Below are 72089 nucleotides of genomic sequence, written 5' to 3'. Positions count from 1 at the left end.
ATATATATATATATATATATATATATATATATATATATATATATTATATATATATATATATATATATATATATATATAAATATATATATATATATATATATATATATATATATATATATATATATATATATATATATATATATATATATATATATATATATATATATATATGTAATTTCTTTTTTTCTTTTCCTACTTCTTCGCTATCTACCGTGTTAACCAAGTAGTGCCAGATGCAGGCGAAGCGGGTCTTCACTCCCCACACCCACTCACCCACTAGCTGTTGTGTATGATACAACCGAAACCACAGCCCATGATCCATAACCAAGTCCCATCAAACTTTCTCTGGTCATTTCACATACTCTGGTTCAGTCCGCTGAAAGCACTTTGTCCCCAATATACCATATCGCTCCACTTCAATCCCTCCAGTGCATGTATTACATATCCTCTAGCGTGTCCAGCACTCATAACTTTTTTAACTCCATTTTTCATCTCCAATTTGCTATCCTATGGTCCAAAACATTTTTGAAACTCAAATATAAATAATCCGATCGTAAATGATTCTCTGCTCATTACCTGCATTAAACATGCTTCACTATGATTGTAATGCACTTGTGTTTGAACTACTTCTGGTGGGTTCCATCCCATATTGAGCTCAAAATGCATGGCTCTACCGGCGTGTAGTCTTAAAACCGTCATTTAGGAAGAACATGAAGAAAATCTCTCAGACATGCGAAGTATATATCACACCAACAGATCCATCTGCCATCACAACATAATGCAAGAAGAACCATGTGTATGGCGTTACCACACTTTGGAGCTTTGTATGTTATATTTATATATATATATATATATATATATATATATATATATAGATATATATATATATATATATATGTATATATATATATATATATATATATATATATATATATATATATATATATATATATATATATTATTATTATTATTATTATACTTTGTCGCTGTCTCCCGTGTTTGCGAGGTAGCGCAAGGAAACAGACGAAAGAAATGGCCCAACCCCCCCCATACACATGTATATACATACGTCCACACACGCAAATATACATACCTACACAGCTTTCCATAGCTTACCCCAGACGCTTCACATGCCTTGATTCAATCCACTGACAGCACGTCAACCCCGGTATACCACATCGCTCCAATTCACTCTATTCCTTGCCCTCCTTTCACCCTCCTGCATGTTCAGGCCCCGATCACACAAAATCTTTTTCACTCCATCTTTCCACCTCCAATTTGGTCTCCCTCTTCTCCTTGTTCCCTCCACCTCCGACACATATATCCTCTTGGTCAATCTTTCCTCACTCATCCTCTCCATGTGCCCAAACCACTTCAAAACACCCTCTTCTGCTCTCTCAACCACGCTCTTTTTATTTCCACACATCTCTCTTACCCTTACGTTACTCACTCGATCAAACCACCTCACACCACACATTGTCCTCAAACATCTCATTTCCAGCACATCCATCCTCCTGCGCACAACTCTATCCATAGCCCACGCCTCGCAACCATACAACATTGTTCGAACCACTATTCCTTCAAACATACCCATTTTTGCTTTCCGAGATAATGTTCTCGACTTCCACACATTCTTCAAGGCCCCCAGAATTTTCGCCCCCTCCCCCACCCTATGATCCACTTCCGCTTCCATGGTTCCATCCGCTGACAGATCCACTCCCAGATATCTAAAACACTTCACTTCCTCCAGTTTTTCTCCATTCAAACTCACCTCCCAATTGACTTGACCCTCAACCCTACTGTACCTAATAACCTTGCTCTTATTCACATTTACTCTTAACTTTCTTCTTCCACACACTTTACCAAACTCAGTCACCAGCTTCTGCAGTTTCTCACATGAATCAGCCACCAGCGCTGTATCATCAGCGAACAACAACTGACTCACTTCCCAAGCTCTCTCATCCCCAACAGACTTCATACTTGCCCCTCTTTCCAAAACTCTTGCATTTACCTCCCTAACAACCCCATCCATAAACAAATTAAACAACCATGGAGACATCACACACCCCTGCCGCAAACCTACATTCACTGAGAACCAATCACTTTCCTCTCTTCCTACACGTACACATGCCTTACATCCTCGATAAAAACTTTTCACTGCTTCTAACAACTTTCCTCCCACACCATATATTCTTAATACCTTCCACAGAGCATCTCTATCAACTCTATCATATGCCTTCTCCAGATCCATAAATGCTACATACAAATCCATTTGCTTTTCTAAGTATTTCTCACATACATTCTTCAAAGCAAACACCTGATCCACACATCCTCTACCACTTCTGAAACCACACTGCTCTTCCCCAATCTGATGCTCTGTACATGCCTTCACCCTCTCAATCAATACCCTCCCATATAATTTACCAGGAATACTCAACAAACTTATACCTCTGTAATTTGAGCACTCACTCTTATCCCCTTTGCCTTTGTACAATGGCACTATGCACGCATTCCGCCAATCCTCAGGCACCTCACCATGAGTCATACATACATTAAATAACCTTACCAACCAGTCAACAATACAGTCACCCCCTTTTTTAATATATATATATATATATATATATATATATATATATATATATATATATATATATATATATATATATATATATATATATATATATATTATCCCTGGGGATAGGGGAGAAAGAATATTTCCCACGTATTCCCTGCGTATCGTAGAAGGCGACTAAAAGGGGAGGGAGCGGGGGGCTGGATATCCTCCCCTCTCGTTTTTTTTTTTTTTTTAATTTTCCAAAAGAAGGAACAGAGAAGAGGGCCAGGTGAGGATATTCCCTTAAAGGCCCAGTCCTCTGTTCTTAAGGCTACCTGGCTAATGCGGGAAATGGCGAATAGTTTGGAAGAAAGAAAGATATATATATATATATATATATATATATATATATATATATATATATATATTTTTTTTTTTTTTTCTTTCTTTCAAACTATTCGCCATTTCCCGCGTTAGCGAGGTAGCGTTAAGAACAGAGGACTGGGCCTTTTTTGGAATATCCTCACCTGGCCCCCTCTGTTCCTTCTTTTGGAAAATTAAAAAAAAAAAAAAAACCAGAGGGGAGGATTTCCAGCCCCCCGCTCCCTCCCCTTTTAGTCGCCTTCTACGACACGCAGGGAATAGGTGGGAAGTATTCTTAATCCCCTATCCCCAGGGATAGTATATATATATATATATATATATATATATATATATATATATATATATATATATATATATGTATATATATATATATATATATATATATATATATATATATATATATATATATATATATATATATATATATATATATATATATATATATATATATATATATATATATATATATATATATATATATATATATAAGGGTAAGAGTAAGAGAGATGTGTGGAAATAAAAAGAGCGTGGTTGAGAGAGCAGAAGAGGGTGTTTTGAAATGGTTTGGTCACATGGAGAGAATGAGTGAGGAAAGATTGACCAAGAGGATATATGTGTCGGAGGTGGAGGGAACGAGGAGAAGAGGGAGACCAAATTGGAGGTGGAAAGATGGAGTGAAAAAGATTCTGTGTGATCGGGGCCTGAACATGCAGGAGGGTGTAAGGAGGGCAAGGAATAGAGTGAATTGGAGCGATGTGGTATACAGGGGTTGACGTGCTGTCAGTGGAGTGAATCAGGGCATGTGAAGCGTCTGGGGTAAACCATGGAAAGGTGTGTAGGTATGTATATTTGCGTGTGTGGACGTGTGTATGTACATGTGTATGGGGGGGGGGGTTGGGCCATTTCTTTCGTCTGTTTCCTTGCGCTACCTCGCAAACGCGGGAGACATATATATATATATATATATATATATATGTATATATATATATATACATATCCCTGGGGATAGGGGAGAAAGAATACTTCCCACGTATTGACTGCGTGTCGTAGAAGGCGACTAAAAGGGGAGGGAGCGGGGGGCTGGAAATCCTCCCCTCTTGTTTTATTTCTTTAATTTTCCAAAAGAAGGAACAGGGAAGGGGGCCAGGTGAGGATATTCCCTCAGAGGCCCAATCCTCTGTTCTTAGCGCTACCTTGCTAACGCGGGAAATGGGGAATAGTTTGAAAGAAAAGATATATATATATATATATATATATATATATATATATATATATATATATATATATATATATATATATATATATATATTCTTTCTTTCTTTTAAACTATTTGCCATTTCCCGCGTTAGCGAGGTAGCGTTAAGAACAGAGGACTGGGCTTTTTTTGGAATATCCTCACCTGGCCCCCTCTGTTCCTTCTTTTGGAAAATTAGAAAAAAAAACAAGAGGGGAGGATTTCCAACCCCCCGCTCTCTCCCCTTTTAGTCGCCTTCTAGACACGTAGGGGATATATATTCTATTTCTATCAATTTTTCTTTGTCGCTGTCTCCCGCGTTAACGAGGTAGCTCAAGGAAACAGACAAAAGAATGGCCCAACCCACCCACATACACATGTATATACATACACGTCCACACACGCAAATATACATACCTAGACATCTCAACGTATACATATATATACACAAACAGACATATACATATGTGCACATGTACATAATTCATACTGTCTGCCTTTATTCATTCCCATAACCATCCCGCCACACATGAAATAACAACCCCGTCCCCCCCTCATGTGCGCGAGTTAGCGCAAGGAAAAGACAACAAATGCCACATTCGTTCACACTCAGTCTCTAGCTGTCATGTAATAATGCACCAAAACCACAGCTCCCTTTCCACATCCAGGCCCCACAGAACTTTCCATGGTTTACCCCAGACGCTTCATATGCCCTGGTTCAATCCATTCACAGCACGTCGACCCCGGTATACCACATCGTTCCAATTCACTCTATTCCTTGCACGCCTTTCACTCTACAGCACGTTCAGGCCCCGATCACTCAAAATCTTTTTCACTCCATCTTTCCACCTCCAAATTGGTCTCCCACTTCTCCTCGTTCCCTCCACCTACGACACATATATCCTCTTGGTCAATCTTTCCTCCCTCATTCTCTCCATGTGACAAAACCATTTCAAAACACCCTCTTCTGCTTTTTCAACCACACTCTTTTTATTATATATATATATATATATATATATATATATATATATATATATATATATATATATATTTCATTTATCTATTATAATTTGTTGCTGTCTCCCGCGTCAGTGAAGTAGCGCAAGGAAACAGACGAAAGAATGGCCCGACCCACCCGAATACACATATACACACATAACGCCCACACACACATACATATACATACCTATACATTTCAACGTATACATACATATACATACGCATGTACATATGTACATATTCATCCATGCTGCCTTCATCCATTCCCACCGCAACCCCACCATACATGAAATGGCAACCGCCCCTCCCCACGGGTGCACGGGAGGTAGCGCTAGAAAACACAACAAAGACCAATTTCGCTCACACTTAATCTCTAGCTGTCATGTCTGATGCACCGAAACCACAGCCCCCTTTCCTCATCCAGGCCCCACGAAACCTTCCATGGTTTACCCTAGACGCTTCACATGCCCCAGTTCAATCCATTGGCAGCACGTTGACCCGGTATACCACATCGTTCCAATTCACTCTATTCCTTGCACGCCTTTCACCCTCCTGTATATTCAGGCCTCAATCGCTCAAAATCTTGTTCACTCCATCCTTCCCCCTCCAATTTGTTCTTCCACTTCTCGTTTCCTCCATCTCTGACCCATGTATCCTCCTTGTCAATCTTTCCTCACTCATTCTCTTCATATGACCAAACCATTTCAATACACCCTCTTCTGCACATCTCTCTCACTCTTTTATCACTTTCTCGATCAAACCACCACACACCACATATTGTCCTCAAACATCTCATTTCCAACACATCCACCCTCCTCCGCATAACTCTATTTACAGCCCATGCCTTGCAACCATATATCATTTTTGGAACCACTATTCCTTCAAACATACCCATTTTTGATCTCCGAGATAACGTTCTCGCCTTCCAAACATTCTTCAATACTCTTAGAACCTTCGCCCCCTCCCCCACCCTGTGATTCACTTCTGCTTCCATGTTTCCATCCGCTGCCAAATTCACTCCCAGATGTCTAAAACGCTTCGCATCCTTCAGTTATTCTCCATTCACACATACCTCCCAATTTACTTGTCCCTCAACCCTACTGAACCTAACTTGCTCTTATTCACATTTACTCTCAACTTTTCTCTTTCACACACTTACCAAACTCAGTCACCAACTTCTGAAGTTTCTCACCCGAATCAGTCATCAGCACTGTATTACCAGCGAACAACAACTTACTCACTTCCCAAGCTCTCTCATCCACAACAGACTGCAGACTTGCCCATCTTTTCAAAACTCTTGCATTCACCTCCCTAACAACCCCATCCATAAACAAATTAAACAACCATAGAGATACTACCCACCCCTGCCACAAACCGACATTCACTGGGAATCAATCACTTTCATCTCTTCCTACATACTAATCCGTTTGTTTTTCTTAGTATTTCTCATATATATATTCTTCAAAGCAAACACCTGATCTACACATCGTCTCCCACTTCTGAAGCCACACTGCTCTTCCCAAATCTGATGCTCTGTACATTCCTTGACCCTACTTAGTCACTGTCTCCCGCGTTAACGCGGTAGTGCATTGAATCAGACGAAAGAATGGCCCAACCCACTCAAATTTATATGTATATACATTAACGCCCACACACTCACATATACATACCTATACATTTCAACATATACATAAATATACATACACAGACATATGCATATATATACATATGTACATATTCTTACTTGCTGTCTTCATCCATTCCGTCGCCACCCCGCCACACATGAAATAGCACCCCCACCTCCCCCGTTGCGCGCGCGAGGTAGCGCTAGGAAAATACAACAAAGGCCACATTCGTTCACCCTCAGTCTCTAGCTGCCATGTGTATTGCACCTAAACCACAGCTCCCTCTCCACATCCAGGCCCCACATGCCCTGGTTCAATCCACTGACAGCACGTCGACTCCGGTATACCACATCGTTCCAATTCACTCTATTCCTTGCACGCCTTTCACCCTCCTGTATGTTCAGGCCCCGACCGCTCAAAACCTTTTTCACTCCATCCTTCCACCTCCAACTTGGTCTTCCACTTCTTCTCGTTCCCTCCACCTCTGACACATATATCCTTTTTGTCAATCTTTCCGCACTCATTCTCTCCATGTGACTAAACCATTTCAACACATACTCTTCTGCTCTCTTAACCACAGTCTTTTTATTACCACACATTTCTCTTACCATTTAATTACTTACTCAATCAAACTACCTCACACCGCACATTGTCCTCAAACATCTCATTTCCAACACAGCCACCCTCCTTCGCATAACCTTATCTTTTGCCCATGCCTCGCAACCATATTATATGTTGGAATAACTATTCCTTCAAACATACACATTTACGCTCTCCAAGATAACCTTCTCGCCTTCCACACATTTCTCTACGCTCCCCGAAACTTTGCCCTCTCCACCGCCCTGTGACTCACTTCCGCTTCCATGGTTCCATCCGCTGTTAAATCCACTCACAGATATCTAAAGCATTTCACTTCCTCCAGCTTTTCTGTATTCAGACTTACCTCCCAATCAACTTTTCCCTCAACCCTACTGAACCTAATAACCTTGCTCCTATTCACATTCACTCTCAGCTTTCTTCATTCACACACTTTACCGAACTGAGTCACCAACTTCTGCAGTTTCTTACCTGAATCAGCCACTAGCACTGTATTATCAGCGAACAACAACTGACTCACTTCCGAAGCTCTCTCATCCACAACAGACTGCACGCTTGTCCCTCTCTCCAAAACTCTTGCATTTACTTTGCATATATATATATATATATATATATATATATATATATATATATATATATATATATATATATTATATATCATTAAAACCTCCAACAGCCAGGATCGAACCCAGAACCCCTGTGCAACAGGCGGGAACGTTACCGCTAGGCTATGATCGTCCCTAATATGGAAATGCACTTTGTTCGTATTCATATACCTCCGCGTTGCACAGTTAGGTTCGGTAAAATGCTATCTGCTGTCTGTGTGAGCCTCTTTGGAAATGACCGGTGTAGACCCCGTTGCTCACCAACGTGAGACGAAGGGTATTCGAGTGCATAGTATTCGAATAGTCATTTCCCCATAAGGGGCGACCATAACTTCGCGGTAGCGCTCCCGCCTGTTGCACAAGGGTCTCGGGTTCGATCCTGGCTGTTGGAGGTTTGTATGTTCTATGAAGGTGTGCGTTCATATGTACTTTGTTTATATATATATATATATATATATATATATATATATATATATATATATATATATATATATATATATATATATATATATATATATATATATATATATCCCTGGGGATAGGGGATTAAGAATACTTCCCACGTATTCCCTGCGTGTCGTAGAAGGCGACTAAAAGGGGAGGGAGCGGGGGGCTGGAAATCCTCCCCTCTCGTTTTTTTTAAATTTTAATTTTCCAAAAGAAGGAACAGAGAATTGGGCCAGGTGAGGGTATTCCCTCAAAGGCCCAGTCCTCTGTTCTTAATGCTACCTCGCTAACGCGGGAAATGGCGAATAGTTTAAAAGAAAAGAAAAAAAGATATATATATATATATATATATATATATATATATATATATATATATATATATATATATATATATATATATATATATATATATATATATATATATATATCCAACACAGTTTCAGTTTTGAGAAGGGTTTGTAAAATGCCAAAACTCTATTAGTGTTTTAAAATATATTGTGTATCCGTGAAGTGTGGTTGTAACCTTCATATATTTGTGTGTATGTGTGTGTGTGTGTGTGTGTGTGTGTGTGTGTGTGTGTGTGTATCCTGGATGCTCTTAAGGCATCTTGATGTAAGGCTTGTGTATATATATGGTTAAGCTGGAGAAACAGACTTTTACATTTTCTTAGTGTCAACCGATGCAGTTTGCCAACCTGACACACTCACCACATGCAGGTATTAAGAATATTACCAATATTGTCGTAGATAAAGACTACTTTAGATCTAAATCCACTTTTGTTTTATTTCAAATTTCGTATGATTTCCGTGTTAGGGTTTCGTAAACCCAATAAATGGCATTTTTTTAAAGTTTTAAATTAATCTTTGTTCCAAAAGAAATCAAATCTAGAACACCCTATTTGTGTGAACATTGTACATAATAAACTTATGCAGCATTTAATTACATGATAACCAACTTACATCACACAATATTCAAACTCTAGTGAATCATTCTTTTTATCATAAGCTCCATGGAGAAAAAATGACTCATTTTTGATAAGATAAAAAGAATAGATTGACTTTGTAGCTGCGCGTATGGGCAATACAGAGGAATTCAAGCGGCAAGTGACCACTGGGCCCTTTCGAGGCTGGAAGAGGTATGAAGCTCAGAGATCAGTGTAGTAAGAGTAGATAGACTTGGATATTTCAAAGAGCAAACACTGAAAATTTCACATGTAACAAACGCAAATAACGACCATCGTGGATCTGAATCGAGGTAATCATCAAGTCTATTCTTATACGTATAAATGTAGTATTGCATTCAACTACTCTAATCGGTAAATCATTCCATATGTAAACAATACTGTCAAAAAAAAAAAAAAACGTACTTAGCCTCATTCGAGGTTAAATCTTCTGCCTCACGAGTTTGTAACAATTACTACGATGGAAACCAGATGAATCTATACTTAAGTATTTTGTTAGATCATTGGGGTTATAGATATAGTCTTAGACTGTAAGGCCTCTCGTTCGAACCCTAACTCAGGGAGGGAATAAAGCCCTCAGGTCCTGCGTCACACAGCGCTCTGGTGAACACCCAAATGAGAATTAGTTTCAGAGCCAGCGAGCAGTTACTGGTTGTGACCTTACCTTAACCCTCAGAGCACGGTGGATAACGAGTCCTTGCGTACTGTGGCACGACCACCTGAGCACGACGGGATGACCTTAGAACATGATGGTACGACCTTCCTGAACACGACTGGATGACCTTAGAACATGATGGTACGACCTTCCTGAACACGACTGGATGACCTTAGAACACGATGGTACGACCTTCCTGAACACGACTGGATGACCTTAGAACACGATGGTACGACCATCCTGAACACGACTGGATGACCTTAGAACATGATGGTACGACCTTCCTGAACACGACGGTTATGACGCTTGTGTATAATGGCTCGTCTTGTGGTCATACCTTTGGGATTACGGTGAGAGCTCGGGGCCCGCTATGGAACTAACCCAAGGTTCATGTACCGCTGGTGTCAAGAGCGGCACCGCCGTACCCAAGGGCGGCACCATACTGCCAGGACGAGCCTGACCGTGACCTGCCTATAAGAGTAATCAAGTTGTGACCATCCCGGGCTCGGTGTGACTTGATTATACTTTCACGTGATTACTTTATGACTTGATTACGTTTTCGTATTTGATTACACTTCGACCTCTAAGCTCTTTTTTCGCTCCTTCTTGCTAATGGAATCTTCCCACGATCTTTAGTAATGCGCTACTTTGATTTTTCCCTTCTATCGTTGTTATCTAAACCTGACGACTATTTTATCAGGTTATCTTCCCGATGAATGATATGTATGGCTGAACTTGCAGTCACAAAATAGCTAATCGTCCGGAAAATATTCTTTGTTGACTGAGTATCCAAAAAATTTCAGGATTTCGTCACATTTCAAAAAATGAAAAAAAAGATGGTATACATATAAGTGCCTTAAAGGGATGATTCAAATATGGCACCAATTTCAACAATCTGTTCATGATGTAGTTATCATAATATCTTTGAGGAGATGGTTTATGGATATCATACAGTTACATACCCCTGTATTTTCGGCACCTTGTATACTTCTCTTGTTGCATTGATCATCTGTTTTATTTATCAGCAGAGAATAATTGTTTTTTTTTTCGTTTTATCCAAAATGGACCCAGGGTTCCTTGTCTAAACTTCCGTATTTTTTTTTTACATAATTCCCTTGTGATATTCATGATATTCATCAGTAGAGTATGATTACATAATCAATCATACATCGTTTGACCAAACTAGACCCAAGGTCCATGTCCATACTCCCGCCGTCCCTGACCTTCATCCATACCACCCTGACCTGACCCTGCCAGACTGAAAATCAAAACCAATAAGAAAACTGTACGTGGCTTTTCCTCTGAGTGACGCTTCAACGTCTGTTCCGCAAAAGAAACTTTTCTACGTTTCCGAAAGAGCCTTTTCCATCTGAGCTTCGCTATATAACACCGATATAGACATTCGCTTATGCTTGGAACATATTTCTTCATAGAAATTTTCTATAGCAAATGATAACGATTGTTATATCGTTGGCCGAACACTATGCCGTTTACTTGTTTGTAAGAAACCAACGCCCCGACAGAAGACAGTTAGGCAAATTCCATAAAAAGAAATGTTATGTGATTACCTCAGCAGTTCGAAGCAAGAACTGTACGCTCGAGGGCGAGAACTGTTATTGAGTTGCCTATGAGAAATGTTTTACGGCAACTTATAGGAAATTTGGTGCATCAGAACTGCCACTGGCAGTGTAATCAGGTCTTATGGCTTGAGGGCCACGGTGGTGAGATGATACCAAGGCTGCGTGATAATCAGTAGGGCTTTATATCACTGAAACGAGAGGCTGAGAGGGGGATGCCTGGCCACCCTTGCCTCTCCTCCTCATCTCTTTCCGTCTCTCTTATAGAATATCTCTCCTAGCAGCAGTTGCAAGCTAGGGTTATAAGCTCTCCTCTTCCTTTCTAGACAACAGAAACTCTGTTCGTTCACCTAACACCGTAGTATCTTCCCTCCTCTCTCACTTTCCTGTGCCTACCAGTAGAAGCAGTATGACATTTATGGTTCTTTGGAGGATCAATGTTTCTTAATACACTTAGGTAGGAAGGTGTGCTCTCTGATGTACTCCGAAGATTAACTTTAGATGAGATGTATTCTCTTCAACAAGGAACTTGCATGAGTGGGTAGTTTCTTCAAGGTATTTCGATGAGTAACGATACTTACACAATACCTAACTGAGATGATGTTTCATTGAATATGTTTAGATGAACAAATACGAATTATTTCCAAGTAAAACTTATTTTCTTGTCGAAACAACTCGAATAATGTCAAGTTCCATGTATACATTCATCATATAATAAAAGTAAGTGCAAATTTCACATCAGTTGAGGAAAAACAGGCACACTGTATCCTCAAGTTCGTCATTCGTATTTCAGACCTAATTATTCCTTTCCTCGTTGCAATTATAAGTCTATATATCAAGCGTAATCTAAGAAGAGATCTGTCTATTCCTCCTCAGGGAACTGACCCTCACTCAGCTCCATTCGTCATGGTCTTGACCAAAATGGCACTTCACTGGGCCAGGCGAATGTGGCGTGGAAAATGGTCATTTGATCTTTTTGCTGTCTTTAAGACTAATCAAATTCGTATATCTTCGAGGTCTTCGATCATTGTAGGTCAACAAATAATGTCGCAACGCGTTGCCTCATAGTATGCCTCTGTACCTGACTGACCCAACCACATCGATGTGGTGGATAACATCTGCCGCCGCTGTACCGTCAAGACGGACCACAACGGCAACCAGGCATTATCAGGTGAGGTATGTGACGTCAAATATGACTTGAGATCGAAGCTGATAACTCGGGAATCATGACCCGCCATGTGGCAGTGTCCAGTCTGGGCAGCTCTATGTTTATACCTCAGTAGACAGAAATTACGTTCCTACCCGCCACTAGGGCGAAAAACCTGCCAAACAACATCAAGTCGACGGCAACTATTGTCTTGGTCTGATTTTCGTCCGTGTGGCGATGGATGAGGAAAATCGACTCCCAGCACGGGAGAGTCGAAGCAGATTCGAATACTCCGTGAAAATATTAGGGAACTACTTGGGATGGGCATCGGCTGGAACACGTAACGTAACTCCGGGAAATGGGTAAATGTGTAGGATTTTTAACACCCAAACCCACCCCCCCTCAACCCCACCCCCTCCCTCTGGAAATGGAATTCCCCCCCCGAGTTTGGGCAAGAATCTGCTAGCCTCCGAGGCTAGTTAAGGGCGATATTCATATGACGCCATACAGACACCAAAACCTTTGTAGCCCACGTACGGTTTAAGAGCGTTTTGCCCTCTGGTGACGTAAAGTGAACGAGGGAAGTTAAAAGTTGTGATATATGAGGATTGTGTGTCCGGTAGGGACGGTAATGTAATGTGACGGTTGTTCTAGCAGTTCTCGCTGGACGAATGACGTATATTTCCGCTCTACGTGTGTGTACTGGTAGAGAAATGGATCAACAAAGTTTAACGATATTTAATTCAAAAGAAAAATAAAGTTGCGCGTGGCAAAAACATAAGCCATTATCTCCTAAATTCTGAAATTTTTTTCGAGAAGGAAAATGCAAGTGGGGTCATATTCATAAAAATGAAATTTTTTTACATATAATTTAAGCTTTAGCTTCGAATTCCATTAAGGAAAACGACCTCAAATTAAAGGGGATACTGCAGTAATATTGCTTTCAAAAGCACTTTTTTCTTTTAATTCTTGCGAGTTTAGCACTGAGAAATATTTGTTGGCTTTCATTCGAATGTGATATTCAAGGCAAAAGGTAACAGAGTATTGCGCGTGGGAGCGCGAGATGAAAAGCAGAGTAGAGAGGAAGTTGAGGATATAAAAGGACGAAAACTGATAAACAGACACACAGACACAGAGATAAAACAAACATGCACAGCCATCTAAATGATGATTATAAAATCTCATTTAATCACAATGAATGTTGTAACATGATTTACATTAGCGTAGGAATAATATAACCATAACTCTCTGTATAAGAACATTTCTTTTTACAGAAGGCTTCTCTGAAAATATTTGGTGGGCAATATTCGCACGCATGACTAGCAAGACTGTTATTACCCTGCGAGACGCTCGCTATGTTGCCTATATTTATATGCTGAGATGTTCCTCGGGCAGCGCATCGTGGAGAGAACAGCTGAAAAGTGTGATCATCATCATAGTTGAAGATTCATTTTATGTTTGATATATATATATATATATATATATATATATATATATATATATATATATATATATATATATATATATATATATATATATATATATATATATATATATATATATATACATATATATATATATATATATATATATATATATATATATATATATATATATATATGTATATATATATATATATATATATATATATATATATATATATATATATATATATATATATATATATATATATATATATATATATATATATATGTATATATATATATATATATATATATATATATATATATATATATATATATATATATATATATATATATATATATATTTTTTTTTTTTTTTCGCTTTGTCGCTGTCTCCCGCGTTTGCGAGGTAGCGCAAGGAAACAGACGAAAGAAATGGCCCAACCCACCCCATACACATGTATATACATACGTCCACACACGCAAATATACATACCTACACAGCTTTCCATAGCTTACCCCAGACGCTTCACATGCCCTGATTCAATCCACTGACAGCACGTCAACCCCGGTATACCACATCGATCCAATTCACTCTATTCCTTGCCCTCCTTTCACCCTCCTGCATGTTCAGGCCCCGATCACACAAAATCTTTTTCACTCCATCTTTCCACCTCCAATTTGGTCTCCCACTTCTCCTCGTTCCCTCCACCTCCGACACATATATCCTCTTGGTCAATCTTTCCTCACTCATTCTCTCCATGTGCCCAAACCATTTCAAAACACCCTCTTCTGCTCTCTCAACCACGCTCTTTTTATTTCCACACATCTCTCTTACCCTTACGTTACTTACTCGATCAAACCACCTCACACCACACATTGTCCTCAAACATCTCATTTCCAGCACATCCATCCTCCTGCGCACAACTCTATCCATAGCCCACGCCTCGCAACCATACAACATTGTTGGAACCACTATTCCTTCAAACATACCCATTTTTGCTTTCCGAGATAATGTTCTCGACTTCCACACATTCTTCAAGGCTCCCAGAATTTTCGCCCCCTCCCCCACCCTATGATCCACCTCCGCTTCCATGGTTCCATCCGCTGCCAGATCCACTCCCAGATATCTAAAACACTTTACTTCCTCCAGTTTTTCTCCATTCAAACTTACCTCCCAATTGACTTGACCCTCAACCCTACTGTACCTAATAACCTTGCTCTTATTCACATTTACTCTTAACTTTCTTCTTTCACACACTTTATCAAACTCAGTCACCAGCTTCTGCAGTTTCTCACATGAATCAGCCACCAGCGCTGTATCATCAGCGAACAACAACTGACTCACTTCCCAAGCTCTCTCATCCCCAACAGACTTCATACTTGCCACTCTTTCCAAAACTCTTGCATTCACCTCCCTAACAACCTCATCCATAAACAAATTAAACAACCATGGAGACATCACGCACCCCTGCCGCAAACCTACAATCACTGAGAACCAGTCACTTTCCTCTCTTCCTACACGTACACATGCCTTACATCCTCGATAAAAACTTTTCACTGCTTCTAACAACTTGCCTCCCACACCATATATTCTTAATACCTTCCACAGAGCATCTCTATCAACTCTATCATATGCCTTCTCCAGATCCATAAATGCTACATACAAATCCATTTGCTTTTCTAAGTATTTCTCGCATACATTCTTCAAAGCAAACACCTGATCCACACATCCTCTACCACTTCTGAAACCACATATATATATATATATATATATATATATATATATATATATATATATATATATATATATATATATATATATATATATATATATATATATATTTATATGTATATATATATATATATATATATATATATATATATATATATATATATATATATATATATATATATATATATATATATCTTTATCCCTGGGGATAAGGGAGAAAGAATACTTCCCATGCATTCCTCGCGTGTCGTACAAGGCGACTAAAGGGGACGGCAGCAGGGGCCTAGAAACCCTCCCCTACTTGTATTTTAACTTTCTAAAAGGGAAAACAGAAGAAGGCTCAGAGTAGGGTGTCTGAATATGTGTGGATGTAATCAAGATGAGAAAAAAGGAGAGATAGGTAGTATGTTTGAGGAAAGGAACTTGGATGTTTTGGCTCTGAGTGAAACGAAGCTCAAGGGTAAAGGGGATGAGTGGTTTGAGAACGTCTTGGGAGTAAAGTCAGGGGTTAATGAGAGGCAAAGAGCAAGGGAAGGAGTAGCACTACTCCTGAAACAGGAGTGGTGGCAGTATGTGATAGAGTGTAAGAAAGTAAACTGTAGATTGATATAGGTAAAACTGAAAGTGGATGGAGAGAGATGGGTGATAATTGGTGCATATGCAACTGGACATGAGAAGATCATGAGAGGCAAGTGTTTTGGGTGCAGCTGAGTGAGTGTGTTAGTAGTTGGATTACGTGTTAATTGATAGGCTCGCGAAAGAGAGACTTTTGGATGTTAATGTGCTGAGAGGTGCAACTGGAGGGATTTCTGATCATTATCTTGTGGAGGCGAAAGTGAAGATTTGTAGGAAAAAGGTGAGAACAAAGGACGTAAGGGGATGGGGGAGGAATGGGATGTATTTAGGGAAGCAGTGATGGCTTGTGCAAAAGATGCTTGTGGCATGAGAAGCGTGGGAGGTGGGCAGATTAGAAAGGGTAGTGAGTGGTGGGATGAAGAAGTAAGGTTATTAGTGAAAGAGAAGAGAGAGGCATTTGGACGATTTTTGCGGGGAAATAATGCAAATGACTGGGAGATGTATAAAAGAAAGAGGCAGGAGGTCAAGAGAAAGGTACAAGAGATGAAAAAGAGGTCAAATGAGAGTTGGGGTGAGAGAGTATCATTAAACTTTAGGGAGAATAAAAAGATGTTTTGGAAGGAGGTAAATAAAGTGCGTAAGACAAGGGAACAAATGGGAACATCAGTGAAGGGGGCTAATGGGGAAGTGATAACAAGTAGTGGTGATGTGAGAAGGAGATGGAGTGAGTATTTTGAAGGTTTGTTGAATGGGCAGATATAGGGTGTTTTGGTTGAGGTGGTGTGCAAAGAGAGAGGGTTAGGGAGAATGATTTGGTATACAGTGAACAGGTCGTAAAAGCTTTGCGGAAGATGGAAGCCGGCGAGGCAGCGGGTTTAGTTGGTATTCCAGAGGAATTTATTAAAAAAGGGGGAGACTGTATAGTTGACTGGTTGATAAGGTTATTCAATATATGTATGACTCATGGTGAGGTGCCTGAGAACTGGCGGAATGCTTGCATAGTGTCACTGTACAAAGGCAAAGGGGATAAGAGTGAGTGCTCAAATTACAGAGGTATAAGTTTGTTGAGTATTCCTGAGAAATTATATGGGAAAGTATTGATTGAGAGTGTGAAAGCATGTACAGAGTACCAGATTGGGGAAGAGCAGAGTGGTTTCAGAAGTGGTAGAGGATGTGTGGGTCAGGTATTTGCTTTAAAGAATGTATGTGAGAAATACTTAGAAAAACAAGTGGATCTGTATGTAGCATTTATGGATGTGGAGAAGGCATATGAGGGAGTTGATAGAGATGCTCTGTGGAAGGTATCAAGAGTATATGGTGTGGGATACAAGTAGCAGTGGAAAAGTTTTATCTAGGATGTAAGGCATGTGTACGAGTAGGAATAGCTGAAAGTGATTGGTTCCCAATGAATGTCGGTTTTCGGTAGGGGTGCGTAATTTCTCCATGGTTGTTTAATTGATTTATGGATGGGGTTGTTAGGGAGGTGAATGCAAGAGTTTTGGAGAGAGGGGCAAGTATGCAGTCTGTTGTGGATGTGAGGGTTTGGGAAGTGAGTCAGTTGTGTTCGCTGATGATACAGCGCTGGTGGCTGATTCGGGTGAGAAGCTGCAGAAGCTGGTGACTGAGTTTGGTAAAGTGTGTGAAAGAAGAAAGCTGAGAGTAAATGTGAATAAGAGCAAGGTTATTAGGTACAGTAGGGTTGAGGGACAAGTCAACCGGGAGGAAAGTTTTAATTGAGAAAGACTGGAGGAAGTGAAGTATCTTAGATATCTGGGAGTGAATTTGGCAGCGGATGGAACCATGGAAGCAGAAGTGAGTCACAGGATGTGGGAGGGGGCGAAGGTTCTGGGAGCGTTGAAGAATGTGTGGAAGGAGAGAACATTATCTCGGAAAGCAAAATGGGTATGTTTAAGGGAATAGTGGTTCCAATAATGTTATATGGTTGCGAGGAGTAAGCTATAGAAATGGTTGTGCGGAGGACGGAGGATGTGTTGGAAATGAGATGTTTGAGGACAATATGTGGTGTGATGTGGTTTGATCGAGTAAGTAATGAAAGGGCAAGAGAGATGTGTGGTAATAAAAGAGAGTGGTTGGGAGAGCAAGAGGATGTATTGAAATGGTTTGGTCACATGGAGAGAATGAGTGAGGAAAAATTGACAAAGAGGATATATGTGTCAGAGGTGAAGGGAACGAGAAGTGGGAGACGAAATTGAAGGTGGAAGGATGGATTGAAAAAAAATTTTAAGCGATAGGGGCCTGACCATGCACGAGTGCGAAAGGCGTGCAAGGAATAGAGAGAACTGGAAGGATGTGGTATACCGAATTCGACGTACTGTCAATGGATTGAACCAGGGTATGTGAAGCGTTTGGTGTAAACCATGAAATGTTTTGTGGGGCCTGGATGTGGAAAGGGAGCTGTGGTTTCGGTGCATTATACATGACAGCTAGAGACTCAGTGTGGACGAATGTGGCCTTTGTTGTCTTTTCTTAGCGCTACCTCGCGCGCGTGCGGGGAGAGGGGGTTGTCATTTCAAGTGTGGCGGGGTGGCGACGGGAATGGCTGAGGGCATCAAGTATGAAGTATGTTCATGTGTATATATGTATATGTCTGTGCATGTATATATAAGTATACGTTGAAATATATAGGTATGTATATGTGCGTGTGTGGACGTGTATGTATATACATGTCTATGTGGGTGGGTTGGGCCATTCTTTTGTCTGTTTCCTTGCGCTACCTTGCTAACACAGGAGACACCGACAAAGTATAATAATAAAAAACAAAAAAAAAAATATATATATATATATATATATTTATATATATATATATATATATATATATATATATATATATATATATATATATATATATATATATATATATATATATATACATATATATATATATATATATATATATATATATATATATATATATATATATATATATATATATATATATATATATATATATATATATATATATATATATATATATATATATATATACACAAGATATCAAGTAAATCTGTTACAATTCAGAAGCATCTTACCGACCAGACGCCACAGTGAGGCATAATGAAAGTGAGTGCCGGGCTAAAATCTTGATTTTTCCTTCGTGTTTGGCTGAGTATATTGGATCCATTAGCATTATTAAAAGAAGGCCAGGTAGGCTCCCGTGCCATGGTGCTCTCGTAATGGCTACTCCATCATGGAGGATATTGAGAGGGATTTTCACTCATGCTTATTCTTCCTCTTCTCGATGGAAAGGGAATTGATGGATGGGTGATCGGACAGATGCATGAGAGAGAGAGAGAGAGAGAGAGAGAGAGAGAGAGAGAGAGAGAGAGAGAGAGAGAGAGAGAGAGAGAGAGAGAGAGAGAGAGAGAGAGAGAGATGAGTGGAGAGGAAGATCTAAACGGAATTAATACTGTCTTTTAGAGTGAACTAATGCTTACAGCCTCACCGGACAGACACTGAGGCAAATATGATATACCAGCAATACATGAAAAGCCTTTGCGTTTTTTATTCTTATGGAGGGTGCCATGGTGTATAGAAGAGCCATCCCTCCCAGAACGCGTTGACCTCGTTTTCTATTGCTAGGATGAGGCAAACGTGATGCACAAACATTTCCCAACCCTTTCGTTGACATTTATGGGTTATTTTCTTCATCCTCTTTCATAGGACTTGGGAACATTTCGCAAGAGTGGTGGCGTTCCAAGATCTCATAATATGGCGAGGGGGCATACAGGCATTAGGGGTCAAAGTCTACTGTTGCGAAGAATTCGGGGAAGCAGAAGAAATATTTGTATCGAGTTCCCATTCGGACGAACAGCCGTAATTTTCTGCTCCCTTAAGAGTAAGCATGCTATTCCGGGATGTAAGTGATGGCACACTTCGCTACAATTGCTTCAACTGTCCCAGGCTGGGCGGAACGCTGCTCAAGTATGTGCAGATACACACAAACAGACACACACACACACACACACACACACACACACACACACACACACACACACACATACACACAAACACACACACAAAAACACATATCTGCAAACTCACATATACACAAACATATACACAAAAACAGGCCACAGATCTTATTACGTAGCTTTGGTGTGTCTTAGTGAAATAGACCGGATGGTTTCAGAATTAGTTTTGTCGGCATATATGATATATTGATAATGGTAAACTTACGCAAGTTGTTAGAAGCAGTGAAAAGTTTTTATCGAGGATGTAAGGCATGTGTACGTGTAGGAAGAGAGGAAAGTGATTGGTTCTCAGTGAATGTAGGTTTGCGGCAGGGGTGTGTGATGTCTCCATGGTTGTTTAATTTGTTTATGGATGGGGTTGTTAGGGAGGTAAATGCAAGAGTTTTGGAAAGAGGGGCAAGTATGAAGTCTGTTGGGGATGAGAGAGCTTGGGAAGTGAGTCAGTTGTTGTTCGCTGATGATACAGCGCTGGTGGCTGATTCATGTGAGAAACTGCAGAAGCTGGTGACTGAGTTTGGTAAAGTGTGTGGAAGAAGAAAGTTAAGAGTAAATGTGAATAAGAGCAAGGTTATTAGGTACAGTAGGGGTGAGGGTCAAGTCAATTGGGAGGTGAGTTTGAATGGAGAAAAACTGGAGGAAGTGAAGTGTTTTAGATATCTGGGAGTGGATCTGTCAGCGGATGGAACCATGGAAGCGGAAGTGGATCATAGGGTGGGGGAGGGGGCGAAAATTTTGGGAGCCTTGAAAAATGTGTGGAAGTCGAGAACATTATCTCGGAAAGCAAAAATGGGTATGTTTGAAGGAATAGTGGTACCAACAATGTTGTATGGTTGCGAGGCGTGGGCTATGGATAGAGATGTGCGCAGGAGGATGGATGTGCTGGAAATGAGATGTTTGAGGAAAATGTGTGGTGTGAGGTGGTTTGATCGAGTAAGTAACGTAAGGGTAAGAGAGATGTGTGGAAATAAAAAGAGCGTGGTTGAGAGAGCAGAAGAGGGTGTTTTGAAATGGTTTGGGCACATGGAGAGAATGAGTGAGGAAAGATTGACCAAGAGGATATATGTGTCGGAGGTGGAGGGAACGAGGAGAAGAGGGAGACCAAATTGGAGGTGGAAAGATGGAGTGAAAAAGATTTTGTGTGATCGGGGCCTGAACATGCAGGAGGGTGAAAGGAGGGCAAGGAATAGAGTGAATTGGAGCGATGTGGTATACAGGGGTTGACGTGCTGTCAGTGGATTGAATCAAGGCATGTGAAGCGTCTGGGGTAAACCATGGAAAGCTGTGTAGGTATGTATATTTGCGTGTGTGGACGTGTGTATGTACATGTGTATGGGGGGGGGGGTTGGGCCATTTCTTTCGTCTGTTTCCTTGCGCTACCTCGCAAACGCGGGAGACAGCGACAAAGTATAAAAAAAAAAAAAAAAAAAAAAAAATATATATATATATATATATATATATATATATATATATATATATATATATATATATATATAAGAAAGAGACAGGAGGTCAAGAGAAAGGTGCAAGAGGTGAAAAAAAGGGCAAATGAGAGTTGGGGTGAGAGAGTATCATTAAATTTTAGGGAGAATAAAAAGATGTTCTGGAAGGAGGTAAATAAAGTGCGTAAGACAAGGGAGCAAATGGGAACTTCTGTGAAGGGCGCAAATGGGGAGGTGATAACAAGTAGTGGTGATGTGAGAAGGAGATGGAGTGAGTATTTTGAATGTTTGTTGAATGTGTTTGATGATAGAGTGGCAGATATAGGGTGTTTTGGTCGAGGTGGTGTGCAAAGTGATAGGGTTAGGGAAAATGATTTGGTAAACAGAGAAGAGGTAGTAAAAGCTTTGCGGAAGATGAAAGCCGGCAAGGCAGTGGGTTTGGATGGTATTGCAGTGGAATTTATTAAAAAAGGGGGTGATTGTATTGTTGACTGGTTGGTAAGGTTATTTAATGTATGTATGACTCATGGTGAGGTGCCTGAGGATTGGCGGAATGCGTGCATAGTGCCATTGTACAAAGGCAAAGGGGATAAGAGTGAGTGCTCAAATTACAGAGGTATAAGTTTGTTGAGTATTCCTGGTAAATTATATGGGAGGTTATTGATTGAGAGGGTGAAGGAATGTACAGAGCATCAGATTGGGGAAGAGCAGTGTGGTTTCAGAAGTGGTAGAGGATGTGTGGATCAGGTGTTTGCTTTGAAGAACGTATGTGAGAAATACTTAGAAAAGCAAATGGATTTGTATGTAGCATTTATGGATCTGGAGAAGGCATATGATAGAGTTGATAGAGATGCTCTGTGGAAGGTATTAAGAATATATGGTGTGGGAGGCAAGTTGTTAGAAGCAGTGAAAAGTTTTTATCGAGGATGTAAGGCATGTGTACGTGTAGGAAGAGAGGAAAGTGATTGGTTCTCAGTGAATGTAGGTTTGCGGTAGGGGTGTGTGATGTCTCCATGGTTGTTTAATTTGTTTATGGATGGGGTTGTTAGGGAGGTGAATGCAAGAGTTTTGGAAAGAGGGGCAAGTATGAAGTCTGTTGGGGATGAGAGAGCTTGGGAAGTGAGTCAGTTGTTGTTCGCTGATGATACAGCGCTGGTGGCTGATTCATGTGAGAAACTGCAGAAGCTGGTGACTGAGTATGGTAAAGTGTGTGAAAGAAGAAAGTTAAGAGTAAATGTGAATAAGAGCAAGGTTATTAGGTACAGTAGGGTTGAGAGTCCAGTCAATTGGGAGGTGAGTTTGAATGGAGAAAAACTGGAGGAAGTGAAGTGTTTTAGATATCTGGGAGTGGATCTGGCAGCGGATGGAACCATGGAAGCGGAAGTGGATCCTAGGGTGGGGGAGGGGGCGAAAATTCTGGGAGCCTTGAAGAATGTGTGGAAGTCGAGAACATTATCTCGGAAAGCAAAAATGGGTATGTTTGAAGGAATAGTGGTTGCAACAATGTTGTATGGTTGCGAGGCGTGGGCTATGGATAGAGTTGTGCGCAGGAGGATGGATGTGCTGGAAATGAGATGTTTGAGGACAATGTGTGGTGTGAGGTGGTTTGATCGAGTAAGTAATAATAGGGTAAGAGAGATGTGTGGAAATAAAAAGAGCGTGGTTGAGAAAGCAGAAGAGGGTGTTTTGAAATGGTTTGGGCACATAGAGAGAATGAGTGAGGAAAGATTGACCAAGAGGATGTATGTGTCGGAGGTGGAGGGAACGAGGAGAAGAGGGAGACCAAATTGGAGGTGGAAAGATGGAGTGAAAAAGATTTTGTGTGATCGGGGCCTGAATATGCAGGATGGTGAAAGGAGGGCAAGGAATAGAGTGAATTGGAGCGATGTGGTATACCGGGGTTGACGTGCTGTCAGTGGATTGAATCAAGGCATATGAAGCGTCTGGGGTAAACCATGGAAAGCTGTGTAGGTATGTATATTTGCGTGTGTGGACGTATGTATATACATGTGTATGGGGGTGGGTTGGGCCATTTCTTTCGTCTGCTTCCTTGCGCTACCTCGCAAACGCGGGAGACAGTGACAAAGCAGAAAAAAAAAAAAATATATATATATATATATATATATATATATATATATATATATATATATATATATATATATATATATATATATATATATATATATATATGTATATTGGAAATGATCACAATTTTGCGCGTGATCAAGATATTCCTATGAGTCCACGGGGAAAATGAAACACGATTATGTTCTCAAGTGCGCTTTCGTGTAATAGTCACATCATCAGTGGACACACAAGAGAGAAATATAACAGTCAGTTGACATTAAACGAAGAGACGTAGCTAGGACGTCAGTTGGTAAACATGCGATTGTCCAAGACAGACAACGAGCGTATCATAAACAAATTTTATCAACAATAAAGTTATCTAATTTGTATAGACCATCACTAATATCAAGACCATAATTCTTTGTGTATTCAATAACAGAAGATTCATTGATATTTCTCGTGGTGATAGATTCAATAACTGAGATGGCATTACTCCAATCAATTCAATAATCATAGTTTCTAACGTGATTAAACAAGGCATTTGATTCTTGTCCCGTACTTATATTATATTTATGTTGCTTAGGTCTAACAGAAAGATCCTTACCAGTCTGACCAACATAAAACTTATCACGATTTTTACATGGCACTTTATAGATGCACCCAGGAGAATTTTCTGGTGAATTCCTGATTAAGATATTCTTTATAGTATTATTGCTGCTGAAGGCAACATTTACATTAAAGGATTTAAGCAACATGGGAAGTAAAGTAAAATTATTATTGAAAGGGAGAACTAAAAGATTCTTTGTGTCAATGGGAGGTTTCAGCTCAACTCTATAAAATGATTTCTTTGCTAACTTAAGGGATTTATCAAGAGAGAAATATCCGTCAGTTGGTAGACACGAAGAGATGTGGCTAGGACGCTTTTGATAAACATGCGATTGTCCAAGACAGACAACGAGCGTATCATAAACTTATCATGTGGACAAGAAGGTGAATTGTTTACAAATTTTAACAACAATAAAACTATGCAATTTGTATAGACCATCACTAAAATTAAGATTATAATTCTAGTATCATTGTTGCTGCAGGCAACATTCACATTAAAGGATTTAACCAACATGGGAAGTAAAGTAAAATTATTATCAAAAAGGAGAAATAAAAGATTCTTGGTGTCAATGGGAGGTTTGGGCTTAACTCTATAAAATGATTTCTGTGCTGACTTAAGGGATTTATCAATGAAAGATCTAGGTTACTTTAACTTATATCCAATATAATATATCTTCTCAAACTCATCATCAATATTCTCTGGAGTGCAAATATGAAATGCCTTAGGGAACATAGATTGAAATGATATATATATATATATATATATATATATATATATATATATATATATATATATATATATATATATATATATATATATATATATATATATATATATATATATATATATATATATATATATATATATATTCTTTCTTCCTTTCAAACTATTCGCCATTTCCTGCATTAGCGAGGTAGCGTTAAGAACAGAGGACTGGGCCTTTGAGGGAATATCCTCACCTGGCCCCCTTCCCTGTCCCTTCTTTTGAAAAAAAAAAAAAGAGAGGGGAGGATTTCCAGCCACCCCGCTGCCAAATCCACTCCCAGGTATCTAAAACACTTCACTTCCTCCAGTTTTTCTCCATTCAAACTTACCTCCCAATTGACTTGACCCTCATCCCTACTGTACCTAATAACCCTGCTCTTATTCACATTTACTCTCAACTTTCTTCTTTCACACACTTTACCAAACTCAGTCACCAGCTTCTACAGTTTCTCACATGAATCAGCCACCAGCGCTGTATCATCAGCGAACAACAACTGACTCACTTCCCAAGCTCTCTCATCCACAACAGACTGCATACTTGCCCCTCTTTCCAAAACTCTTGCATTCACCTCCCTAACAACCCCATCCATAAATAAATTAAACAGCCATGGAGACATCACACACCCTTGCCGCAAACCTACATTCACTGAGAACCAATCACTTTCCTCTCTTCCTACACGTACACATGCCTTACATCCTCGATAAAACCTTTTCACTGCATCTATCAACTTGCCTCTCACACCATATATTCTTAATACCTTCCACAGAGCATCTCTATCAACTCTATCATATGCCTTCTCCAGATCCATAAATGCTACATACAAATCCATTTGCTTTTCTAAGTAGTTCTCACATACATTCTTCAAAGCAAACACCTGATCCACACATCCTCTACTACTTCTGAAACCACACTGCTCTTCTCCAGTCTGATGCTCTGTACATGTCTTCACCCTCTCAATCAATACCCTCCCATATAATTTCCAAGGAATACACAACAAACTTATACCTCTGTAATTTTAGCACTCACCTTTGTCCCCTTTGCCTTTGTACAATGGCACTATGCACGCATTCCGCCAATCCTCAGGCACCTCACCATGAATCATACCCCTGCCCCAGGATTCCCGTTTATCATTATGAGGCTCCTGCAGCACTCAGGAGGCTGGCCACGTCCACTGGTCGGGATGTTGTGATGTTGTGTGTGTGTCTATGTGCAGAATGTGCAGGGCAAATGAGTAGTAAGTCCACGGTGTCTTCTCAATGGCAGGTGCATCGCAGGCATGTAGGGTCTTGCAATATGTTGAAACGGTGTTCGCAGCGATTCAATTGATGGATGATGTCCAGGGAATGAGCAGGAGAGTGTGAATCGTGTTTGTCTGGGTAGTGTGCTATCTGATGGGTGTACGTCTGATGTGTTGGGGTTTAAGATTGATCTGGGAATTCGGTTTATTTATTGTTGGGTTATTTCAGTATGAAAGACCAGGCAGATGGCATAGTTTACCGTGGATCTGATTATATATATATATATATATATATATATATATATATATATATATATATATATATATTCATTCCCATTTTTAGAAAGTTAAAATACAAGGAGGGGAGGATTTCTGGCCCCCCGCTCCCGTCCCCTCTAGTATGTATATATATATATATATATATATATATATATATATATATATATATATATATATATATATATATATATATATATATATATATATATATATATATATATATATATATATATATACATATATATATATATATATATATATATATATATATATATATATATATATATATATATATATATATATATATATGTATATATATATATATATATATATATATATATATATATATATATATATATATATATATATATATATATATATATATATATATATATATATATATATATATACATATATATATATATATATATATATATATATATATATATATATATATATATATATATATATATATATATATATATATATATATATATATATATATATATATATATATATATATATATATATATATATATATATATATATATATATATATATATATATATATATATATATATATATATATACACACATACACACATATACACACACACATATATAGTAGTTTATATATATATATATATATATATATATATATATATATATATATATATATATATATATATATATATATATATATATATATATATATATATATATATATATATATATATATATATATATATATATATATATATATAAATATATATATATATATATATATATATATATATATATATATATATATATATATATATATATATATATATATATATATATATATATATATATATACACACACATACACACATATACACACACACATATATAGTAGTTTATATATATATATATATATATATATATATATATATATATATATATATATATATATATATATATATATATATATATATATATATAATATATATATATATATATATATATATATATATATATATATATATATATATATATATATATATATATATATATATATATATATATATATATATATATATACACACACATACACACATATACACACACACATATATAGTAGTTTATATATATATATATATATATATATATATATATATATATATATATATATATATATATATATATATATATATATATATATATATATATATATGAAAAATGTAAGAAATAATTTAGAAAACTGAAACTTCTAGCTTGAAATGATATGAAAAATGAATGTCACATAATGGTTCAACCTCTGGCTATGGAAAAGGGAAATGTATAATTTATTTACACAAACGTCAATAGTAGTTTTCATCAATTTAACCACTGTATCATACTGCCTGGTCCACTTCTCTTATCATGAAACTGGAATATTGGCTTATGATGTTTCTCAATTGTCTTCATTTCACAAAGTACAACCATATCTTGGATACATGAGGGTAGGTAAAGGTAGACAGTGTGAATTGTGTGCATGGGTATATAGGTATGTGTCTGTGTGTGCATATATATGTGCACATTGAGATGTATAGGTATGTATATTTGCGTGTGTGGACGTGTATGTATATACATGTGTATGGGGGTGAGTTGGGCCATTTCTTTCGTCTGTTTCCTTATATATATATATATATATATATATATATATATATATATATATATATATATATATATATATATATATATATATATATATATATCACTCCATCTCCTTCTCACATGATCACTACTTGTTATCACCTCCCCATTTGCCCCCTTCACTGATGTTCCCATTTTTTCCCGTGTCTTACGCACTTTATTTACCTCCTTCCAAAACATCTTTCTATTCAACCTAGAAATTAATGATAGCCTTTAACTCCAACTCTCATTTGCCCTCTTTTTCACCTCTTGCACCTTTCTCTTGACCTCCTGCCTCTTTCTTTGATACATCTCCTAGTCATTTGCATTATTTCCCTGCAAAAATCGTCCAAATGCCTCTCTCTTCTCTTTCACTAATAATCTTACTACTTCATCCCACCACTCACTACCTTTTCTAATCTGCCCACCTCCCACGCTTCTCATGCCACAAGCATCTTTTGCACAAGCCATCACTGCTTCACTAAATTCATCCCATTCCTCCCCCACTCCCCTTACGTCCTTTGTTCTCACCTTCTTCCATTCTGTACTCAGTCTCTCCTGGTACTTCCTCACAAAAGAGTCCTTCCTAAGCTCACTTACTCTCACCACTCTCTTCATCCCAACATTCTCTCTTCTTTTCCGAAAGCCTCTACAAATCTTTACGTTCGCCTCCACAAGATAATGATCAGACATCTCTCTAGTTGCACCTCTCAACACATTAACATCTAAAATTCTCTCTTTCGCGCGCCTATCAATTAACATGTAATCCAATAACGCTTTCTGGACATCTCTCCTACTTACATACGTATACTTATGTATATCTCTCTTTTTAAACCAGGTATTTCCATCACCAGTCCTTTTCAAGCACATAAATCTACAAGCTCTTCACCATTTCCATTTACAACACTGAACACCCCATGTACGCCAATTATTCCCTCAACGGCCACGTTACTCACCTTTGCATTCAAATCACCCATCACTATAACCCGGCCTCAGCATCAACACTAGTAACACACTCACTCAGCTGCTCCCAAAACACTTGCCTCTCATGATCTTTCTTCTCATGCCCAGGTGCATATGCACCAATAATCACCCATCTTTCTCCATCCACTTTCAGTTTTACCCACATCAATCTAGAGTTTACTTTCTTACACTCTATCACATACTCCCACCACTCCTGTTTCAGGAGTAGTGCTACTCCTTCCATTGCTCTCGTCCTCTCACTCTGTGTGTGTATATATATGTATACGTTGAGATGTATAGGTATGTATATTAGCGTGTGTGGACGTGTAGGTATATACATGTGTATGTGGGTGGGGTGGGGCCATTCTTTCGTCTGTTTCCTTGCGCTACCTCGCTAACGCGGGAGACAGCGACAAAGCAAAATAAATAATATAAATCAATGAATATAATTATATATATATACCTACACAGCTTTCCATGGTTTACCCCAGACGCTTCACATGCCCTGATTCAATCCACTGACAGCACGTCAACCCCGGTATACCACATCGCTCCAATTCACTCTATTCCTTGCCCTCCTTTCACCCTCCTGCATGTTCAGGCCCCGATCACACAAAATCTTTTTCACTCCATCTTTCCACCTCCAATTTCGTGGCTGGTGGCTGATTCATGTGAGAAACTGCAGAAGCTGGTGACTGAGTTTGGTAAAGTGTGTGAAAGAAGAAAGTTAAGAGTAAATGTGAATAAGAGCAAGGTTATTAGGTACAGTAGGGTTGAGGGTCAAGTCAATTGGGAGGTGAGTTTGAATGGAGAAAAACTGGAGGAAGTAGAGTGTTTTAGATATCTGGGAGTGGATCTGGCAGCGGATGGAACCATGGAAGCTGAAGTGGATCATAGGATGGGGGAGGGGGCGAAAATTCTGGGAGCCTTGAAGAATGTGTGGAAGTCGAGAACATTATCTCGGAAAGCAAAAATGGGCATGTTTGAAGGAATAGTGGTTCCAACAATGTTGTATGGTTGCGAGGCGTGGGCTATGGATAGAGTGGTGCGCAGGAGGATGGATGTGCTGGAAATGAGATGTTTGAGGACAATGTGTGGTGTGAGGTGGTTTGATCGAGTAAGTAACGTAAGGGTAAGAGAGATGTGTGGAAATAAAAAGAGCGTGGTTGAGAGAGCAGAAGAGGGTGTTTTGAAATGGTTTGGGCACATGGAGAGAATGAGTGAGGAAAGATTGACCAAGAGGATATATGTGTCGGAGGTGGAGGGAACGAGGATATATATATATATATATATATATATATATATATATATATATATATATATGTATATATATATATATATATATATATATATATATATATATTTATATATATATATATATATATATATATACATATATATATATATATATATATATATATATATATATATATATATATATATATATATATATATATATATATATATATATATATATATATATATAAACTTCTTTGCTAACTCCATTAACAGAACTTGATAATCTTGAGAACAAAGGATCATGTATGTATCCCAGTACCTAATGTTGGTCTATCTATAAACTCTACATAAGTTTGGGTAAAGTCATGGCCATATGCTAGAAATAGTTATCACAATTAACAATGTTTTATATCACATAAAGCAGAACAATGCTTCGATAACACATTGAAGTCCCTAAACAAAGACTCAATATCCTTTTTGAAGCCTGGGGATTTGATATCAGGAAATTAAACCACCGAGTCATATCCAGATGGAGGGAGCTCATCTCCCATTTCAACATTTGTAAACTGAATTTTTTTTTATTTTGTAACAGGTTTTTAATTTTTGTTGTAACAAGAGCATGTTGGCTCGTATTGAGGCCACGTCGCTTGGTGTATTGAATTACATAGATTCAAACGGCCTGCATATAGCAAGGAAAATATAGACGTGTCTATAGATAAGTCCACAGACTCATATAATTGCTAATCTAAGTTTCTGAAAACGTTGAGATACTGAAAGAAAACGTATTCCCTATGGACTTCTATGCATCATACTTATCATCCGGACGTGTCTTCTTATTTCGGTGCTCGAGCCACTGGGAGGCACGGCTGCCGTACCTTCCAGTGGCTTAGATCAATCGCATGAAATTCCCCACAGTGACACATGTTACACATAATGTCTAAGATCATCACAGTCACTTGGTAACTACTCCAGTTCTTTCTTGGTATAATACATGCCTTTAAAAGCCATCCTTTATAGACATTTAAATCTCCGGGCATTACCAAACTAGTATGCCTGACGTCTGAATCTCCCTCACCTGTTGCTCTCTGTTTTTATCTGCTTCCAAAGGTTTTCAAACATGTATACGACCGAGTAGAATAAATCCTCGGCTCACAAAGGCATAGGGAGCAACTCTTACCTTTGTACACCTATATCGGGGTAGCTTTGGTGATTGTAATGAAATTGGTCTCTTGTTGTGGCCTATCTTATTGCTCTTCCCCGAACTTGGTGTCCAGATGTGGCCATTTTTTCGTTCCTACCTGAAGCTGATGTTAATGTGTAACCGCCCCCCCCCCTTTTTTTTTTTTGCTTTTGCCTCCTTCCATCAGGTGGTCACCGAAAGTTTAGAAGTTAAATCATGAAGAAAATAGAAATAGGATTCAGTCAGATGTTATATACTACTCATAATTTCCAATCTGAGCAATATATATATATATATATATATATATATATATATATATATATATATATATATATATATATATATATATATATATATATATATATATATATATATATATATATATATATATATATATATATATATATATATATATATATATATATATATATATATATATATATATATATATATATACATTTATGATTTTCCCCCTTTTATGAAAAAGAAAAACGATAAAAGAAAGGGAAACTCTTCACGTCATCCAGCGATGCAGCACTTTGAAGATCACATCTCATCCGGCGGTTCGCTCACGTAAACATAAATATTTCCTGTGGATACATTTCGAGGCGGGGCGCCACTCGCTTGGGTCCGAAGGTTTCATATCTGTGAGGCCCGCCTATCGAAAATATCTCCGCCTGCTGTAACATCGGCCAGGCGCATGTATTATCGTCTCGGTCATACATATGTATACTGGTATTGGTTACGCATATATTTCAGGCAGCCGATAGATACAGGGACGGACGGACGGACGAAGCCGTCAACACATTATGGATCTGTCCGCCAGCAATAACCGTTCAACAGAGAATACAAACAAACTTTGAAGCCATAATAACACTATATTACCGACATTTCTGTCCCATTTCTATGATTTTTTCTCTCTCTCCCTGGCAATGGGGTGGGGGTCTATATCTCGGGAAACGGTCTCATGTTTACTGTGTATTGCTGAAAATACGTGAATAAACGCATTAACTATAAATAAGGGGTACAGTTAGGTCACGGTGTCCAACAGGGTACTTACCCACGAAAAATCTTGCCATGTCGCATTTTATTTCACATTCCATTGGATATTGGATGCAGAAAAGCTATTCAACTCGCTATGAAAATCTGGATTTATGTTAACTTTGTTTTGCTGGCGAGTCCGCTGCGTTCAGCTTCTCCCGAGAGATGGCAGTGGTGACGGCAAGGGAAGGTGGTGGTGGTGGTGGTGCTGTTCAGGTGGCTTGCGTGGTCTGCTGCACCAGCTCCTGCGTTGGCTCTGTTGCTAGCTGGTGGTGGTCTGGTCGCCAGATGGTGGTGGTCTGGTAGGTAGATGGTGGTAACCTAGCCCCCAGATGGTGGTGGTCTGGCCTCTAGATGGTTACTTTCTGGCCACCAGATGGGAATGATCTGGCCGTCAGATGGTGGTGGTCTGGTCCCCTCTCTCTCTCTCTCTCTCTCTCTCTCTCTCTCTCTCTCTCTCTCTCTCTCTCTCTCTCTCTCTCTCTCTCTCTCTCTCTCTCTGTCTCTCTCTGTCTGTCTGTCTCTCTCTCTCTCTCTCTCTCTCTCTCTCTCTCTCTCTCTCTCTCTCTCTCTCTCTCTCTCTCTCTCTCTCTCTCTCTCTGTCTGTCTCTCTCTCTCTCTCTCTCTCTCTCTCTCTCTCTCTCTCTCTCTCTCTCTCTCTCTCTCTCTCTCTCTCAGTCAATGACAGCACCCGGGAATAATGTGCCATAAAGAGGGGCTGCCAGGCAGCTGGGGGTCAGGTATTACTGCCGTCAAATCTTCGTTTTATGAGAAGGTCGCAACGCCGGAACAACAGTCGCCATCTCTTATGCCCCGTATTAACTGTATTTCGCTGTGTATTTGAACAGTTTGATGGATTCATCGCAGGGCTTGAGTATGACTACAAGACACATCATTTCCGACATTGGAAATTACTTATTCATGACGTCTTCATTCACAATCCAAGCAGGGGTCTTCGTTTATGGATGTCAACATATGTCAAAAAGCAGTTGAAGAAAGAATTTTCGATAATGTTAGTCGTGTTCGATCAATATTTGGCAAGTAACTTTCACGAGACATCCATCAGTGGTGGTCTGTGCCTCAGTGATCTGTTCACCGGCAACTGGGTTTCCTATGGCAACGATCTAATATATCCGTAATCTTCAGTCTTATATTTGTGCTTGATAGATAACGTCGTTCGGTGCAATTGCAGAATATTACAATATCTTTCCGTATTTTGTGGATTTCATTTCTACAGTGTTTTCAGTGACTATGCTCGTGATGCTTCACCTATAGCAAAGGTTAATAGCTTAATGACACCGGGTATGATTTTGGAATTATCTTAAACGCCTGAAAGAAATGTTCTTTTTCTTCTCTCTTTTTCTCATTGGTAGTCACAAAGTATGACATTGTCGTACTTATGAACCTGGCAGTACATTTGAGGATTACGATCTAGTAAGTATGAATACACAATATATAAATTCTAAGACATTTTCCATGCTTTCAGTCTACCGGATCCTCCCAGGAGAACTGGAAGCATTACCTTAATGTGTAATTCATAAAGTCATATTTTCTTTAGTCTGCTTGGTCTCTGGCCGAGCCAGGGCCCTTGATGAAATCTTGCTGATAAGTCCATCACTGCCCACTGAACCACGCCAGCCCCTCTACACCTGACACATCCAATAAAACTCACTAGAAACTTTGGAAATCCACGACGTCAACTTTTTTCCCCGTTCTCTTTCCTTCGTGTCTAGATTACGCTGGTTTTGTGCCTCTCCCCCACGGAAGGGTCTGCAATCCTTATCTCTTGTCATGAACTTTGGTGATGAGGAGGATGATAACCAGCCGAAGGAAACTTTCTGCTGTGTTATGATTACTGGCCATCCAGGAGCTCCGCCCAGTTCGTGGGTCACTTTCTTCAGGAGTTCGAGGATTCAGTCCTGGGGCCTAAATGCAATGCAATGTACCGCTGACTTCTGTTGCCTTATGAAAAGCTCAAGTTTGATATGCTTGAGGACATCTGAATGTTTAGCATGTTCTTACAAATTTGTTTTATGAGTTTACTGTGATATGTAAGTTCTTGATCATATCAGAATGTATATATCACAATAGATATTGTTCATTCTGCAATATTTACACACGTATATGTAGCTTGAAGACTAAGCAGCATCCGTAAAAGCCTCACACTTTCCAGGTATCATCTGTAAATTCACAGTATATCATTAATTCTCGTGTTCAGGTTGTTTCACCAACCTTCGATTTTTTGCGGTTTTCAGTTCACTTCCATTCGTCTTCCGTCCACAATTGTACTGAGATCCTCACGAAGTCTATTGTTGCCATTCATCTCATTTCTTCCCTGACTCCCAAGACTTTCCCCGGTAGTCTTGCTCAAGAAGGCCCGTGTGCAGGCTGCACGTTGGGCTATTCATCTTTGGCTCTGTCATTCGTGGTCCTCGCGAGTACAGAAATTTCTGATGGGACCTTCATTTCCCTCTCACGTCTAAATGTTAAGGCAATTTTGGACATTACCTAGAGAAATTTTGCATAGCTATACAGATACATATAATGATAGTCATTTACAGTTTATTCCATATATTTTGCATATAGATTTCTACAGGTCACTGCAGGAACTTATAAGACCAATGACTGGAGAACGTAGATGGATATGATACAGAGATGTAAGAATAATGTGAAAAATACAAAAGAGATGTACTTCGTTTGTAAAGACTTCTGTTTAAGGACAAGAAACAGGAATGCACTGACTGGGAACAATTATCTGTATGTGGTAAAACAGATGGTCTATACTGAAGGTGTGTGGGGAGGAGGCAGGGTGTTGCTATTGGACATAGAGTGGTGAGTCGTACCGTCATGTCGACCACCAGCGGCAGACCCACTCTGGGAAAGGTTTGCATACCATAACTTTAGTTTCCGGGAAATATATTTCAAAATTGAAATGTAATATTGATATAATCGTATATGAATTCTTTCTTTCATGCTGCGCTATTTACGAAAAGAAAAATTCTAAATGAGCTAATTTAAGCAGAGAATTGGTATAACCTGAAATGTATTTCCGTTTTTTAATCATAAAGGCAATGGTGTGCCAAATAGAAAATTTCGTAAGTTTATGCAACAAATGTTAGCTCACGTTACACGTTCTAATTAAGCGGCATAAATTGGCAACGGTGTGTTGTTGCCAAAGCTTTCATTGCATAGAAATTGAATTACTTTGTTTCCTTCTTCTTCTTCCTCTGGTTAGACATGCAGATGATGATGAGTTTAGACCGACACATCCTGGCGTAGTACTAGCCTTAAGCTACAAATTCGTTCCAAATGATTTGCTATATCTCTACCACATTCCTTTGTGTCGGTTAATTTTACACCAACTTAATTACATGTGACATCTTTTCCACTTAACGCAAGTTCAGATGACATCTCTAGATTCTTAGGAATACGTAAGAAAAAAATATTCAGTGAACAACACCAATTCCTTCAATACCATCTTACCCTAAACTTACAACGATATTGGAAAGTTAAATTTCAGTCCGTCGATATCCCTACGTCTCACAGCTCATTCATCACCTTCCACTTCGATTCCTTTCCTCCGATATCAGTAATTTTTTTTAGTCTTTCTTGTAACATGTTTACATCAAATAACTTTCTGACTGATGTATCTCTACCGAACACATCTTCATCGACACACAGTCGGTTGGTTTGTAATAGTGAGGCAAGATACACCATGGCAAGTTCTGTAAAGTTTTGGAAAAAGGAAGGAGAACGTACGACCAAAACTGGCAGTTTAGATATACGGGTAGTCGATGAAGAGCCTACTTTAGTTAACAAGATCAGTTTCAAGGCAATTAAGAATAAGGGTCAAGCCCAGAATAAGAACACAAGATTTCGGAAAAGTAGCTTGTGGTGGGATCCAGGTACTGGAAGATGATACGAAGGAAGTTTGCCTTCATTCTTGCTGGAAATTCTTTCGTCAGATGTCTGGGCAAAGGTGTGATAGGAACAAGAATAAGATAGGGTTATGTTAGGAACTAGGCTCGTGGATGTGATAAATAAAGTAGAGGATATGGTCAGAAACATTACCTAGAGCACTAGTAGTTTTACTGGTGAATAAGAGCAATGAAGTAAGAGATGATCAGGAAGATAACTTAGGTAAGTCTTAGCCTCCAATTAAGAAGGTTATAGACAGCTGTAAGAAAGTTGTGATGGCGGGACTTTGACCCGGGTACGATGTTGGGTTCCTGATTGTGAATGAAATGGATAGTGCACGTCGTAGTGTGGAGTGTAGATGACATAGATTTATAGAATAGCTCTAGTAGTGATAGGACCCTGTTTGAGAGGGAAGATTTGCACTTCATTAAGGGAGATAGGATCCAATAAAAGGACATTCAGAAACTCACTAAGTATAAGGCAATGAGATCCAGGACTTAAGCGTCAAAAGCAGCCGTCAGTCAAGTATAGGGATGAGGAAATCCTGCCACCAGTTGAGGCTGAGGGTCTAGTCAGAAGGAGTCGGTCAAGCCTTGGGGGAGACAAGTCGGGAGAGAACTTTAAAACTTATAAGTTGGGTCCAGAAACTTATATCTCAGGATTCTTGTCTTTGGCAACATGATATCAAAGTTTTGCAAGTCAATACCAAGCGGCCCAAACTTAAAGTAAAATAAACTGGGGCCTTAAGTAATGTCACAGGAGTCAGGTATCATAGCAAGACCTGAAGTCTCGATAGATACGGCTGACAACTATTCACCAACAGAGTTAGGTGAAAGTAGGATATAAAACCTTCACTAGAAATAGAACACAAACGACAAGTGGTGATGTCGTGTTCCATTGCACTGAAGGTGCAAAGAGTAACCGAATTTATACAAGAATGATTTTGAGAGGAAAATGGTTTTACATTATATTTGGAAATTAAGTTTCAGTCACACTGCCAATTTTATCATCCCTAAAATTAACTGGGATATCTTAAAAGGTTACCACGAAGAAAACTGATTGATCCATTTGGTAAAGAATTGCTTTTTGAGTTTATCAGTTCATGAGGCAAAGCTTAGTAATAAGATTTTACATATAATCCTTCCCACGATAGGAACTTAATTAGATTCTGCAAGGCCGGTGAAAAGTTGTGTAACAGTGAACATAATATTTTCAGATTTACATTAAATTTTCATAAACGTGCCGCAAAATAATGATAAATTTTGGATTAAAGATATTCATTTTTCAAAATGGTTTGAATTATTAGTAATGTAAACTGCAGTTGAAAAGTAAATGTCGTGTAAGTCAAAAAAAAGGCATCTTTAGAGAGATGATATTCCCAAAAAATTTACAATTAACTATAGACACAATAATGAAAGTCTTAACCGGACAAAAATTAAAAGTGTATATGAAATTCAAAGTGGTTGAAAATCTGCTGAATGTAAATAAGATTGTAAAGAAAATTTCGGTGAGATATAGAGTTACTAAAACGAAATTCGAAAACAGAATTGTTCACAGCGTCAAAATATAAGAAAAAAAATAAAGAATTATTAAATATCTAGTGGTGTCTTTCCCACCTTAGCGAGGGAGCGTTTAGAACACACGAACAAATAATTGACTCATCTGCACACATCCAGTTTTTCTTTATTAGGTGTCATATATATCATGCACCGAAATTAGAAACTATCACCAACAGCCAAGCTTCACAAACTAAATTTCTGGTTTAATGTGACTCCTCAATACGCCCTGGGAAAAACGACGAGTGTTCAAACTACAAAGAATAACTAAATCTGTTGAGTCTACCTGATAAAGTGTATGGGAGAGAGATGAGTGAGATGGTAGTATGAAGAGAGGGTGAGGCATATGTGCGAGTATGAAGGGAAGAGGGTGAAAGGTTTCAGGTGAAGGAGGGCAGCGTTCAGAATGTACGAAGTCATATGGCTGTTTCATCTGTCCAAGGACAACGTCCTGACGAAAAGTAAATGAGACGGTCCTAAAGCGAGGAGTAAGTCTACAGTAGACTGAAGGCTCAGAGGTTGACGGGTGTGGGGAGTCGGGGAGGGCTTGAGATATGACACAGGTGCTGTTCACAGATGACGGAGCTTTGGTGCCGAGTGACAGATTCCAGAGAGAAACACCAGAGGATGGCGCCAGAGTTTGGGGGAATGTGTGAAAGGAGAAAGTTGAGAGAATTGATGCAGTTTTGCAGAAGGTTGAGACTGGGTGATGATGCGTGTCACTTTGAATGGGAGGGACCTGGACAAGGTAGAGGATAGAAGAGGGTTACAGTGCACCAATGGATGGGAAAAGGTACTAACGTCATATTAGCAGCATATTGTAGAAGAGGTCAGTGTCTGTTAGGGCAAAGAGGGATACGCATGAAGGCACAGAATAACCGACAGTGTTGCACTGATGTGAGTCGTGGGCCTTGAGCACAAAATATTGACAGACGGTTGCTGTGTTGGAGAGGAAATGCCCAGGGATGAAAGGTAACCTTGGATGGACTGATCATGCAAGGAATGACAGTATCAGAGAAAGGTATAGTAGTAAGACCCACCAGGGCTTGATGAAATGGTTCGGTCAAATGGAAAGGATGAGAGAAGAAAGGCTGACGAGGAGGATATATATGTGTCAGAAGTAACAGAAGCATGGGCAGGGGTTTGACTGAAAATAGATAGGAGAATGGAGTCAGGGAGGGAGTCTTTAAGGTATCAGACTTGAACATTCAGAAGTGTAAGATGCATACTATAGATAGAATGAAAGAAGTCGATGTGATATACAGGTATCGACGTGCTGTCATTGAGATGAACTAGGGCGGATGAAGCGGTGAGGATAATCCATGGTGTACCCTGTAAAGCTTGAGTGGAGATAATGGGCTCTGGTCTCGATGTATCATACGTGACGGCTAGGAAGCGGATGTGTTCAAGGGAAGACGATGTTCGCTTCCTCCAGATGCTAACTTGCTACGGCGGGAGAGGCAATTAGGTATACTTAGCCAACCAAGCCACGGGTTGATGGATACAGGAGCTAAGGAATGACCTGTAATCGTTCACTCCTCCAACCCACGTCCGTCGTTCCCTCCAAATTTAGTATGTACATTACCATTGTATCTTGTCTCAGCCTTTAAATTCAAGTTTATCATTCTCTACAAATCTGAGGTATCATCCTAAAACATCTTGTTTAATACCCTGCACAATTTTCCATTACTTTTATCACATCTGATTACTTGCCCTTTAAATCTATCACACCCTTCACATTTAGTCTATTACCTTCAATGTCTAGTCTGTCATTTTCATCATATCTAGTTTTTGCGATTGCATTACTGAGGTCGCTTCTGCGTACAGAATGACTGTGCCAATAGCATCTCTCAGTCACTCTTTTACCTGTCTGGACGATGTACACATCTTTACATTCCTTACATTTGACTACGTAAGTACTCCCAGTTTTTTGATAATTTAGCCCACATTTAATTAAGGTATTAATGATGACGTTATTGTATAGAGAGGTAAAATTAAAAGCGCTGTTCTTTAGTACCTGTCGTAAATTAGCTAAATTAGGAGAATAGGGTAACACTAGACATTTAGACCTATCAGCTTTTTCCACATTTTTGTTACTAGATGCCTAAATTTCTAGCTGGCTTTCCAGCAAGCCTTGTTCACAATCCACTTAGGATAACATAACTAACTTAACAACTCAGTCATATTGTATGCCTCGCCTCCTCTGATTATGCTGCCCGTAACGTCACTGAATCTGTCTTGATTGCTAATACTAAGAACTTTAATTTGTCCTCAAGTAAGTTTAAAGCACATCCAATTATCAACCAAATCATTATGAAAGAATTACCAAGAAAAGATAACTTAGGAAAAGTCGTTGAGCACACATCTCGTTACCCTGGCCAACCCCTCAACACACACACAGCCCTACTTAACCACAAGGCACCCCTTCCCACTTTTCCATTTAACGGTCATGCCAGTGTATACTTCCGCACTACAGTAACAAGACGGAGTCTGTGTGGTAGTGTTGGGATTTAATAACTTTATGAATTGTCTGCACCTGATGAGGCGGATTGTCTCCGCGAAACATGTAGTGCAACATGAAGAGAAAAGTACATGTTAAATGGAATTATCTGAACTCCTAGCAAATTGCCATTTCACCTTCATAACTATCATCACAGATTAGCGTGATTATGGTATATATATATATATATATATATATATATATATATATATATATATATATATATATATATATATATATATCCCTGGGGATAGGGGAGAAAGAATACTTCTCACGTATTCCCTGCGTGTCGTAGAAGGGGACTAAAGGGGAAGGGAGAGGGGGCTGGAAATCCTCCCCTCTCGTTTATTATTCTCTTTTTCTTTTAATTTTCCAAAAGAAGGAACAGAGAATAGGGCCAGATGAGGATATTCCCTCAAAGGCCCAATCCTCTGTTCTTAACGCTACCTCGCTAACTCGGGAAATGGCGAATAGTATGAAATATATATATTATTATTATATTATTATTATTTTGCTTCGCCGCTGTCTCCCGCGATAGCTATGTAGCGCAAGGAATCAGACGAAAGAATGGCCCAACCCACCCACATCCACATATATATACCTACACATCCACACACGCAAATGTACATACCTATACATCTCAATGTACACATATATAGACACACACAGACATATATATATATACACATGTACAAAATTCATACTGTCTTCCTTTATTTGTTCCCATCGCCACCTCGCCACACATGGAATACTATCCCCCTCCCCCCTCATGTGTGCGAGGTAGAGCTGGGAAAAGACAACAAAGTCCCAATTCGTTCACACTCAGTCTCTAGCTGTCAGTTAATAATGCACCGAAACCACAGCTCCCTTTCCACATCCAGGCCCCACAGAACTTTCCATGGTTTACCCTAGACGCTTCATATGCCCTGGATCAATCAATTGACAGCACGTCGACCCCGGTATACCACATCGTTCCAATTCACTCTACTCCTTACACGCCTTTCACCCTCCTGCATGTTCAGGCCCCGATCACTAAAAATCTTTTTTCACTCCATCTTTCCACCTCCAATTTGGTGTCCCACTTCTCCTCGTTCCCTCCACCTCTGACACATATATCCTCTTGGTCAATCTTTCCTCATTCATTCTCTCCATATGCCCAAACTATTTCAAAAAACCCTCTTCTGTTCTCTCAACCACCCTTTTTTTATTTCCACACATCTCTCTTACCCTTGCATTACTTACTCGATCAAACCACCTCACACCACATATTGTCCTCAAACATCTCATTTCCAGCACATCCACCCTCCTGCGCACAACTCTATCCATTGCCCACGCCTCGCAACCATACAACATTGTTGGAACCAGTATTCCTTCAAACATACCCATTTTTGCTTTCCGAGATAATGCTCTCGACTTCCAAACATTGTTCAAGGCTCCCAGAATTTTCGCCAACTCCCCCACCCTATGATTCACTTCCGCTTCCATGGTTCCATCCACTGCCAGATCCACTCCCAGATATCTAAAACACTTTACTTCCTCCAGTTTTTTTCCATTCAAACTTACCTCCCAATTGACTTGACCCTCAACCCTACTGTACCTAATAACCTTCCTCTTATTCACATATACTCTTAACTTTCTTCTTTCAAGCACTTTACCAAACCCAGTCACCAGCTTCTGCAGTTTCACACATGAATCAGCCACCAGCGCTGTATCATCAGCGAACAACAACTGACTCACTTCCCAAGCTCTCTCATCCACAACAAACTGCATACTTGCACCTCTTTCCAAAACTCTTGCATTCATCTCCCTAACAAACCCATCCATAAACAAATCAAACAACAATGGAGACATCACACACCCCTGCCGCAAACCTACATTCACTGAGAACCAATCACTTTCCTCTCTTCCTACACGTACACATGCCTTACATCCTCGATAAAGACTTTTCACTGCTTCTAACAACTTGCCTCCCAGACCATCTCTATCAACTCTATCATATGCCTTCTCCAGATCCATAAATGCTACATACAAATCCATTTGCTTTTCTAAGTATTTCTCACATACATTCTTCAAAGCAAACACCTGATCCACACATCCTCTACCATTTCTGAAACCACACTGCTCTTCCCCTATCTGATGCTCTGTACATGCCTTCACCCTCTCAATCAATACCCTCCCATATAATTTACCAGGAATATTCAACAAACTTATACCTCTGTAATTTAAGCACTCACTCTTATCCCTTTTCCCTTTGTACAATGGCACTATGCACGCATTCCGCCAATCCTCAGGCACCTCACCATGACTCATACATACATTAAATACCCTTACCAACCATTCATTAATACAGTCACCCCCTTTTTTAATAAATTCCACTGCAATACCATCCAAACCTGCTTCCTTGCCGGCTTTCATCTTCCACAAAGCTTTTACTAGCTCTTCTCTGTTTCAAAATCATTTTCCCTAACCCTCTCACTTTGCACACCACCTCGACCAAAACATCCTATATTTGGCACTCTATCATCAGACACATTCAACAAACCTTCAAAATACTCACTCCATCTCCTTCTCACATCACCACTATATATATATATATATATATATATATATATATATATATATATATATATATATATATATATATATATATATATATATATATATATATAATTGGGAGGTGAGTTTGAATGGAGAAAAACTGGAGGAAGTGAAGTGTTTTAGATATCTGGTAGTGGATCTGTCAGCGGATGGAACCATGGAAGCGGAAGATCATGAGAGGCAAGTGTTTTGGGAGCAGCTAAATGAGTGTGTTAGCGGTTTTGATGCACGAGACCGGGTTATAGTGATGGGTGATTTGAATGCAAAGGTGAGTAATGTGGCAGTTGAGGGAATAATTGGTATGCATGGGGTGTTCAGTGTTGTAAATGGAAATGGTGAAGAGCTTGTAGATTTATGTGCTGAAAAAGGACTGATGATTGGGAATACCTGGCTTAAAAAGCGAGATATACAGAAGTATACTTATGTAAGTAGGAGAGATGGCCAGAGAGCGTTATTGGATTACGTGTTAATTGACAGGCGTGCGAAAGAGAGACTTTTGGATGTCAATGTGCTGAGAGGTGCAACTGGAGGGATGGCTGATCATTATCTTGTGGAGGCTAAGGTGAAGATTAGTATGGGTTTTCAGAAAAGAAGAGTGAATGTTGGGGTGAAGAAGGTGGTGAGAGTAAGTGAGCTTGGGAAGGAGACCTGTGTGAAGAAGTATCAGGAGAGACTGTGTACAGAATGGAAAAAGGTGAGAACAATGGAAGTAAGGGGAGTGGGGGAGGAATGGGATGTATTTAGGGAATCAGTGATGGATTGCGCAAAAGATGCTTGTGGCATGAGAAGAGTGGGAGGTGGGCTGTTTAGAAAGGGTAGTGAGTGGTGGGATGAAGAAGTAAGAGTATTAGTGAAAGAGAGGAGAGAGGCATTTGGACGATTTTTGCAGGGAAAAAATGCAATTGAGTGGGAGAAGTATAAAAGAAAGAGACAGGAGGTCAAGAGAAAGGTGCAAGAGGTGAAAAAAAGGGCAAATGAGAGTTGGGGTGAGAGAGTATCATTAAATTTTAGGGAGAATAAAAAGATGTTCTGGAAGGAGGTAAATAGGGTGCGTAAGACAAGGGAGCAAATGGGAACTTCAGTGAAGGGCGTAAATGGGGAGGTGATAACAAATAGTGGTGATGTGAGAAGGAGATGGAATGAGTATTTTGAAGGTTTGTTGAATGTGTCTGATGACAGAGTGGCAGATATAGGGTGTTTTGGTCGAGGTGGTGTGCAAAGTGAGAGGGTTAGGGAAAATGATTTGGTAAACAGAGAGGAGGTAGTAAAAGCTTTGCGGAAGATGAAAGCCGGCAAGGCAGCAGGTTTGGATGGTATTGCAGTGAAATTTATTAAAAAAGGGGGTGACTGTATTGTTGACTGGTTGGTAAGGTTATTTAATGTATGTATGACTCATGGTGAGGTGCCTGAGGATTGGCGGAATGCGTGCATAGTGCCATTGTACAAAGGCAAAGGGGATAAGAGTGAGTGCTCAAATTACAGAGGTATAAGTTTGTTGAGTGTTCCTGGTAAATTATATGGGAGAGTATTGATTGAGAGGGTGAAGGCATGTACAGAGCATCAGATTGGGGAAGAGCAGTGTGGTTTCAGAAGTGGTAGAGGATGTGTGGATCAGGTGTTTGCTTTGAAGAATGTATGCGAGAAATACTTAGAAAAGAAAATGGATTTGTATGTAGCATTTATGGATCTGGAGAAGGCATATGATAGAGTTGATAGAGATGCTCTGTGGAAGGTATTAAGAATATATGGTGTGGGAGGCAAGTTGTTAGAAGCAGTGAAAAGTTTTTATCGAGGATGTAAGGCATGTGTACGTGTAGGAAGAGAGGAAAGTGATTGGTTCTCAGTGAATGTAGGTTTGCGGCAGGGGTGTGTGATGTCTCCATGGTTGTTTAATTTGTTTATGGATGGGGTTGTTAGGGAGGTAAATGCAAGAGTCTTGGAAAGAGGGGCAAGTATGAAGTCTGTTGGGGATGAGAGAGCTTGGGAAGTGAGTCAGTTGTTGTTCGCTGATGATACAGCGCTGGTGGCGGATTCATGTGAGAAACTGCAGAAGCTGGTGACGGAGTTTGGTAAAGTGTGTGGAAGAAGAAAGTTAAGAGTAAATGTGAATAAGAGCAAGGTTATTAGGTACAGTAGGGTTGAGGGTCAAGTCAATTGGGAGGTGAGTTTGAATGGAGAAAAACTGGAGGAAGTGAAGTGTTTTAGATATCTGGGAGTGGATCTGTCAGCGGATGGAACCATGGAAGCGGAAGTGGATCATAGGGTGGGGGAGGGGGCGAAAATTTTGGGAGCCTTGAAAAATGTGTGGAAGTCGAGAACATTATCCCGGAAAGCAAAAATGGGTATGTTTGAAGGAATAGTAGTTCCAACAATGTTGTATGGTTGCGAGGCGTGGGCTATGGATAGAGTTGTGCGCAGGAGGATGGATGTGCTGGAAATGAGATGTTTGAGGACAATGTGTGGTGTGAGGTGGTTTGATCGAGTAAGTAACGTAAGGGTAAGAGAGATGTGTGGAAATAAAAAGAGCGTGGTTGAGAGAGCAGAAGAGGGTGTTTTGAAATGGTTTGGGCACATGGTGAGAATGAGTGAGGAAAGATTGACCAAGAGGATATATGTGTCGGAGGTGGAGGGAACGAGGAGAAGAGGGAGACCAAATTGGAGGTGGAAAGATGGAGTGAAAAGGATTTTGTGTGATCGGGGCCTGAACATGCAGGAGGGTGAAAGGAGGGCAAGGAATAGAGTGAATTGGAGCGATGTGGTATACAGGGGTTGACGTGCTGTCAGTGGATTGAATCAAGGCATGTGAAGCGTCCGGGGTAAACCATGGAAAGCTGTGTAGGTATGTATATTTGCGTGTGTGGACGTGTGTATGTACATGTGTATGGGGGGGGGGTTGGGCCATTTCTTTTGTCTGTTTCCTTGCGCTACCTCGCAAACGCGGGAGACAGCGACAAAGTATAAAAAAAAAAAAAAAATATATATATATATATATATATATATATATATATATATATATATATATATATATATATATATATATATATATATATATATATATATATATATATATATATATAAATATATATATATATATATATATATATATATATATATATATATATATATATATATATATATATATATATATATATATATATATATATATATCTATATATATGTATATTATCCCTGGGGATAGGGGATTAAGAGTACTTCCCACGTATTCCCTGCGTGTCGTAGAAGGCGACTAAAAGGGGAGGGAGCGGGGTGCTGGAAATCCTCCCCTCTCGTTTTTTTTTTTTTTTAATTTTCCAAAAGAAGGAACAGAGAATTGGGCCAGGTGAGGGTATTCCCTCAAAGGCCCAGTCCTCTGTTCTTAACGCTACCTCGCTAATGCGGGAAATGGCGAATAGTTTGAAAGAAAAGATATATGTATATATATATATATATATATATATATATATATATATATATATATATATATATATATATATATATATATATATATCCCTGGGGATAGGGGAGAAAGAATACTTCCCACGTATTCCCTGCGTGTCGTAGAAGGCGACTTAAGGGGAGGGAGCGGGGGGCTGGAAATCTTCCCCTCTCGTTTTTTTTTTAATTTTCCAAAACAAGGAACTGAGAAGGGGGCCAGGTGAGGATATTCCCTCCAAGGCCCAGTCCTCTGTTCTTAACGCTACCTCGCTAACGCGGGAAATGCCGAATAGTTTGAAAAAAAAAAAAAAAAAAAATATATATATATATATATATATATATATATATATATATATATATATATATATATATATATATATATATATATATATATATATACATATATATATATATATAGGTAGTATGTTTGAGGAAAGGAACCTTGATGTTTTGGCTCTGAGTGAAACGAAGCTCAATGGTAAAGGGGAAGAGTGGCTTGGAAATGTCTTGGGAATAAAGTCAGGGGTTAGTTAAAGGACAAGAGCAAGAGAAGGAGTAGCACTACTCCTGAATCATGAGTTGTGGGAGTATGTGATAGAGTGTAAGAAAGTAAATTCTAGATTGATATGGGTAAAACTGAAAGTTGATGGAGAGAGATGGGTGATTATTGGTGCATATGCACCTGGGCATGAGAAGAAAGATCATGAGACAGCAAGTGTTTTGGGAGCAGCTGAATGAGTGTGTTAGTGGTTTTGATGCACAAGACCAGGTTATACTGATGGGTGATTTGAATGCAAAGGTGAGTAATGTGGCAGTTGAGGGAATAATTGGTATACATGGGGTGTTCAGTGTTGTAAATGGAAATGGTGAAGAGCTTGTAGATTTATGTGCTGAAAAAGGACTGGTGATTGGGAATACCTGGTTTAAAAAGCGAGATATACATAAGTGTGCGTATGTAAGTAGGAGAGATGGCCAGAGAGCGTTATTGGATTAAGTGTGAATTGATAGACGCACGAAAGAGAGACTTTTGGATGTTAATGTGCTGAGAGGTGCAACTGGAGAGATGTCTGATCATTATCTGGAATATGGAAAAAGGTGAGAACAAAGGAGGTAATGGGAGTGGGGGAGGAATGGAATGTATTTAGGGAAGCAGTGATGGCTTGCGCAAAAGATGCTTGTGGCATGAGAAGCGTTGGAGGTGGGTTTATTAGAGAAGGTAATGAGTGGTGGGATGAAGAAGTAAGATTATTAGTGAAAGAGAAGAGAGAGGCATTTGGACGATTTTTGCAGGGAAAAAATGCAAATGAGTGGGAGAGGTATAAAAGAAAGAGGCAGGAGGTCTAGAGAAAGGTACAAGAGGTGAAAAAGAGGGCAAATGAGAGTTGGGGTGAGAGAGTATCATTAAATTTCAGGGAGAAAAAAAAGATGTTTCGGAAGGAGGTAAATAAAGTCCGTTAGACAAGGGAGCAAATGGGAACTTCAGTGAAGGGCGCAAATGGGGAGGTGATAACAAGTATTGGTGATGTGAGAAGGAGATGGAGTGGCAGATATAGGGTGTTTTGGTCGAGGTGGTGTGCAAAGTGAGAGGGTTTGGGAAAATGATTTGGTAAATAGAGAAGAGGTAGTAAAAGCTTTACGGAAGATGAGAGCCGGCAAGGCAGCAGGTTTGGATGGTATTGCATTGGAATTTATTAAAAAAGGGGGTGACTGTATTGTTGACTGGTTGGTAATGTTATTTAACGTATGTATGATTCATGGTGAGGTGCCTGAGATTGGCGGAATGCTTGCATAGTGCCATTGTACAAAGGCAAAGGGGATAAGTGTTAGTGCTCAAATTACAGAGGTATAAGTTTGTTGAGTATTCCTGGTAAATTATATGGGAGGGTATTGATTGAAAGGGTGAAGGCATGTACAGAGCATCAGATTGGGGAAGAGCAGTGTGGTTTCAAAAGTGGTAGAAGATGTGTGGATCAGGTGTTTGCTTTGAAGAATGTATGTGAGAAATACTTAGAAAAACAAATGGATCTGGAGAAGGCATATGATAGTGTTGATAGAGATGCTCTGTGGAAGGTTTTAAGAATATATGGTGTGGGAGGCAAGTTGTTAGAAGAAGTGAAAAGTTTTTAACGAGGATGTAAGGCATGTGTACGTGTAGGAAGAGAGGAAAGTGATTGGTTCTCAGTGAATGTAGGTTTGCGGCAGGGGTGTGTGATGTCTCCATGGTTGTTTAATTTGTTTATGGATGGGGTTGTTAGGGAGGTGAATGCAAGAGTTTTGGAAAGAGGGGCAAGTATGAAGTCTGTTGTGGATGAGAGAGCTTGGGAAGTGAGTCTGTTGTTGTTCGTTGATGATACAGCGCTGGTGGCTGATTCATGTAAGAAACTGCAAAAGCTGGTGACTGAGTTTGGTAAAGTGTGTGAAAGAAGAAAGTTAAGAGTAAATGTGAATAAGAGCAAGGTTATTAGGTACAGTAGGGTTAAGGGTCAAGTCAATTGGGAGGTAAGTTTGAATGGAGAAAAACTGGAGGAAGTAAAGTGTTTTAGATATCTGGGAGTGGATCTGGCAGCGGATGGAACCATGGAAGCGGAAGTGAATCATAGGGCGGGGAGGGGGCGAAAATTCTGGGTGCCTTGAAGAATGTTTGGAAGTCGAGAACATTATCTCGGAAGGCAAAAATGGGTATGTTTGAAGAAATAGTGGTTCCAACAATGTTGTATGGTTACGAGACGTGGACTATGGATAGAGTTGTGCGCAGGAGGGTGGATGTGCTGGAAATGAGATGTTTGAGGACAATATGTGGTGTGAGGTGGTTTGATCGAGTAAGTGATGTAAGGGTAAGAGAGATGTGTGGAAATAAAATGAGTTGGTTGAGAGAGCAGAAGAAGGTGTTTTGAAATGGTTTGGTCACATGGAGAGAATGAGTGAGGAAAGATTGACCATGAGGATATATGTGTCAGAGGTGGAGGGAACGAGGAGAAGTGGGAGACCAAATTGGAGGTGGAAAGATGGAGTGAAAAAGATTTTGAGTGATCGTGGCCTGAACATGCAGGAGGGTTAAAGGCTTGTAAGGAATAGAGTGAATTGGAACGATGTGGTATACCGGGGTCGACGTGCTGTCAATGGATTGAACCAGGGCATGTGAAGCATCTGGGGTAAACCATGAAAAATTGTGTGGGGCCTGGATGTGGAAAGGGAGCTGTGGTTTCGGTGCATTATTACGTGACAGCTAGAGACTGAGTGTGAACGAATGGGGCCTTTGTTGTCTTTTCCTAGCGCTAACTCGCACACATGAGGGGGGAGGAGGTTATTATTCCATGTGTGGCGAGGTTGCGATGGGAACAAATAAAGGCAGACAGTATGAATTATGTACATGTATATGTCTGTGTGTTTATATATATCTGTACATTGAGATGTGTAGGTATGTATATTTGCGTGTGTGGACGTGTGTGCATATACATGTGTATGTGGGAGGGATGGGCATTTCTTTCGTCTGTTTCCCTGCGCTACCTCGCTTACGCGGGAGACAGCGACAAAGTAAAATAAATAAATAAATATGTATATATATATATATATATATATATATATATATATATATATATATATATATATATATATATATATATATATTGCTGGGTATAGGGGAGAAAAAATAATTCCCACGCATTCCTCGCGTGTCATAGAAGGCGACTAAAGGGGACAGGACGGGGACTGGAAACCCTCCCCTGTTTGTATTTTAATTTAAAAGGGGAAACAGAAGAAGGAATCACACGGGAGTGCTCATCCTCCTCGAAGGCTCAGACTGGGGTATCTAAATGTGTGTGGATGTAACCAAGATGAGAAAAAAAAGGAGAGATAGGTAGTATGTTTGAGAAAAGGAAAATGGATGTTTTGTCTCTGAGTGAAACGAAGCTCAAGGGTAAAGGAGCTGAGTGGTTTTGGAATGTCTTGGGAGTAAAGTCAGGGGTTAGTGAGAGGACAACAGGAAAGGAAGGAGTAGCACTACTCCTGAAGCAGGAGTGGTGGGAGTATGTGATAGAGTGTAAGAAAGGAAACTTTAGATTGATATGGGTGAAACTGAAAGTGGATGGAGAGAGATGGGTGATTATTAGTGCATATGCACCTGGGCATGAGAAGAAAGATCATGAGAGGCAAGTGTTCTGGGAGCAGCTGAGTGAGTGTGTTACTAGTTTTGATGCACGAGACCGAGTTATAGTGATGGGTGATTTGAATGCAAAGATGAGTAATGTGGCAGTTGAGGGAATAATTGGTGTACATGGGGTGTTCAGTTTTGTAATGGAAATGGTGAAGAGCTTGTAGATTTATGTGCTGAAAAAGGACTGGTGATTGGGAATACCTGGTATAAAAAGAGAGATATACATAAGTATACATATGTAAGTAGGAGAGATGGCCAGAGAGCGTTATTGGATTACGTGTTAATTGATAGGCGCGCGAAAGAGAGACTTTTGGATGTTAATGTGCTGAGAGGTGCAACTGGAGGGATGTCTGATCATTATCTTGTGGAAGCGAAGGTAAAGATTTGTAGAGGTTTTCAGAAAAGAAGAGAGAATGTTGGAGTGAAGAGAGTGGTGACAATAAGTGAGCTTGGGAAGGAGACTTGTGTGAGGAAGTACCAGGATAGACTGAGTGCAGAATGGAAAAAGACGAGAACAAAGGAAGTAAGGGGAGTGGGGGAGGAATGGAATGTATTTAGGAAAGTAGTGATGGCTTTCGCAAAGAATGCTTGTGGCATGAGAAGCGTGGGAGGTGGGCAAGTTAGAAATGGTAGTGAGTGGTGGGATGAAGAAGTAAGATTAGTGAAGGAGAAGAGAGAGGTATTTGGACGATTTTTCCAGGGAAATAATGCAAATGACTGGGAGATGTATAAAAGAATGAGGCAGGAGATGAAGATAAAGGTGCAAGAGGAGAAAAAGAGGGCACATGAGAGTTGGGGTGAGAGAGTATCATTAAATGTTAGGGAGAATAAAAAGATGTTTTGGAAGGAGGTAAATAAAGTACGTAAGACAAGGGAACAAATGGGAACATCAATAAAGGGGCTTAATGGGGAGGTGATAACAAGTAGTGGTGATGTGAGAAGGAGATGGAGTAAGTATTTTGAAGGTTTGCTGAATGTGTTTGATGATAGAGTTGCATATATAGGGTGTTTTGGTCGAGGTGGTGTGCAAAGTGAGAGGGTTAGAGAGAATGATTTGGTAAACAGAGAAGAGGTAGTGAAAGCTTTGGGGAAGATGATAGCCGGCAAGGCAGCGGGTTTGGATGGTATTGCAGTGGAATTTATTAAAAAAGGAGGTAACTGTATTGTTGACTGGTTGGTAAGGTTATTTAATGTACGTATGACTCATGGTGAGGTGCCTGAGGATTGGTGGAATGCTTGCATTATACAAAGGCAAAGAGAATAAAAGTGAGTGCTCAAATTACAAAGGTATAAGATTGTTGAATATTCCAGGGAAATTACATGGGAGGGTATTGATTGAGGGGGTGAAGGATTGTACAGAGCATCAGATTGGGAAAGAGAAGTGTGGTTTCAGAAGTGGTAGAGGATGTGTGAATCAGGTGTATGCTTTGAAATATGTATGTGAGAAATACTTAGAAAAGCAAATGGATTTGTATGTAGCATTTATGGATCTGGAGAAGGAATATGATGGAGTTGATAGAGATGCTATGTGGAAGGTCTTAAGAATATATGGTGTGGGAGGCAAGTTGTTAGAAGCAGTGAAAAGTTTTCATCGAGGACGTAAGGCATGTGTACGCGTAGGAAGAGAGGAAAGTGATAGGTTCTCAGTGAGTGTTGGTTTGCGGCAGGGGTGTGTGATGTCTCCATGGTTGTTTAATATATTTGGATGGGGTTGTTAGGGAGGTGAATGCAAGAGTTTTGGAAAGAGGGGCAAGTATGCAGTCTGTTGTGGATGAGAGAGCTCGGGAAGTGAGTCAGTTGTTCGCTTATGATACAGCGCTTTTGGTTGATTCATGTGAGAAACTACAGAAGCTGATGACTGAGTTTGGTAAAGTGTGTGAAAGAAGAAAGCTGAGAGTAAATGTGAATATGAACAAGGTTATTAGGTACAGTAGGGTTGAGGGACAAGTCAATTAGGAGGTAAATTTAAGAGGAGAAAAACTGGAGGAAGTGAAGTGTTTTAGATATCTGGGAGTGGATTTCGCTGGGGATGGAACCATGGAAGCGGAAGTGAATCATAGGGTGGGGGAGGGGGCGAAAGTTCTGGGAGTGTTGAAGAATGTGTGGAAATCGAGAACATCATCTCGGAAAGCAAAAATGGGTATGTTTGAAGGAATAGTGGTTCCAACAATGATGTATGGTTGCGAGGCGTGGGCTATGGATAGAGTTGTGCGCAGGAGGGTGGATGTTCTGGAAATGAGATGTTTGAGGACAATATGTGGTGTGAGGTGGTTTGATCGAGTAAGTAAAAATAGGGTAAGAGAGATGTGTAGTAATAAAAAGAGTGTGGTTGAGAGAGGAGAAGAGGGTGTTTTGAAGTGGTTTGGTCACATGGAGAGAAAGAGTGAGGAAAGATTGACCAAGAGGGTATATGTGTCAATTGGGAGGTATATATATATATATATATATATATATATATATATATATATATATATATATATATATATATATATATATATATATATATATGTATATATATATATATATATATATATATATATATATATATATATATATATATATATATATATATATATATATATATATATTTTTTTTTTTTTTTTTTTTTTTTTTATACTTTGTCGCTGTCTCCCGCGTTTGCGAGGTAGCGCAAGGAAACAGACGAAAGAAATGGCCCAACCCCCCCCCCCATACACATGTACATACACACGTCCACACACGCAAATATACATACCTACACAGCTTTCCATGGTTTACCCCAGACGCTTCACATGCCTTGATTCAATCCACTGACAGCACGTCAACCCCGGTATACCACATCGCTCCAATTCACTCTATTCCTTGCCCTCCTTTCACCCTCCTGCATGTTCAGGCCCCGATCACACAAAATCTTTTTCACTCCATCTTTCGACCTCCAATTTGGTCTCCCTCTTCCCCTCGTTCCCTCCACCTCCGACACATATATCCTCTTGGTCAATCTTTCCTCACTCATTCTCTCCATGTGCCCAAACCATTTCAAAACACCCTCTTCTGCTCTCTCAACCACGCTCTTTTTATTTCCACACATCTCTCTTACCCTTACGTTACTTACTCGATCAAACCACCTCACACCACACATTGTCCTCAAACATCTCATTTCCAGCACATCCATCCTCCTGCGCACATCTCTATCCATAGCCCACGCCTCGCAACCATACAACATTGTTGGAACCACTATTCCTTCAAACATACCCATTTTTGCTTTCCGAGATAATGTTCTCGACTTCCACACATTTTTCAAGGCTCCCAAAATTTTCGCCCCCTCCCCCACCCTATGATCCACTTCCGCTTCCATGGTTCCATACGCTGACAGATCCACTCCCAGATATCTAAAACACTTCACTTCCTCCAGTTTTTCTCCATTCAAACTCACCTCCCAATTGACTTGACCCTCACCCCTACTGTACCTAATAACCTTGCTCTTATTCACATTTACTCTTAACTTTCTTCTTCCACACACTTTACCAAACTCAGTCACCAGCTTCTGCAGTTTCTCACATGAATCAGCCACCAGCGCTGTATCATCAGCGAACAACAACTGACTCACTTCCCAAGCTCTCTCATCCCCAACAGACTTCATACTTGCCCCTCTTTCCAGGACTCTTGCATTTACCTCCCTAACAACCCCATCCATAAACAAATTAAACAACCATGGGGACATCACACACCCCTGCCGCAAACCTACATTCACTGTGAACCAATCACTTTCCTCTCTTCCTACACGTACACAAGCCTTACATCCTCGATAAAAACTTTTCACTGCTTCTAACAACTTGCCTCCCACACCATATATTCTTAATACCTTCCACAGAGCATCTCTATCAACTCTATCATATGCCTTCTCCAGATCCATAAATGCTACATACAAATCCATTTGCTTTTCTAAGTATTTCTCACATACATTCTTCAAAGCAAACACCTGATCCACACATCCTCTACCACTTCTGAAACCGCACTGCTCTTCCCCAATCTGATGCTCTGTACATGCCTTCACCCTCTCAATCAATACCCTCCCATATAATTTACCAGGAATACTCAACAAACTTATACCTCTGTAATTTGAGCACTCACTCTTATCCCCTTTGCCTTTGTACAATGGCACTATGCACGCATTCCGCCAATCCTCAGGCACCTCACCATGAGTCAATGGAAGTAAGGGGAGTGGGGGAGGAATGGGATGTATTTAGGGAATCAGTGATGGATTGCGCAAAAGATGCTTGTGGCATGAGAAGAGTGGGAGGTGGGCTGTTTAGAAAGGGTAGTGAGTGGTGGGATGAAGAAGTAAGAGTATTAGTGAAAGAGAAGAGAGAGGCATTTGGACGATCTTTGCAGGGAAAAAATGCAATTGAGTGGGAGAAGTATAAAAGAAAGAGACAGGAGGTCAAGAGAAAGGTGCAAGAGGTGAAAAAAAGGGCAAATGAGAGTTGGGGTGAGAGACTATCAGTAAATTTTAGGGAGAATAAAAAGATGTTCTGGAAGGAGGTAAATAGGGTGCGTAAGACAAGGGAGCAGATGGGAACTTCAGTGAAGGGCGTAAATGGGGAGGTGATAACAAGTAGCGGTGATGTGAGAAGGAGATAGAATGAGTATTTTGAAGGTTTGTTGAATGTGTCTGATGACAGAGTGGCAGATATAGGGTGTTTTGGTCGAGGTGGTGTGCAAAGTGAGAGGGTTAGGGAAAATGATTTGGTAAACAGAGAAGAGGTAGTAAAAGCTTTGCGGAAGATGAAAGCCGGCAAGGCAGCAGGTTTGGATGGTATTGCAGTGGAATTTATTAAAAAAGGGGGTGACTGTATTGTTGACTGGTTGGTAAGGTTATTTAATGTATATATATATATATATATATATATATATATATATATATATATATATATATATATATATATATATATATATATATATATATATATATATATATATATATATATATATAATATATATGTATATTAACATCACGTCGACCCCAGTACACCACATCGTTCAAATTCACTCTAATCCTTGCACGCCTTTCACCCTCCTGCATGTTCAGGCCCCGATCACTCAAAATCTTATTCGCTCCATCTTTCCACCTCCAATTTGGTCTCCCACTCCTCCTCGTTCGCTCCTCCTCTGACACATATATCCTCTTGGTCAATCTTTTCCCCACTCATTCTCTCCATGTGACCAAACCATTTCAAAACACCCTCTTCTGCTCTCTCAACCACACTCTTTTTATTTCCAAACATCTCTCTTACCCTTACATTACTTACTCGATCAAACCACCTCACACCACATATTGTCCTCAAACATCTCATTTCCAGCACATCCACCCTCCTGCGCACAACTCTATCCATAGCCCACGCCTCGCAACCATACAACATTGTTGGAACCACTATTCCTTCAAACATACCCATTTTTGCTTTCCGAGATAATGTTCTCGACTTCCAAACATTGTTCAAGGCTCCCAGAATTTTCGCCCCCTCCCCCACCCTATGATTCACTTCCGCTTCATTGGTTCCATCCGCTGCCAGATCCACTCCCAGATATCTAAAACACTTCACTTCCTCCAGCTTTTCTCCATTCAAACTTAACTCCCAATTGACTTGACCCTCAAACCTACTGTACCTAATAACCTTGCTCTTATTCACATTTACTTTAACTTTCTTCTTTCACACACTTTACCAAACTCAGTCACCAGCTTCTGCAGTTTCTTACATGAATCAGCCACCAGCGCTGTATCATCAGCGAACAACAAATGACTCACTTCCCAAGCTCTCTCATCCAAAACAGACTGCATACTTCCCCCTTTTTCCAAAATTTCTGCATTCACCTCCCTAACAACCCCATCCATAAACAAATTAAACAACCATGGAGACATCACACACCCCTGCCGCAAACCTACATTCACTGAGAACCAATCACTTTCCTCTCTTCCTGCACGTACACATGCCTTACATCCTCGATTAAAACTCTTCACTGCTTCTAACAACTTGCCTCCCACACCATATATTCTTAATACCTTCCACAGAGCATCTCTATCAACTCTATCATATGCCTTCTCCAGATCCATAAATGCTACATACAAATCCATTTGTTTTTCTAAGTATTTCTCGCATACATTCTTCAAAGCAAACACCTGATCCACACATCCTCTACCACTTCTGAAACCACACTGCTCTTCCCCAATCTGATGCTCTGTACATGCCTTCACCCTCTCAATCAATACCCTCCCATATAATTTACCAGGAATACTCAACAAACTTATACCTCTGTAATTTGAGCACTCACTCTTATCCCCTTTGCCTTTGTACAATGGCACTATGCAAGTATTCCGCCAATCCTCAGGCACCTCACCATGAATCATACATACATTAAATAACCTTACCAACCAGTCAACAATACAGTCACCCCCTCTTTTAATAAATTCCACTTCAATGCCACCCAAACCGTCTGCTTTGCCGGTTTTCATCTTCCGTAAAGCTTTTACTACCTCTTCTCTATTTACCAAATCATTTTCCCTAACCCTCTCACTTTGCACACCACCTCGACCAAGACACCCCACATCTGCCACTCTATCATCAAACACATTCAACAAACCTTCAAAATACTCACTCCATCTCCCTCTCACATCACCACTACTTGTTATCACCTCCCCATTAACCCCATTCACTGAATTTCCCATTTGCTCCCTTGTCTTACGCACTTTATTTGCCTCCTTCCAGAACATCTTTTTATTCTCCCTGAAATTTAATGATACTCTCTCACCCCAACTCTCATTTGCCCTCTTTTTCACCTCTTGCACCTTTCTCTTGACCTCCTGCCTCTTTCTTTTATACCTCTCCCACTCACTTCCATTTTTTCCCTGCAAAAATCGTTCAAATGCCTCTCTCTTTTCTTTCAGTAATAATCTTACTTCTTCATCCCACCACTCACTACCTTTTCTAATCAACCCACCTCCCACGCTTCTCATGCCACAAGCATCTTTTGCGCAAGCCATCACTGCTTCCCTAAATACATCCTATTCCTCCTACACTCCCCTTACCTCCTTTGTTCTCACCTTTTTGTATTCTGTACTCAGTCTCTCCTGGTACTTCCTCACACTAATCTCCTTCCCAAGCTCACTTACTCTCACCACTCTCTTCACCCCAACATATATTTATATATATATATATATATATATATATATATATATATATATATATATATATATATATATATATATATATATATATATATATATATATATATATATATATATATATATATATATATATATATATATATATGTATATATATATATATATATATATATATATATATATATATATATATATATATATATATATATATATATATATATATATATATATATATATATATATATATATATATATCTTTCTTTCATACTATTCGCCCTTTCCCGCGTTAGCAAGGTAGCGTTAAGAACAGACGACTGGGCCTCTGAGGGAATATCCTCACCTGGCCTCGTTCTCTGTTCCTTCTTTTGGAAAATCAAAAAAAAACGAGAGGGGAGGATTTCCAGCCCCCGCTCCCTCCCCTTTTAGTCGCCTTCTACGACACGCAGGGAATACGTGGGAAGTATTCTTTCTCCCCTATCCCCAGGGATAATATATATATATATATATATATATATATATATATATATATATATATATATATATATATATATATATATATATATATATTTTTTTGCTTTTCGCTGTCTCCCCCGTTTGCAAGGTAGCGCAAGGAAACAGACGAAAGAAATGGCCCAACCCACCCCCATACACATGCATATACATACGTCCACACACGGAAAATATACATACCTACACAGCTTTCCATGGTTTACCCCAGACGCTTCACATGACCCGATTTAATCCACTGACAGCACGTCAACCCCGGTATGCCACATCGCTCCAATTCACTCTATTCCTTGCCTCCTTTAACCCTCCTGCATATTCAGGCCCCGATCACACAAAATATTTTTCACTCCATCTTTCCACCTCAAATTTGGTCTCCCTCTTCTTCTCGTTCCCACCACCTCCGACACATATATCCTCTTGGTCAATCTTTCCTCACTCATTCTCTCCATGTGCCCAAACCATTTCAAAACACCCTCTTCTGCTCTCTCAACCACGCTCTTTTTATTTCCACACATCTCTCTTACCCTTACGTTACTTACTCGATCAAACCACCTCACACCACACATTGTCCTCAAACATCTCATTTCCAGCACATCCATCCTCCTGCGCACAACTCTATCCATAGCCCACGCCTCGCAACCATACAACATTGTTGGAACCACTATTCCTTCAAACATACTCATTTTTGCTTTCCGAGATAATGTTCTCGACTTCCACACATTCTTCAAGGCTCCCAGAATTTTCGCCCCCTCCCCCAACCTATGATCCACTTCCGCTTCCATGGTTCCATCCGCTGCCAGATCCACTCCCAGATATCTAAAACACTTCACTTCCTCCAGTTTTTCTCCATTCAAACTCACCTCCCAATTGACTTGACCCTCACCCCTACTGTACCTAATAACCTTGCTCTTATTCACATTTACTCTTAACTTTCTTCTTTCAAGCACTTTACCAAACTCAGTCACCAGCTTCTGCAGTTTCTCACATGAATCAGCCACCAGCGCTGTATCATCAGCGAACAACAACTGACTCACTTCCCAAGCTCTCTCATCCACAACAGACTGCATACTTGCCCCTCTTTCCAAAACTCTTGCATTCATCTCCCTAACAACCCCATCCATAAACAAATCAAACAACAATGGAGACATCACACACCCCTGCCGCAAACCTACATTCACTGAGAACCAATCACTTTCCTCTCTTCCTACACGTACACATGCCTTACATCCTCGATAAAGACTTTTCACTGCTTCTAACAACTTGCCTCCCAGACCATCTCTATCAACTCTATCATATGCCTTCTCCAGATCCATAAATGCTACATACAAATCCATTTGCTTTTCTAAGTATTTCTCACATACATTCTTCAAAGCAAACACCTGATCCACACATCCTCTACCACTTCTGAAACCACACTGCTCTTCCCCAATCTGATGCTCTGTACATGCCTTCACCCTCTCAATCAATACCCTCCCATATAATTTACCAGGAATATTCAACAAACTTATACCTCTGTAATTTAAGCACTCACTCTTATCCCTTTTCCCTTTGTACAATGGCACTATGCACGCATTCCGCCAATCCTCAGGCACCTCACCATGACTCATACATACATTAAATACCCTTACCAACCATTCATTAATACAGTCACCCCTTTTTTAATAAATTCCACTGCAATACCATCCAAACCTGCTTCCTTGCGGCTTTCATCTTCCACAAAGCTTTTACTAGCTCTTCTCTGTTTCAAAATCATTTTCCCTAACCCTCTCACTTTGCACACCACCTCGACAAAAAACCTATATTTGGCACTCTATCATCAGACACATTCAACAAAACCTTCAAAATACTCACTCCATCTCCTTCTCACATCACCACTTATATTATATATATTATATATATATTATATATATATTATATTAATATATATTATATATATATATATATTATATATTTATATAATTGGGAGGTGAGTTTGAATGGAGAATAAACTGGAGGAAGTGAAGTGTTTAGATATTCTGGTAGTGGATCTGTCAGCGGATGGAACCATGGAAGCGGAAGATCATGAGAGGCAAGTGTTTTGGGGCAAGCTAAATGAGTGTGGTTAGCGGTTTTGATGCACGAGACCGGGTTATAGTGATGGGTGATTTGAATGCAAAGGTGAGTAATGTGGCAGTTGAGGGAATAATTGGTATGCATGGGGTGTTCAGTGTTGTAAATGGAAATGGTGAAGAGCTTGTAGATTTATGTGCTGAAAAAGGACTGATGATTGGGAATACCTGGTTTAAAAGCGAGATATACATAAGTATACTTATGTAAGTAGGAGAGATGGCCAGAGAGCGTTATTGGATTACGTGTTAATTGACAGGCGTGCGAAAGAGAGACTTTTGGATGTCAATGTGCTGAGAGGTGCAACTGGAGGGATGTCTGATCATTATCTTGTGGAGGCTAAGGTGAAGATTAGTATGGGTTTTCAGAAAAGAAGAGTGAATGTTGGGGTGAAGAAGGTGGTGAGAGTAAGTGAGCTTGGGAAGGAGACCTGTGTGAAGAAGTATCAGGAGAGACTGTGTACAGAATGGAAAAAGGTGAGAACAATGGAAGTAAGGGGAGTGGGGGAGGAATGGGATGTATTTAGGGAATCAGTGATGGATTGCGCAAAAGATGCTTGTGGCATGAGAAGAGTGGGAGGTGGGCTGTTTAGAAAGGGTAGTGAGTGGTGGGATGAAGAAGTAAGAGTATTAGTGAAAGAGAAGAGAGAGGCATTTGGACGATTTTTGCAGGGAAAAAATGCAATTGAGTGGGAGAAGTATAAAAGAAAGAGACAGGAGGTCAAGAGAAAGGTGCAAGAGGTGAAAAAAAGGGCAAATGAGAGTTGGGGTGAGAGACTATCAGTAAATTTTAGGGAGAATAAAAAGATGTTCTGGAAGGAGGTAAATAGGGTGCGTAAGACAAGGGAGCAAATGGGAACTTCAGTGAAGGGCGTAAATGGGGAGGTGATAACAAGTAGTGGTGATGTGAGAAGGAGATGGAATGAGTATTTTGAAGGTTTGTTGAATGTGTCTGATGACAGAGTGGCAGATATAGGGTGTTTTGGTCGAGGTGGTGTGCAAAGTGAGAGGGTTAGGGAAAATGATTTGGTAAACAGAGAAGAGGTAGTAAAAGCTTTGCGGAAGATGAAAGCCGGCAAGGCAGCAGGTTTGGATGGTATTGCAGTGGAATTTATTAAAAAAGGGGGTGACTGTATTGTTGACTGGTTGGTAAGGTTATTTAATGTATGTATGACTCATGGTGAGGTGCCTGAGGATTGGCGGAATGCGTGCATAGTGCCATTGTACAAAGGCAAAGGGGATAAGAGTGAGTGCTCAAATTACAGAGGTATAAGTTTGTTGAGTATTCCTGGTAAATTATATGGGAGGGTATTGATTGAGAGGGTGAAGGCATGTACAGAGCATCAGATTGGGGAAGAGCAGTGTGGTTTCAGAAGTGGTAGAGGATGTGTGGATCAGGTGTTTGCTTTGAAGAATGTATGTGAGAAATACTTAGAAAAGCAAATGGATTTGTATGTAGCATTTATGGATCTGGAGAAGGCATATGATAGAGTTGATAGAGATGCTCTGTGGAAGGTATTAAGAATATATGGTGTGGGAGGCAAGTTGTTAGAAGCAGTGAAAAGTTTTTATCGAGGATGTAAGGCATGTGTACGTGTAGGAAGAGAGGAAAGTGATTGGTTCTCAGTGAATGTAGGTTTGCGGCAGGGGTGTGTGATGTCTCCATGGTTGTTTAATTTGTTTATGGATGGGGTTGTTAGGGAGGTAAATGCAAGAGTCCTGGAAAGAGGGGCAAGTATGAAGTCTGTTGGGGATGAGAGAGCTTGGGAAGTGAGTCAGTTGTTGTTCGCTGATGATACAGCGCTGGTGGCTGATTCATGTGAGAAACTGCAGAAGCTGGTGACTGAGTTTGGTAAAGTGTGTGGAAGAAGAAAGTTAAGAGTAAATGTGAATAAGAGCAAGGTTATTAGGTACAGTAGGGTTGAGGGTCAAGTCAATTGGGAGGTGAGTTTGAATGGAGAAAAACTGGAGGAAGTGAAGTGTTTTAGATATCTGGGAGTGGATCTGTCAGCGGATGGAACCATGGAAGCGGAAGTGGATCATAGGGTGGGGGAGGGGGCGAAAATTTTGGGAGCCTTGAAAAATGTGTGGAAGTCGAGAACATTATCTCGGAAAGCAAAAATGGGTATGTTTGAAGGAATAGTGGTTCCAACAATGTTGTATGGTTGCGAGGCGTGGGCTATGGATAGAGTTGTGCGCAGGAGGATGGATGTGCTGGAAATGAGATGTTTGAGGACAATGTGTGGTGTGAGGTGGTTTGATCGAGTAAGTAACGTAAGGGTAAGAGAGATGTGTGGAAATAAAAAGAGCGTGGTTGAGAGAGCAGAAGAGGGTGTTTTGAAATGGTTTGGGCACATGGAGAGAATGAGTGAGGAAAGATTGACCAAGAGGATATATGTGTCGGAGGTGGAGGGAACGAGGAGAAGAGGGAGACCAAATTGGAGGTGGAAAGATGGAGTGAAAAGATTTTGTGTGATCGGGGCCTGAACATGCAGGAGGGTGAAAGGAGGGCAAGGAATAGAGTGAATTGGAGCGATGTGGTATACAGGGGTTGACGTGCTGTCAGTGGATTGAATCAAGGCATGTGAAGCGTCTGGGGTAAACCATGGAAAGCTGTGTAGGTATGTATATTTGCGTGTGTGGACGTGTGTATGTACATGTGTATGGGGGGGGGGTTGGGCCATTTCTTTCGTCTGTTTCCTTGCGCTACCTCGCAAACGCGGGAGACAGCGACAAAGTATAAAAAAAAAAAAAAAAAATATATATATATATATATATATATATATATATATATATATATATATATATATATATATATATATATATATATATATATATATATATATATATATATATATATAATATATATATATATATATATATATATATATATATATATATATATATATATATATATATATATATATATATATATATATATATATATATATCTATATATATGTATATTATCCCTGGGGATAGGGGATTAAGAGTACTTCCCACGTATTCCCTGCGTGTCGTAGAAGGCGACTAAAAGGGGAGGGAGCGGGGTGCTGGAAATCCTCCCCTCTCGTTTTTTTTTTTTTTTAATTTTCCAAAAGAAGGAACAGAGAATTGGGCCAGGTGAGGGTATTCCCTCAAAGGCCCAGTCCTCTGTTCTTAACGCTACCTCGCTAATGCGGGAAATGGCGAATAGTTTGAAAGAAAAGATATATGTATATATATATATATATATATATATATATATATATATATATATATATATATATATATATATATATATATATCCCTGGGGATAGGGGAGAAAGAATACTTCCCACGTATTCCCTGCGTGTCGTAGAAGGCGACTTAAGGGGAGGGAGCGGGGGGCTGGAAATCTTCCCCTCTCGTTTTTTTTTTTAATTTTCCAAAACAAGGAACTGAGAAGGGGGCCAGGTGAGGATATTCCCTCCAAGGCCCAGTCCTCTGTTCTTAACGCTACCTCGCTAACGCGGGAAATGCCGAATAGTTTGAAAAAAAAAAAAAAAAAAAATATATATATATATATATATATATATATATATATATATATATATATATATATATATATATATATATATATATATATATATATATATACATATATATATATATATATAGGTAGTATGTTTGAGGAAAGGAACCTTGATGTTTTGGCTCTGAGTGAAACGAAGCTCAATGGTAAAGGGGAAGAGTGGCTTGGAAATGTCTTGGGAATAAAGTCAGGGGTTAGTTAAAGGACAAGAGCAAGAGAAGGAGTAGCACTACTCCTGAATCATGAGTTGTGGGAGTATGTGATAGAGTGTAAGAAAGTAAATTCTAGATTGATATGGGTAAAACTGAAAGTTGATGGAGAGAGATGGGTGATTATTGGTGCATATGCACCTGGGCATGAGAAGAAAGATCATGAGACAGCAAGTGTTTTGGGAGCAGCTGAATGAGTGTGTTAGTGGTTTTGATGCACAAGACCAGGTTATACTGATGGGTGATTTGAATGCAAAGGTGAGTAATGTGGCAGTTGAGGGAATAATTGGTATACATGGGGTGTTCAGTGTTGTAAATGGAAATGTTGAAGAGCTTGTAGATTTATGTGCTGAAAAAGGACTGGTGATTGGGAATACCTGGTTTAAAAAGCGAGATATACATAAGTGTGCGTATGTAAGTAGGAGAGATGGCCAGAGAGCGTTATTGGATTAAGTGTGAATTGATAGACGCACGAAAGAGAGACTTTTGGATGTTAATGTGCTGAGAGGTGCAACTGGAGAGATGTCTGATCATTATCTGGAATATGGAAAAAGGTGAGAACAAAGGAGGTAATGGGAGTGGGGGAGGAATGGAATGTATTTAGGGAAGCAGTGATGGCTTGCGCAAAAGATGCTTGTGGCATGAGAAGCGTTGGAGGTGGGTTTATTAGAGAAGGTAATGAGTGGTGGGATGAAGAAGTAAGATTATTAGTGAAAGAGAAGAGAGAGGCATTTGGACGATTTTTGCAGGGAAAAAATGCAAATGAGTGGGAGAGGTATAAAAGAAAGAGGCAGGAGGTCTAGAGAAAGGTACAAGAGGTGAAAAAGAGGGCAAATGAGAGTTGGGGTGAGAGAGTATCATTAAATTTCAGGGAGAAAAAAAAGATGTTTCGGAAGGAGGTAAATAAAGTCCGTTAGACAAGGGAGCAAATGGGAACTTCAGTGAAGGGCGCAAATGGGGAGGTGATAACAAGTATTGGTGATGTGAGAAGGAGATGGAGTGGCAGATATAGGGTGTTTTGGTCGAGGTGGTGTGCAAAGTGAGAGGGTTTGGGAAAATGATTTGGTAAATAGAGAAGAGGTAGTAAAAGCTTTACGGAAGATGAGAGCCGGCAAGGCAGCAGGTTTGGATGGTATTGCATTGGAATTTATTAAAAAAGGGGGTGACTGTATTGTTGACTGGTTGGTAATGTTATTTAACGTATGTATGATTCATGGTGAGGTGCCTGAGATTGGCGGAATGCTTGCATAGTGCCATTGTACAAAGGCAAAGGGGATAAGTGTTAGTGCTCAAATTACAGAGGTATAAGTTTGTTGAGTATTCCTGGTAAATTATATGGGAGGGTATTGATTGAAAGGGTGAAGGCATGTACAGAGCATCAGATTGGGGAAGAGCAGTGTGGTTTCAAAAGTGGTAGAAGATGTGTGGATCAGGTGTTTGCTTTGAAGAATGTATGTGAGAAATACTTAGAAAAACAAATGGATCTGGAGAAGGCATATGATAGTGTTGATAGAGATGCTCTGTGGAAGGTTTTAAGAATATATGGTGTGGGAGGCAAGTTGTTAGAAGAAGTGAAAAGTTTTTAACGAGGATGTAAGGCATGTGTACGTGTAGGAAGAGAGGAAAGTGATTGGTTCTCAGTGAATGTAGGTTTGCGGCAGGGGTGTGTGATGTCTCCATGGTTGTTTAATTTGTTTATGGATGGGGTTGTTAGGGAGGTGAATGCAAGAGTTTTGGAAAGAGGGGCAAGTATGCAGTCTGTTGTGGATGAGAGAGCTTGGGAAGTGAGTCTGTTGTTGTTCGTTGATGATACAGCGCTGGTGGCTGATTCATGTAAGAAACTGCAAAAGCTGGTGACTGAGTTTGGTAAAGTGTGTGAAAGAAGAAAGTTAAGAGTAAATGTGAATAAGAGCAAGGTTATTAGGTACAGTAGGGTTAAGGGTCAAGTCAATTGGGAGGTAAGTTTGAATGGAGAAAAACTGGAGGAAGTAAAGTGTTTTAGATATCTGGGAGTGGATCTGGCAGCGGATGGAACCATGGAAGCGGAAGTGAATCATAGGGTGGGGGAGGGGGCGAAAATTCTGGGTGCCTTGAAGAATGTTTGGAAGTCGAGAACATTATCTCGGAAGGCAAAAATGGGTATGTTTGAAGAAATAGTGGTTCCAACAATGTTGTATGGTTACGAGACGTGGGCTATGGATAGAGTTGTGCGCAGGAGGGTGGATGTGCTGGAAATGAGATGTTTGAGGACAATATGTGGTGTGAGGTGGTTTGATCGAGTAAGTGATGTAAGGGTAAGAGAGATGTGTGGAAACAAAATGAGTTGGTTGAGAGAGCAGAAGAAGGTGTTTTGAAATGGTTTGGTCACATGGAGAGAATGAGTGAGGAAAGATTGACCATGAGGATATATGTGTCAGAGGTGGAGGGAACGAGGAGAAGTGGGAGACCAAATTGGAGGTGGAAAGATGGAGTGAAAAAGATTTTGAGTGATCGTGGCCTGAACATGCAGGAGGGTTAAAGGCTTGTAAGGAATAGAGTGAATTGGAACGATGTGGTATACCGGGGTCGACGTGCTGTCAATGGATTGAACCAGGGCATGTGAAGCATCTGGGGTAAACCATGAAAAATTGTGTGGGGCCTTGATGTGGAAAGGGAGCTGTGGTTTCGGTGCATTATTACGTGACAGCTAGAGACTGAGTGTGAACGAATGGGGCCTTTGTTGTCTTTTCCTAGCGCTAACTCGCACACATGAGGGGGGAGGAGGTTATTATTCCATGTGTGGCGAGGTTGCGATGGGAACAAATAAAGGCAGACAGTATGAATTATGTACATGTATATGTCTGTGTGTTTATATATATCTGTACATTGAGATGTGTAGGTATGTATATTTGCGTGTGTGGACGTGTATGCATATACATATGTATGTGGGAGGGTTGGGCCATTCTTTCGTCTGTTTCCTTGCGCTACCTCGCTTACGCGGGAGACAGCGACAAAGTAAAATAAATAAATAAATATGTATATATATATATATATATATATATATATATATATATATATATATATATATATATATATATATATATATATTGCTGGGTATAGGGGAGAAAAAATAATTCCCACGCATTCCTCGCGTGTCATAGAAGGCGACTAAAGGGGACAGGACGGGGACTGGAAACCCTCCCCTGTTTGTATTTTAATTTAAAAGGGGAAACAGAAGAAGGAATCACACGGGAGTGCTCATCCTCCTCGAAGGCTCAGACTGGGGTATCTAAATGTGTGTGGATGTAACCAAGATGAGAAAAAAAAGGAGAGATAGGTAGTATGTTTGAGAAAAGGAAAATGGATGTTTTGTCTCTGAGTGAAACGAAGCTCAAGGGTAAAGGAGCTGAGTGGTTTTGGAATGTCTTGGGAGTAAAGTCAGGGGTTAGTGAGAGGACAACAGGAAAGGAAGGAGTAGCACTACTCCTGAAGCAGGAGTGGTGGGAGTATGTGATAGAGTGTAAGAAAGGAAACTTTAGATTGATATGGGTGAAACTGAAAGTGGATGGAGAGAGATGGGTGATTATTAGTGCATATGCACCTGGGCATGAGAAGAAAGATCATGAGAGGCAAGTGTTCTGGGAGCAGCTGAGTGAGTGTGTTACTAGATTTGATGCACGAGACCGAGTTATAGTGATGGGTGATTTGAATGCAAAGATGAGTAATGTGGCAGTTGAGGGAATAATTGGTGTACATGGGGTGTTCAGTTTTGTAGATGGAAATGGTGAAGAGCTTGTAGATTTATGTGCTGAAAAAGGACTGGTGATTGGGAATACCTGGTATAAAAAGAGAGATATACATAAGTATACATATGTAAGTAGGAGAGATGGCCAGAGAGCGTTATTGGATTACGTGTTAATTGATAGGCGCGCGAAAGAGAGACTTTTGGATGTTAATGTGCTGAGAGGTGCAACTGGAGGGATGTCTGATCATTATCTTGTGGAAGCGAAGGTAAAGATTTGTAGAGGTTTTCAGAAAAGAAGAGAGAATGTTGGAGTGAAGAGAGTGGTGACAATAAGTGAGCTTGGGAAGGAGACTTGTGTGAGGAAGTACCAGGATAGACTGAGTACAGAATGGAAAAAGACGAGAACAAAGGAAGTAAGGGGAGTGGGGGAGGAATGGAATGTATTTAGGGAAGTAGTGATGGCTTTCGCAAAGAATGCTTGTGGCATGAGAAGCGTGGGAGGTGAGCAAGTTAGAAATGGTAGTGAGTGGTGGGATGAAGAAGTAAGATTAGTGAAGGAGAAGAGAGAGGTATTTGGACGATTTTTCCAGGGAAATAATGCAAATGACTGGGAGATGTATAAAAGAATGAGGCAGGAGATGAAGATAAAGGTGCAAGAGGAGAAAAAGAGGGCACATGAGAGTTGGGGTGAGAGAGTATCATTAAATGTTAGGGAGAATAAAAAGATGTTTTGGAAGGAGGTAAATAAAGTACGTAAGACAAGGGAACAAATGGGAACATCAATAAAGGGGCTTAATGGGGAGGTGATAACAAGTAGTGGTGATGTGAGAAGGAGATGGAGTAAGTATTTTGAAGGTTTGCTGAATGTGTTTGATGATAGAGTTGCATATATAGGGTGTTTTGGTCGAGGTGGTGTGCAAAGTGAGAGGGTTAGAGAGAATGATTTGGTAAACAGAGAAGAGGTAGTGAAAGCTTTGGGGAAGATGATAGCCGGCAAGGCAGCGGGTTTGGATGGTATTGCAGTGGAATTTATTAAAAAAGGAGGTAACTGTATTGTTGACTGGTTGGTAAGGTTAGTTAATGTATGTATGACTCATGGTGAGGTGCCTGAGGATTGGTGGAATGCTTGCATTATACAAAGGCAAAGAGAATAAAAGTGAGTGCTCAAATTACAAAGGTATAAGATTGTTGAATATTCCAGGGAAATTACATGGGAGGGTATTGATTGAGGGGGTGAAGGATTGTACAGAGCATCAGATTGGGAAAGAGAAGTGTGGTTTCAGAAGTGGTAGAGGATGTGTGAATCAGGTGTATGCTTTGAAATATGTATGTGAGAAATACTTAGAAAAGCAAATGGATTTGTATGTAGCATTTATGGATCTGGAGAAGGAATATGATAGAGTTGATAGAGATGCTATGTGGAAGGTCTTAAGAATATATGGTGTGGGAGGCAAGTTGTTAGAAGCAGTGAAAAGTTTTCATCGAGGACGTAAGGCATGTGTACGCGTAGGAAGAGAGGAAAGTGATAGGTTCTCAGTGAGTGTTGGTTTGCGGCAGGGGTGTGTGATGTCTCCATGGTTGTTTAATATATTTGGATGGGGTTGTTAGGGAGGTGAATGCAAGAGTTTTGGAAAGAGGGGCAAGTATGGAGTCTGTTGTGGATGAGAGAGCTCGGGAAGTGAGTCAGTTGTTCGCTTATGATACAGCGCTGGTGGTTGATTCATGTGAGAAACTACAGAAGCTGATGACTGAGTTTGGTAAAGTGTGTGAAAGAAGAAAGCTGAGAGTAAATGTGAATATGAACAAGGTTATTAGGTACAGTAGGGTTGAGGGACAAGTCAATTAGGAGGTAAATTTAAGAGGAGAAAAACTGGAGGAAGTGAAGTGTTTTAGATATCTGGGAGTGGATTTCGCTGGGGATGGAACCATGGAAGCGGAAGTGAATCATAGGGTGGGGGAGGGGGCGAAAGTTCTGGGAGTGTTGAAGAATGTGTGGAAATCGAGAACATCATCTCGGAAAGCAAAAATGGGTATGTTTGAAGGAATAGTGGTTCCAACAATGATGTATGGTTGCGAGGCGTGGGCTATGGATAGAGTTGTGCGCAGGAGGGTGGATGTTCTGGAAATGAGATGTTTGAGGACAATATGTGGTGTGAGGTGGTTTGATCGAGTAAGTAAAAATAGGGTAAGAGAGATGTGTAGTAATAAAAAGAGTGTGGTTGAGAGAGGAGAAGAGGGTGTTTTGAAGTGGTTTGGTCACATGGAGAGAAAGAGTGAGGAAAGATTGACCAAGAGGGTATATGTGTCAATTGGGAGGTATATATATATATATATATATATATATATATATATATATATATATATATATATATATATATATATATATATATATATATATATATGTATATATATATATATATATATATATATATATATATATATATATATATATATATATATATATATATATATATATATATATATTTTTTTTTTTTTTTTTTTTTTTTTTATACTTTGTCGCTGTCTCCCGCGTTTGCGAGGTAGCGCAAGGAAACAGACGAAAGAAATGGCCCAACCCCCCCCCCCATACACATGTACATACACACGTCCACACACGCAAATATACATACCTACACAGCTTTCCATGGTTTACCCCAGACGCTTCACATGCCTTGATTCAATCCACTGACAGCACGTCAACCCCTGTATACCACATCGCTCCAATTCACTCTATTCCTTGCCCTCCTTTCACCCTCCTGCATGTTCAGGCCCCGATCACACAAAATCTTTTTCACTCCATCTTTCGACTTCCAATTTGGTCTCCCTCTTCTCCTCGTTCCCTCCACCTCCGACACATATATCCTCTTGGTCAATCTTTCCTCACTCATTCTCTCCATGTGCCCAAACCATTTCAAAACACCCTCTTCTGCTCTCTCAACCACGCTCTTTTTATTTCCACACATCTCTCTTACCCTTACGTTACTTACTCGATCAAACCACCTCACACCACACATTTTCCTCAAACATCTCATTTCCAGCACATCCATCCTCCTGCGCACATCTCTATCCATAGCCCACGCCTCGCAACCATACAACATTGTTGGAACCACTATTCCTTCAAACATACCCATTTTTGCTTTCCGAGATAATGTTCTCGACTTCCACACATTTTTCAAGGCTCCCAAAATTTTCGCCCCCTCCCCCACCCTATGATCCACTTCCGCTTCCATGGTTCCATACGCTGACAGATCCACTCCCAGATATCTAAAACACTTCACTTCCTCCAGTTTTTCTCCATTCAAACTCACCTCCCAATTGACTTGACCCTCACCCCTACTGTACCTAATAACCTTGCTCTTATTCACATTTACTCTTAACTTTCTTCTTCCACACACTTTACCAAACTCAGTCACCAGCTTCTGCAGTTTCTCACATGAATCCGCCACCAGCGCTGTATCATCAGCGAACAACAACTGACTCACTTCCCAAGCTCTCTCATCCCCAACAGACTTCATACTTGCCCCTCTTTCCAAAACTCTTGCATTTACCTCCCTAACAACCCCATCCATAAACAAATTAAACAACCATGGAGACATCACACACCCCTGCCGCAAACCTACATTCACTGAGAACCAATCACTTTCCTCTCTTCCTACACGTACACATGCCTTACATCCTCGATAAAAA

This window comes from Panulirus ornatus, chromosome 13, assembly GCF_036320965.1.
Source record: "Panulirus ornatus isolate Po-2019 chromosome 13, ASM3632096v1, whole genome shotgun sequence".
NCBI lineage: Eukaryota > Metazoa > Arthropoda > Malacostraca > Decapoda > Palinuridae > Panulirus > Panulirus ornatus.
The sequence above is the reverse complement of the archived record's forward strand: the minus strand, read 5'-3'. Positions refer to the sequence as shown.